The sequence below is a fragment of the Quercus robur genome, chromosome 4, assembly GCF_932294415.1.
Source record: "Quercus robur chromosome 4, dhQueRobu3.1, whole genome shotgun sequence".
Lineage (NCBI taxonomy): Eukaryota > Viridiplantae > Streptophyta > Magnoliopsida > Fagales > Fagaceae > Quercus > Quercus robur.
The window spans coordinates 12,724,370-12,796,458 of record NC_065537.1 but is presented as its reverse complement, the minus strand read 5'-3'; the positions used below and the strand labels follow the sequence as shown (position 1 = coordinate 12,796,458).

At 34.7% G+C, this 72,089-nt stretch overlaps 2 protein-coding genes across 6 annotated transcripts; both read left to right on the top strand.

Moving 5' to 3' along the window:
- Positions 1-32,933: 32,933 nt before the first annotated feature.
- Positions 32,934-45,942, top strand: LOC126720599 (uncharacterized). Of its 5 annotated transcripts, XR_007653527.1 has the most exons (5): positions 32,934-33,230; positions 33,415-33,464; positions 35,134-35,257; positions 44,165-44,518; positions 45,619-45,942. XR_007653527.1 is itself a non-coding variant. In XM_050423200.1 (3 exons), the coding sequence occupies exons 1-3, from the start codon at positions 42,633-42,635 to the stop codon at positions 45,691-45,693; spliced, it is 495 nt and encodes a 164-aa protein (XP_050279157.1). In that variant the 5' UTR covers positions 42,602-42,632; the 3' UTR covers positions 45,694-45,942. The 5 variants fall into 5 exon arrangements, 1 of the variants encoding a protein (XP_050279157.1); XR_007653530.1 differs by lacking the exon at positions 44,165-44,518; XR_007653529.1 differs by lacking the exons at positions 44,165-44,518; positions 45,619-45,942 and adding an exon at positions 35,754-35,873.
- Positions 45,943-48,398: 2,456 nt separating this feature from the next.
- LOC126721400 (G-type lectin S-receptor-like serine/threonine-protein kinase At1g67520) lies at positions 48,399-54,109 on the top strand. Its single transcript, XM_050424438.1, has 3 exons — positions 48,399-48,897; positions 53,546-53,640; positions 54,014-54,109. Exons 1-3 carry the CDS (start codon positions 48,399-48,401, stop codon positions 54,107-54,109), a joined length of 690 nt encoding a protein of 229 aa, XP_050280395.1.
- The last annotated feature ends 17,980 nt before the right edge of the window (positions 54,110-72,089 follow it).

Below are 72,089 nucleotides of genomic sequence, written 5' to 3'. Positions count from 1 at the left end.
AGTTTTCGAAATAAATAAAAAAATCTATTTCTTTTTAGGGGGAAACTGGAAACCCTTTTTTCAAAAAAATATAAATCTGTTTTCTAAAAAATCTGTTTTATAAAACTGTTTTCATAAAAATGTTTTTCAAATAAAAATCTGATTTCGGAAACTGTAATCCAAAGATATTTTATTAAACTGTTTTCAGAAAAATAAACTGTTTTTATAAAACTGTTTTCAAATAGAAATCTGTTTTTCTGAAATCTGTTTTCCAAAACTGTCTTCATAAAACTGTTTTCCTTTAAAGAAATATAAAAGCTGTTTTTTTAAAATGTTTTTAAATAAAAATCTGTTTTAAAAAACTGTTTTCAGAATCAAAAAATCTGTTTTCAAAACTGATCTTCTGAAAAAAAATCTGTTCTCTAAAAACTGTTTTCAAAATCATTTTCTTTTATAAAAATATGTTTCAAAACTGTTCTTAATAATTTTTTTTTTCTGAAAACTGTTTTCAAAAAAAAAAAAAAAATCTGCTTTTCTGAAAAATTGTTTTAAAAAATAAAAATCTGTTTTTATAAAACTGTTTTTTATAAAACTGTTTTTTTTTTTTTTTTAGGAATACAAATCTGTTTTTTTTTTTTTCAAAACTTAGAAAAATATGTTTTTTTATTATTGTTCCGAAAACTTAAAAAAAAAAATTAAAAAAAATCTGTTTTCTAAAAAAAGAAGGCTGAAACATACAAAATAAAATAGAAACTAAAAAAAAATTTCAAATGTTTTCCAAAGTGCTTTCAAAAATGCTTCTTTTCAAAAATGTTTTCAAAGGTACTTCTTAAATATGTCAAAAATGTTTTTTTTTTAAAAGAACATTTAAAAAAAAAAAATTGCTTCCTTCTAAAGAACATGTTTTCAAAAAAGAGGTTTTCAAAAAAGAAAAGGTTTTCAAAATGTTGTTACCCCTTAAAAAAAATTTTTTCCTCAAAATCTCCCAATAACATCTTTTCTAAGAAAAAAGTACTTTTCCAAAATAATAAAGTAACGTTGTAACTTTTTTTTTTCAAGCTTCTTCTTAGAATAGTTGTAGTGTGTGGATTTGTATTCAAGTCTCATTTTCTTGAGTCTTTGAATATTCTATAAACTTATATCGTCCCTAACAATTTTTGGCACTAATGAGTTTCTTTTTGTCATCTTTTGTATGGACAAAAAAGAAAAAGAAAAAGAAAATGGTGGCTGACAATAAGGTGCTATCCTCCCAACTCTCTCTTTTTTATTACATTGTGTTTGTTTTTGTATAATTTTTTTTTTTTTTTTTTTTTTTGGATTTGGTATAGTTTTTAAGTATTCACATGCTAGCTATATAATAAATAGATACTCACATGTTATTGTATAGTATACTTGTATACTTTTTCACATGTTACTTATGTATATATTTTACATGTTTTGATTGTATATATTTTGTTGGAGTTATTATTCACATGATAGTTATATGTAAACTAGCCTCTAAGCACGCGCGTGATCAGAACCTCTTCTATTTTTTAGGTAAAGATTAATAATTTGAATCTATTATAATTTGGGATTACTATATTTTCTAATCATAAAATACCTAGAGGTGTGACGAAAAAAAATATTTCATCCACAAACACATAACACTCATCACACCCCTAAGTATTTTATGATTAGAAAATGTAGTAATCTCATATTATAATGGATTTTTTTTTTTTCAAAATACCCCTATTTTCTTAGATTTAAGTAGAGACAGAATTAAAGGACAACAAAGTAAAAATACATTTTTAACTCCCATTAAAACAATGCCTACAATTTAGGATCACTCTCCCACTAACTCACTTATTCAGAAACAAACTTCACGTTGAAACTTTTTTCTTTATTTTTTTAATTGGCCGAAAATATCTACTCACATGTATATATATATATATATGTGTGTGTGTGTGTGTGTGTGTGTGTGTGTGTGTGTGTGTGTGTTGCTTGCAAATTAAAAAAAAAAAAAAAAATGCCAAGTATTCTATTTTTTCATAAAAGTTAACATTTGAAATAAATTAAAATAAGGTATTATCTTCAAGTAGGCATTATAGGGTGTCTAACACTTTTCTCACACGTAACCAAACTTCTAAATTCAAGATTTTTGATTCAAAGACTTTTGGTTTACCTTAATTAACGAACCCTTAAAATTTGGTTTAGTTAATTAGGTAACTCAAAATAAATAACACATCTAGGTAATCAATCACACCTAATACAAAGCTAATAGTTGGTAGCGTCTCTTAAAATAAAAATAGGTAAAAGGGACTCACACACACACACCCCACTCTAGATACACAAGCACACATGAGTCACATCACCAAGAGCTCAATGCGTGACAAAACTTGAAAAAATGGGGGCACCCACATAACCCTTCTCCTTTTATTAGTAAAATACTGTAAGGTTGAATTTAATCAACCATCTAATTGGCTTTATTCCGTGCCAAATTTGCTTGTATTTCAGCATTTAGTAACCCTATATTTAGGTGGGTTTGTTGTAAGGGTAGTGAGTGAGATAGAGTGAAGATTGCTCAAGAGTGTGCAAGAAAACAGAAACTCGCGGCTTGATCTCGCGGGTGACTCGCAGCTGCAAGCCGCCAGATGCAGCACACATGCCAAGCATGCCAGAAGGTGAACAGTCATGCTAGCTGGAGCACTACAAGACAAAACAGGACAACTGGCCATACGGTTATCTCGCGACTGGATCTCGCGACTGGATCTCGCGACTCAGTCAAGTCGCGAGGCCAAGCCGCGAGCCAGCCCTGTTTTGAAAAACCTGACGTTTCACATTCTCCTCTCACCTCAGTATAAATACCCCTTATACCCACAAATGAGAGAGAGCTTCTAGAGAGAATTTTGAGAGAGAAACCCTAAAGTAAAACAAGATTGATTTATCTACAATATTTACATAAGAGTCTTTTCAAATTCCTCAACTCTCTTCCTCTCCATCGTCAAACCCTTGAGAGGCATTTTACCAAAACCTTGTTCTCACCATATCCATTACTGTGAGAAGGGCTGTTTGGTGTTCTGGGAAACAGTTAGGAAGGAACCAATCTTCATTGGTTGATGCTATGGTCTAGTAGCAGAATCCAGGAAGCTAGAAAAGAAAAAGGTTCGGCGCAACCTCGTTGGAGCAAGAAGCTTGGAGGGCTTAGGTGCACTGGGTAGATTAGGCTTGGAGGGTCTATTGCTGTCCATGTATCCCAACTACATTTTCTAGTGGATTGTTTACCGCTTGGAGGGCGGCGGAGAGATTTTACGCCGAGGGCTTCGGTTTCCTCTTCGATAACACATCGCGTGTTGTCTTTGTGTTTGCATCTTCCTTCCCTTCTATCTTTGCCTTTTATTATCTGCTGTGGGTTGTGATTTTAATTTGGCTTAGATAGTTTTTCCAATTCTATATTATAGCTTTTGTTCATTTTCCTCACACTAGTTGTTTGACATAAAGCTTGAATTGGTTAATTTGTAAATTGGGGATCTAAACATTCAAGGGTGTTTTTACACTATTTGAACTTTCAATTGGTATCAGAGCAGGTGCACTTGTTGTGGTTTTATTACCTAAGTGCGATCCTAGACCCCTGTGTTGTGGTAGCTGTTATGGAAAATACCATGCTGAATTGTAGTTTAAGTGTTTGTGAAAATGACTCTATGCATATGTTTGAAGGGTGTCTTACCAATGAACTTGTAGAGTTGTTAAAAACTAAGAAACATGCTAGGATATTTGTTCACATGCTGGAATATTTTGAAAATCAGAATCATATCTTACACGGTAGCATATCTGAATCTAAATCGTTGATTAAGAAATATAAAAGAAAGAATAGAATGTTGTGTGAGATGATTGAGAATCTGAAAATGAAAGGTCAATTTGACAGAAGCATGAAAACTGATGATGAGTATTTGTTTGAAGGTCAAGAATGTTTGTCTCATGTGAGCTTATTTGTGCATACCTCATTGAAGGTGTTTAATGCATGCTTGTGGTATCTTGACAGCGGTTATTCTCGTCATATGACAGGGGATAAGTCACTGTTTAAGACACTCAAAGAAAAGGTTGGTGACTATGTGACTTTTGGTGATGGAAGTCATGCTCAAGTCCTAGGCAAAAGGACTATCGAGATACCTGGATTATCGTTGTTGAAAGATGTGTTATACATAAAAGGGCTGAAGGCAAATCTGCTGAGCATCACTCAAATTTGTGATGATGATTTCTTGGTACAATTCTCTAAGAAGGGATGCTTGATCATCAATGAAGAAGGGATTCAGGTCTTGGAGGGAAATCGAACTACAGAAAACTGTTATGGAGTAGTTCCCATGGCACCCATTTCGTGTAGAAGTGCTCGTGTTGATATGTTGGAACTTTGGCATCACAGATTTGGGCATGCGAATTTCAAACAAGTAGCTAAAGTGTCCAAACTCGAAGCAGTTGAGGGACTTCCTAAGTTTGGAAAGGTGAAGAAGACCATTTGTGGTGCATGTCAAATGGGAAAGCAAACAAAGGCAAGTCATCACAAGGTGAATGTGATTGCTACTTCTCGGTGTTTGGAGTTACTTCATGTTAATCTAATGGGGCTTACCAGAACTGAAAGTCTAGGAGGAAAGAGATACATTATGGTCATTGTGGATGATTACTCAAGATACACTTGGGTTGAATTTCTTAGAGAAAAATCAGAAGCATGTGAGAGGTTGGAAATTTTATGCAAGAAACTACAAAACGAGAGAGGGGTCCCTATTGCCAAAATAAGAAGTGATCATGGGAGGGAATTTGAGAATGCAAGATTCGAGTCTTTCTGTGAAAAGAATGGAATAAAAAGGGAATTTTCAGCCCCCAAAACTCCACAACAAAATGGAGTGGTAAAGAGAAAAAATCGAGTGATTCAGGAAATGGCGAGAGTCATGTTGCTTAACAAGCAAATACCTCAAAAGTTTTGGGGAGAAGCTGTCAACACCTCGTGTCACATTGGCAATAGAATATTTTTCCGAGTAGGAACAAAGAAGACCGCCTATGAGATTTGGAATGGAAAGAAACCTAGAGTGAAGTATTTCCGGGTGTTTGGAAGCAAATGTTATATCCTAAATGATCGGGAGAATCTTGGGAAGTTTGATGCGAGAAGTGATGAGGTATTTTTCTTAGGTACTCTACTACGAGTCGAGCGTATAGAGTTTTTAACAAGAGAACTAAGACAGTGATGGAGTCCATCAATGTCAAGATTGACGATGCCTTATCTAAGGTGGAGATGATTGATGATGGAGAAGGACCGAGCACCAAAGAACCCGATGTTGAGGTCGAAGTTCTTGATATAGAAGTTGAAGAACCTACACCAGAAGAAGAATCGACTCCCATCAACCCAAGAATGGAAATGAGATCGATGTCTAGAACATCAAGTCCTCTTACTCCTCCGGAAGTCCATCCTCCCATCTCTCGAAGTGATGAAGTCTCCACATCAAAGAAGCCATCTTCAAGAGTAATTAAGAACCATCTGGAAAGCAACATCATAGGGTCTCTAGATGAAGGTTTTCGCCTCAGAAAAGGAAACATCCTGTTGGCCAATCATGTAACATATCATTGCTACCTTGCTCAATTTGAGCCAAAAAGGGTAGAAGAGGCCCTTCAAGATGAGAATTGGGTTGAGTCAATGCATGAAGAGCTGAATCAGTTTGTGAGGAATGATGTGTGGGAACTTGCTCCAAGGCCTGAAAATGTTCATATCATAGGCACAAAATGCATTTTCAAAAACAAAACCGATGAAGATGGAGAGATAATTAGAAACAAATCTCGGTTAGTAGCTCAAGGATACACTCAAGTAGAAGGAGTAGACTTTGATGAATCCTTCGCTCCTGTGGCAAGACTTGAATCCATTCGAATTCTCATGTCCATTGCATGCACTTTGAACTTTAAACTCTATCAAATGGATGTAAAATGTGCATTTCTGAATGGATACCTAAATGAAGAAGTGTTTGTTGAGCAACCAAAAGGATTTGAGGATCCTCACTTTCCTGATCACGTGTTGAGATTGAAGAAAGCCCTTTATGGCTTAAAACAAGCACCTAGAGCTTGGTATGATCGGCTTACACATTACCTCCTAGATAGAGGATTCAAAAGGGGATATGCCGACCGAACTTTGTTTGTCAAAAATGATGAAGATTATCTCCTTGTGGCACAAGTTTATGTTGATGACATAGTGTTTGGGGCTACCATTGAAGATCGTGCTATTCAATTTTTTGAGGAGATGAAGAAGGAATTTGAGATGAGTATGGTGGGGGAACTCACATTTTTCTTGGGTCTTCAAGTCAAACAACAGAAGGAGGGTATATTTGTTTCACAAGAGAAGTATGCTAGAAATATTGTCACGAAGTTTGGACTAGACTCCAAAAAACATGTCTCCACTCCCATGAGCTCATCTACTAAACTGAATGTTGATTCTTCTGGAGTAGAAGTAAGTCCTACCTTATATAGGAGTATCATTGGGAGTTTACTCTATCTTACAGCTAGTAGACCGGACATTGCATTCAGTGTTGGTGTTTGTGCCAGATATCAAGCTAATCCAAAGGAATCTCACCTGACTGCAGTTAAGCGAATCATTCGGTATGTTAATGGAACTTCAAACTATGGTCTGTGGTATTCAAAAGACTCAAATGCTTGTCTTGCTGGGTTTCAGATGCTGACTGGGCTGGTAGTGTAGACGATCGGAAAAGTACTTCAAGAGGCTGCTTCTACCTTGGTAACAATCTTGTCTCGTGGATGAGTAAGAAACAAAATTCAGTGTCTCTATCTACTGCTGAAGCAGAATACATCGCCGCTGGAAGTTGCTGCACTCAGCTTCTTTGGATGAAGAAATTACTTCATGATTATGGAATTCCTCAAGAGACGATGTGTGTCTTTTGTGACAACACCAGTGCCATCAATCTTTCCAAGAATCCTGTCCAGCATTCAAAATCTAAACACATAGAGATACGTTACCATTTCATTTGAGATCTGGTAAAGGAAAGAGTTGTGTGTCTTGAGTTCATACACACCGACAATCAAAAGGCAGACATCTTCACCAAGCCTCTCGATGGTCCACGGTTTGAATCACTCCGTAAGACCATTGGTGTTGGTACAATTCCTTGACTCTCTTGTGTGATGTGTGTTTCATATATTTATAATATGATATGTCTGTTTGTGTTGGGGCACACACTACTTTGTTGGCTTTTTGTGTAGCATGATTTTGTTTGTTTGTCTATTTGTGCATACGTTTGGTCAATTCTTTTTCTTTTTCTTCTTATGTGTCAAAAATCCAAAAATCACATAAAAATTAGAAAATCAAAAAGTTTGATTGACATTGTTGAGTTTTTGTCTCAAAACTTGTTTTGCCTTGTACCTTTGTGCTAATGGCTTTGTGCATTTTCGAGCATAGCTTGTTCCTTTGCACTCTTATCACTGTGGGAGAAATCTTGAAATCTATGTGATTGTTGTAAATAGATCTTCAAACTTGTCGTGAATGATGAGTGAATGGTTATGATGATCTTGAGACATGCATAGACTTGTGTTTATATATATCTTCCCACTCTTTATTTTTTTGTTTTTGCTAAAAAGAGCTCACTAAATGTAAATCTCCAAATGAAAAGAGATATTGAGCTGCAAAAGCCTGTCGCACACACTAGTATTCGACTAGAAAAAAGGGAAAGCGACCAAAAATTAAAGTGAATGTTTATTCAAAAAACCAAAGGCTTGTTCATTAAAGTGAAATATCAAATATCATTCTCACAATGAGGGGTGATTGTCTCAAAAGGATCAAAAAGATCAATTATTATGATTGAAAGTGGAGTAAAATGTAAAGCTCCAAGTTATGTTATCAAGTTTTGTGGGAGGTCATATATACATATTTCTATAATTGAGATGGGTCACATAATCTAGTGCTAATTGCGTATGTCTTGGTTGAATTGATCATTGAAACTTCACATTAGACTATGGACTATCTCATTGTTGATATCCACACACAACACACAAGTTTATGTTCAATAAATGCCATATTCATTTGTGTGATTGTACTTGATGAAATGTGTTTTTGCATGCTCAATCTTTGTTAATTCAAGCACAAAAAGATTTTTGAGTGTTTTAGGTGTTTTTGGAAAATATTTTGTTCTTAAAATCTGAAATTTTCAAAAAAATTTTTTGCCCTGTTTTGGCGACTCAGTCGCGGGTAAGTCAAGTCGCGGGCCTCAGTCGCGTGTTCGCGGGTCTATTTTGGTGACTTGTTCGCAAGTGGAAGGACCAGTCGCGAGGGTTACTCAGAGATTTTCGCGGCTCAGCTCGCGACTCCTTCGCGGGTAGACCTTCCAGTCGCGAAAAACACTTAGAAAATTTTTCAAAATTTTGTCTTTGAGTGTTTTGGCGGCTTGACCTGGCGTCTTGTTGGCGACTCACGTCAGTCGCGAAAATTGCGTGTTCTAGAAAATGAGCTCATTTTCAACACTTTTCTCAAAAAGGGGTTCTCATTTGCCTGTCTTGCACTCTGTGTCTGTTCATTTTCTGATCTTACTTTCACTTGTGCCACATCATTGTGGTAATCTTCAAATTTTTTCAACAACTTGTTACCATTCAATCTATCTTCAAGGAAAGGTATGGGTTTTGTTCTCTACTCTGTGTTTCGCCTTTTCCTCATATTTTTTTGTGTTCTCCTTGGTATTCATATTTCTCTTACCTGTGTTTGATAACTTGAGTGTATGATGTTCTCATTTTTGTGTGGTTTTAATCTTATCCACTCTATTGTGTAGCTACATTTGGGTCATTTTTGGCCCTCATTGCTATTTTCTGGACATTCCCATCTAGCTTTTAGGGTTTCTTCATTATCCCTAACTTGACACTAACCCACTGCTAATAATGTCTGTTGGATTGTGTTCTTTCTTTTCCTCTATTCATGATTCAGATTGGAAATGTCACCATTCAAGAAAACAGCTGTGAAAGGAGGTGGGTCCAAAGGAAAGGAACCTGTCATTGATGTAGATGACTACTCACCTCAAACAAAAGGGACTCGCTCTTCCTCAAATGGGTTCGATCCCAACAAGTTCAGATCCCATGCTGCCTTTCAATCTCATGAGAATTATTTCCGACATGCTACACCATTACTGGAGAGACCTGTTGACCAATTATCACTTCACGACACTGACATTCCACAATGGTTTGCTCACAAGGATTGGAATTACCTTCTCTCTGATCTGGATGATGCGTATGAGAATTTGGTAAAGGAATTTTATGCCAACGCGATTGTTGAAGGAGAAGAACTTAAGTGCTGGGTTCGGAAAAAGAGCTTTTCAGTCTCTCCAGCATATTTGGCAGAGATCCTTCACATCAACTGACCACTGCTTCGTCACTCACCGGTTTATGATGATCTTTGTCCTGATGAGGAACTCCTTAAGGAGGGTCTTGGACAAGACTTGGAATTCTCATCCAATGGAAACTCCGTCAGTGTTTCCTCTCTTCCTCCAAAACTGAGAGTGCTTACAATTGTGATGTTTCACAATTTGTACCCCTTATCAAGCACTGGGTATATGAACCTCGGACGTGCTTTATTTCTTCATGATCTAATCTCTGATGTAGAAATTGACATCTGTGCTCATATCTTTCATGTTCTGCGCAAAACGGTTCTATGAACTGAGTCCCGAATGTGCATTCCTTTCTGCTGTCTCATTTCAAGGATCTTGAAGCTCAAGGGAATTTATCCAACGGCAGATGAATCTCCTCACTCAAAACCGAGTCCAATCAACATGCGTACATTCAATGCAAGCATTGGACATAGTCGGAAGAGAGCCAAACCGGAAACTTTCGCATCTCACAGTGGCTCTCATTTCCGCACTCTCTCCCTTGATGAAAAACTTGATCACATTGTATCCTCTGTACACGAGTTGAATACAAAGATGTCTGGACTCACATCTACTCTACACCATCATAGCACTCGATGGGATATGAAGTTTACCTCACTTCAAACTCAATTGGATCAGATTCAGAGAAGGCTAGAAGAGAATGTATGGCCTATTCCATGACAAAAAGGGGGAGTGATAGCCTGATCAGAGGGGGAGGATTTTACCTAAGGGGGAGTGTTTTTGCATTCTTCTTCAGTTTAAGTTGTTATATTGTAGTTGTTATATTGTTAATGTTATTCAGTTTATATTGTATTTTGTACTCATGTTGCTTATGTAAGCTTTTAGGGTTATGTTTTATGCATATTTGTAGGCTTTATGGTTTGTACCATGCTTTATGCAGCCTTTTATGCTTTGTTTAAATCAGTAATTCTATCTAAATGTATTGCATTTTCTTTTAAGTACTGTCACTCTTGTGCCCTTGTAGGATTATTCCTAGATGCATATACTTAGTGTATTATGCATTGGTTGAGTGTTAGGCATGCAAGAGACTTGCATTGAGCTTGTTAGCTTGTATGTCCAAGTGTTCATTCCAAGTGTGAATGAGCATTGTGGTCACTACCTTGTAGTGATTACTTGGTTGATCAAGCCATGGTTTGTTTCTTAACTCCATCTTTGCTTGATCACATATTGCCTGTTTCATATGCATTTCACGATTTTTTACTTATAATGATCATGGTGTATTGTTGTGTTTCAGGAGTCTCATGTTCATATGATTCAAGTGCTTCACAGCTTCTAGAGTTAGGTGTGAGTAAGTTTTGCTCAACTGTTCCCAACTCACATGTTAAGTCTAGAGTCTGTTTTAGGGTTTTGTCACGGAATAGCCAAAGGGGGAGATTGTAAAGTTGAATTTAATCAACCATCTAATTGGCTTTATTCCATGCCAAATTTGCTTGTATTTCAGCATTTAGTAACCCTGTATTTAGGTGAGTTTGTTGTAAGGGTAGTGAGTGAGATAGAGTGAAGATTGCTCAAGAGTGTGCAAGAAAACAGAGACTCGCGGCTTGATCTCGCGGGTGACTTGCAGCTGCAAGTTGCCAGATGCAGCACACGTGCCAAGCATGCCAGAAGGTGAACAGTCATGTTAGCTGGAGCACTACAGGACAAAACAGGACAACTGGCCATACGGTTATCTCGCGACTGGATCTTGCGACTCAGTCAAGTCGCGAGGCCAAGCCGCGAACCAGCCCTGTTTTGAAAAACCTGACGTTTCACATTCTCCTCTCACCTCAGTATAAATACCCCTTATACCCACAAATGAGAGAGAGCTTCCAGAGAGAATTTTGAGAGAGAAACCCTAGAGTAAAACAAGATTGATTCATCTACAATCTTTACATAAGAGTCTCTTCAAATTCCTCAACTCTCTTCCTCTCCATTGTCAAACCCTTGAGAGGCATTTTACCAAAACCTTGTTCTCACCATATCCATTACTGTGAGAAGGGCTGTTTGGTGTTCTGGGAAGCAGTTAGGAAGAAATCAATCTTCATTGGTTGATGCTATGGTCTAGTAGCGGAATCCGGGAAGCTAGAAAAGAAAAAGGGTCGGCACAACCTCGTTGGAGCAAGAAGCTTGGAGGGCTTAGGTGCACTGGGTAGATTAGACTTGGAGGGTCTATTGCTGTCCATGTATCTCAACTACATTTTCTAGTGGATTGTTTACCGCTTGGAGGGCGGCGGAGAGGTTTTACGCCGAGGGTTTCGGTTTCCTTTTCGATAACACATCGCGTGTTGTCTTTGTGTTTGCATCTTCCTTCCCTTCTATCTTTGCCTTTTATTATCTGCTGTGGGTTGTGATTTTAATTTGGCTTAGATAGTTTTTCCAATTCTATATTATAGCTTTTGTTCATTTTTCGCACACTAGTTGTTTGACATAAAGCTTGAATTGGTTAATTTGTAAATTGGAGGTCTAAACGTTCAAGGGTGTTTTTACACTATTTGAACTTTCAAGTACCATTATCATGTCAATTTTAATGGTTTAGACAATGGGCATGGCCAGAAAAAGTTTGGCTCCAAATATATTAGAGTTAGTTTACTTTATGTCATTATATGATGATTAAAGTAATCAAGCGTAGCTTTAGTTACACATGACTTTCTTAAAAAGTCAAGTAACTTATTTAAATAATATATAATGATAGTCTTATAAATTATTATGTAGTGGGTTAATTGGAAAATATAACTTCAAAAATATTTGAGTCTAACTTTCTTCAATGTGGCCTGTCTCTTCTAAGGAACTTTTTCTTTTCTTTTTTTTTTTTTTAATTTTTTTATTTATTTCATTGATAACATTGTTTATAGCCTTCTTCGTTTTAATGCCAAAGATCTTATAGTTTACTAATATGACGTAGATGATGACAATTATAAAGAAAATGGTCGACCGTGTTGTATGATTTTCTCAAACATAATTTTATTTTATTCACCGTATGCCGCAATTAGAGTCTTCGTCTTCGTCTTCCGCGTAAAAAAAAATGAAAATGTGAACGTGCAGGATAAAGACCCATTATCTGCGCGCAGGATAGAAAAGAGAGGAACATTGGAATTTGGAAAAGACCCATTTTCTATGTTGACTATATCGACTTCCCTTCATGGAAACTCCGCCTTCCTAAACTAAATGTTCTCTGATTCTTCATTGAAGTCTGACTGCAAAAGCTAATGGGAGACTAATTAAATGCCATAAACATTATTATTATTATTATTATTATTATCAATCTTCATTAAATTTATATTATATATTTACTTATTATAAATGATTACACTTAGTTCTAATTTATTTAATCAATTATTTATTTGATAATTGTACTTATTAGTTATTAATAAAGTACATAAGAAATACTATCAAGCAACAATAAATAAATTTGATTACAATCTCTATATAACTATCTAGGTTTCAATTCATTTTAAAAAGTGCTATAATTTTCATTTAACAATTTTGATTACTTTAGCTATATACAAAGTTCTTAATTAAAGGTTTTTTACATAATTATTTAATTAGTCTAGATTGATACCTATATTTTTGTATATTTAATTAAAAAATTAGAACTAAGTGGAATTTGTTTGTTTGTTTAGACCCCTTAAAATAGATTGTTTAAACCTAGTAAATTAGCCAAATGATTACTTAGGTTAATTATGAGATTTAGGTTAAACAGCAAAATATCATATCATGCACAGCAGAAAAGAAAGAGACAACAATATGATTACTTAGGAAAATCAATGAAACCAACAGTTTCAAGGTAAAAAACCTGGGGAAGATTTAACTAATCTATCCTCAAGGCAAACAAATCCACTAGAAAGAATTGAAGTTTACAAAATATTTAACTCTAAATCTGATGCTACCTCCAGTTGAACTTACTAATACGACCACGTGTAGCAGGCCTCTAGGTCTGGTTTCTCAAAAAAAAAAAAAAAAAAAATACGACCACGTGCAGCTCCGACTCCAAGGACTCTTCTATCTTGGATTTGCAAAACACGAGCTCCCACGCTTATGACTTTGAGATCCCACTCAAAGGTTTAGAAACACAAATTCTCTAGTTTGTGACTTTAAGACCACCTTGAAGGTTTAAATCATCAGTTATGTATGATCTTGTTGTAGCAACTTCAAATCTATCGATTCTAATGATATGAGAATGGTTTCTAATAGTGACTTTGAAAGAAGAAGACACTGTACCTTTTAGATCTCACAAGAGCATCTCCAAAGTCTTCACAAAACGTGCCTTAGGGTTTTCCTTTAAATACTATGTGAAATAGATCTAAAATCCTAATCACTTAATGGGCTTAAAAGGCAATGGGCTGAAATTAAAATCTACAGAATTCACATCTCAATCGGTTGAAGCCTGTCTTTCGATTGGTCGAACCTGGCATGTTTTGAATTCTTCTTTCTACAACTTGTATGTTCTTGTGTTTTGACTTGTAACACCTTGAGCAATGTCTAATAAATCCTATAGACTCTAAGATCTATACATCTTACATCTCTTAAAGAGTTACATCATATAACTCTCACATCTTCTAGAAAACACGCTTGCAATCATGTAAAAGAATTTTGTTTCTTTTTGCTTTTTCTTTTTCTTTGTTTTTTTTATTTATTTATTTTTCTTTTGAGCACAATCAAATATATCATGCATGGCCATATGGGAGATAGAAAAGATAAATACTCTTGTTACACATTTTTTTTTAATTCTTTTTCAACTCCTCGTTTAATCTTGCTGTGCAAGTGCTACATCTTACCGAGCACAACTTTTATAATTTGCATACAGGTGGTCATGATTGGCGAGTAACAGTAGTAAGATGGTTATTTATACATTTCTCCTATGATTTTCTAGTCCTTACAATCAAAATAATGTGACATCAAGATCAAGATCGTTTGTATAAAGACTATAAACAACTCACACAATTAATCACTACATAGCACAAACTAGCAAAGTGTAGAAAATAGCTCATCAAAGCTAAACAAGGTACATAGTCATGAAATGTAAATTTCATTTGTCAACCTTAATTACACATTTAGTGGTGTGCAATACAAAAAAATAAAAATCCTTTTGTGTTTTTATATTATGACCAAAAACAAAAAGCACACATTATGCTAAATGAATACAATGCGTGACAGTGCTCAATTAAGTTATGAAGGCAAGAAATATCAATTTCTTAATTAACCTATGAGTACATGTACAAACTAGTACATACTCATACAAAATCAGAAATAGTTCATGCACTTAGTTATGTAACACATACTTTCTATGTTTCTCCACAATATTAAGCATGTTCTAAATCAAGAGAGAAATATTATAATTCATGTAATTCTCAAGAAAAATAAAACTACACAAAATAAAATATTTTTATCTTTTTGAAAATTTTCAATGTTTTTGGATTTTTTTTTTTTAAATAATCAAAACAAACTAAAAACTAGAGAGCCAAAAACAGAAAGTAAGCATGTCCATAAATAATTGAAATAATTAAATCAAGGACAAGTAAACAACACTCACCTGAGAAAATCTTTTCTCAACCATACAACACGCATCTTTGGCTTTCTAGGTGAGTAACCATGAGAAACATAGTGTATTTGACGGATTACACACTTCTTCTGAGATAGACCAAAATCCTGCAATTTCCTTTCACAAAACAATAAGCTTAAATTTTTCAGAAGCATATGAAACAATTTATCAAGACTTATGGCAGGAGAAATATCATCATATATCCTAGACCTAAAACACAACATTCTTAAATTTCAATTATGACAGTTAGGACGAATGTGACCAGAAGCACCACAAAAGTGACATACAGGAACAAATTTAAGAACATCAGTAATCCTAACAACGGATCTAGTCTCAAATTTTGGTTTTTGCCTCAACAAAGGACAATTTGGTCTAATATGACCAACAACACCACAAAGGTGACAGGGAGGCACAAAAACATATTTCTTTTGCACTCTAACAGTAGGTTTAGACACAGGTTTAGAAACTTCAGCATCTACATCAAAACTTTTACTTTTGTCTAACCTAGCAACATAAGCCTTTTCTTTATGATTCCTCTTGAAAGGAGGAATATAAATTTTGTCTTTAGGCTTAGGAGGAACAGAAACAGAAATAGAAACAGATCTGCCATCAACAGTAAGTTTGGTGTTAGATAAATTTTCAAGTTTAGCTTCAGACTCAGCTAACTTTTATTCCAAACTTTTCATCTTGAGAGGAAAATTGATTTCTAAAAAATTTAGTCTTTTTATTAGATTCATCTAATCTCACAATTAATTCCTCTTTTTCAAGATTAGAAAATTTTAACTCTTCCTTGAATTTCTTAGCAATTTTCATAGATTTAAATAATTCCTTACGGAGAGTTTCATAGGCATTAATAAAATCAACCAAAACATAAGTGTCATTTTTATTCAAAACATCACAACTAAAAGCAGTAAGACACTTAAAATTATTGATGATAGCAAGGATCAAAGATCTCACTCAGGACATTAATCTAATCAGAGTGAAACCAATTTGACACCACTTGTTTGTTTGTTTAGACTCTTGCAAATCATATTTGTTTAACCTAATAAATTAGCTAACTAGTTACGTAGATTAATTATGAGATCTAGGTTCAACACATGCAATCATATTACTTAGTGAGATGGAAGTAAATAAGATAGCAATATGATTATCTAGGAAAACCAATGAAACTAACCATTTCAAGGTAAAAACTTGGGAAGGATTTAGCCTAGCAATCCTCAAGGTAAACAAATCCACTACGATAGAATGAAAGTTTACAATAGATTTAAACCTTAAATCTAAAGCTACCTCATATAGAATTTACTAACACAACCACGTGCAACTCTAACACTATGAACTCTTCTATCTAGAATTTGCTTTGCACAAACACCCACATTTGTGACTTTAAAATCCCACTCAAAGATTTAGAAACACAAAGTCTCCAATTTGTGACTCCAAGACTTCTCTTGAAGGTTTAAATCATCAGCTACGTATGATCTTGTTGCAGCAACTTTAGATTGATCAGTTCTAATAATATGTAGATAGAATTCCGGTAGTGACTTTGAAAGGAGAAGGCACAAAACCTTTTAGATCTCAAAAGAGAACCTCCAAAGTCATAACAAAATATGCCTCAGAGTTTTCTTTAAATGCTATGTGAAATAGATTTGAAACCATAATCACTTAATGGGCCAATGGGCTGTTGGGCTTAATTAAAATTCTGCAAAACCCGTGTCTCGATCGGTCGAACTTGGCAAGTTTTCAATTTCCTGAACTTTTAGCTTTCTTATTCTTGTATTATGACTTGCAGTGCCTTGAGCATTGTCTAATCAAACCTATAGAATCTAAGATCTATATCTAGACAAGTTTGTGTTTACGGTTTGTCAATTGTTCTAAACTTTTAGAACCTAATAGTATCAACTAGAGATTACATGCAAACAATAGATCCAATGATCTAATTAACCATAGTTACAAATCAAATCTTTGAGAGTAGATCTCGAAGTCCCGAACAGGAGAGTTCGTGTGCAACTATCTAGAATAGAAGAGTCTGTGAATTTCGGAGCTACGTATAGTTACGCTAGTAAAAACTACATTCGATTTAGAGTTAAATCTGTTATACAAATTTCGATTATATTTTAGTGGATATGTTGCCTTGAAGATTGTTTTGGTTAAATTATTCTCAGTTTATTTATTTATTTATTGTGAAACAAATTGTTTCATCAATTTTTATGGGTCATCATATTTGTCTCATATGTAATTTGTGCTTGTGTGATGTGTTTATCAATTCATTTTATGACAATCGAGGCCTAAAACCCCAGGGACGGACCCATGATTTCAGGTTAGAAGAGGCTGTAGTATAAGTAAGTAAAAAAAAAAAAAAAAAAAACCTCCAAATAGGCATCCATATACTATTAAAAAATTATAAATATACAAAATCATTATTTCTTAATACATTAAGATGCAACAATCATCTATCAACAAAGAAAAAAAACACAAATTTTTTTTTTTAATACTAAATTGGCTAAGACTTTTTTTTTTTTTTTTTTTGAAGTTAGAGCATTCGCAATAGTGGTGCTAAAACATTTCGCTTTTAGCATCTCAAAAGCTATATTATCTATATTACCACCTCATTTTACAATACACCAAACCTCAAATGTTCTATTTTTTTACGACTTTATTTAAAATAATATAAACAACTCATTGAAATAATAAAGGAAGAGAGAAAATTTGAGTTTTTTAATTGAAGGAAGAGGGAGAATCTTAATAAAATATTGTATTTTATTTTTAACAACTTTCTATAGTCAACTGATATTTATACTAGTTTCCTTAAAAAAATTAGTTTTAATTTCTCCAATAACACATAGTTTTTTTGGTTCTTTGGAGATAAAATTTTTTTTTTTTTTTTTTTTTTACTAAAATACAATCACTATTGTGAATACTTTTATTGTTTTTGTTAAGTTTTTGATTTGGATAATTGCTAGTTGGTCTAGGCTGATTAGGTTGATTGGATAGAAGAGGGCCTAAGGTTTAGGAAAATGGGGGCCCAACCACAAAAATAAAAAATATAACAAGTAAAAAAAAAAAATTGGGCTGAGGGACCCAGGCCCCCTTTGTGTTCGTCCCTGTAAACACCTAACAACAATAATATAGATTTTTAATAGAATAGATGGTTAAAAAAAAATCATATTACATTAAATTTTTATGAAGAGAATTTATTTATTTATTATTTATGAAGAGATAAATAAATAAAGAGGCAATTTGAAATGAATAGTCGGAGCGCACATATTTAACCAATGAGGTGTCGCAGCGTACGTACATTGTTTCTCAAAAAAAATAAAAAAGTCTTATTTCAGTGGACCGCCTAACTTTTTTAACTAACCTGTTTGACCTTAGCGAATCATATATACCTTGATAAAGTTTATCGATGTTATATTTCATTAAAATAAACAATGAGTTAGGGCCTGTTTGAATAAGCTTTTTTCATCACTCAATTTCCGTCATTCAATTTCCATCACTCATCACTCATCACTCATCACTCATTTTTTCACACTCATTTGGCAACATCACTTTTATTTTCATCACTCAATTTTTTCACACTATTTATGGGTCCCACACCTGTCAGCCAGTACAGTAATTTATTTTTTTTATTTTTTTTTATTAGTACCCAACTCACCGAAGCTTAAAAAAAAAAAAAAAAAAAAAAAAAAAAAAAAAAACCAAAAACCAAACAGCCAACCCAGGAAAAGAAAAAGAAAAAGAAAAAGAAAAAAAAAGAACAACGCCAACCCAGAAAAAAAAAAGGAAAAGAAAAAGAAAAAAAAGAAAAAAAAAAGAACAACGCCAACCCAAAAAAAAAAAAAAAAAAAAAAAAAAAAAAAAAAACGGCCAACGCCAACCCAGAAAAAAAAAAAAAAAAAAAAAAAAAAAAAAAAAAAAAAAAAAAAAAAAAAAATCAAAAGGTGGTCAAAAGTTGCGGCTGTGGGTCCCTCATGTGTGTTTATTTACAGAAATGCCATTGAGTTATGAGTTATGGAAACTGAAAACAGCCTTTTGTTGTTTTCAGTTTCCATAACTCATAACTCAAAAATCAGAGAATTGAGTGATGGAAACAGAGTTATCGTTTGGCCAAACAACCTTTTTACTATGGGTCCCACCATTTTTGAATTATGAGTTATGGAAACAGAGAATTGAGTTATCAAAAAACTCAATCCAAACAGCCTCTTAGTATTCTTTTTTCTTTCACCAAAAAAAAAAAAAAAAGTACTCTTTTTTCTTTTCTTTGTAATATAGCGAAACCCCCAGGAATCTGAACCTAGCAATATTTTATTGTGCCCCCCGTTCCACGCTTCATGCATTAAACATGCACGGCAATATATATGTAGCTGACAAGTGAGTTGTCAATTAATCATGACAACTTAAAATGTGAGACATGTTAGGATTATCAAAATCTAATAAGGTGAGATATATCAGTAAAAAATAAATAATTCACTAATAATTATAAAATATGTGTTAGTGAGGTAGTTATTTTTTCACACATATATTTTGTTTATTGAATTTTGATACGAATGATGTGGTATTATTTGATAGAAAATACATTTTCAAATCCTGAACCTACTCTGTTTCTTCGGTATCTTGGTTCTGCAAAAAAAGAGGCTGGATTTGGGTAATCCACTACGAAAAAGTGAGCAATAAGAGTAATTTTTTAGGAATATTTTATTGGGATTCTGACATAAGCATAAGGTAGACTAGTGTAAGGCAATCCTTAGCGATATGAATAAACAATCCACTTTCGGACACACCTAAATCATCACCTAGTGGTGATGCCATAAAATTTTTCTAAGGGAACATAAATTTTTTTTGAGAGACCTAGCTATGTCATTTTGATATACCTTAACATATATGATAAAATATAAGACAAAAATAATAATAACAAAAATCATGTGAAAAAAGTGTCTTTTTAGATGACAACGACAAAAATAGAACATGTTCTAAATTTTTAACAATAGAAATCAGATGATTTTCTTATCAAAAAAAAGATTAAAAAAAAAAAAATCAAACGATATTTTTTCTTATATATAACCCAAAAGAAATTAGAAGATTTTTTATCCCTATATATAACCCAAACAAAAGTATGTCTTCATATATACCTAACTCTAAATTAATGAAAAACGAAAGAGTTCTAGAAAAAAAGAAAAAAGAAAAAAAGAAATAGAGTTTGTTTTTGGAAGAAAAAAAGAAACTTTTACAAAGGAGAGTTAGGGCTTGTTTGGTAAAGGTATTTGAATATTTATTTATTTATTTTACAATCCATAAAATGGTGGGTCCCGTAGTTGAATCTATTGTTTGGCTGATGTTCTCTAAATACAGTTTTCAGAAAATTGTATCCTATTTTTCTTGTTCAGAATAAGATTTTGAAAATGGTTGAGAGGATGTTTTCAAGATATAGAAAATGTTTTTAATGGCATAGTTGTAAATAAATTGAAAATAATGGACCCCACATATTTATTCAAATTCTTCTATTTTTTAAATTAAAAAGCTTATCTTTATAAAAAAAAGAATTCTCACAATTCAAATTTAAAACTCATCATTATCCAAAAAAAAGTAATCTACAGATTCTACACAATAATTTTTATAACTTTTTTAAAAGAAAATCTCAAAAATAGAAATGGTCTCTCAAATAAATTATTTTTTTAGTATTTTGAAAATTTTTCTTAAAAGTGGGAGCCAAACACGTATCATATTAAAATTAGAGATGAGTTCAAGTTACACCTAGTGTAAAGGTTAAAAAAAGACCCTCATTATTACAAATTTTCTTATTAGGATCTCATTAATTACCCTCATTTATTACATTTTAAACCTATCTCTAAACCCAAAAACGTTTGACGTCTGACTCTCTCTCTCTCTCTACGTTTCTCTCTCTCCATTTCTCTCTCTCTCTATCTCCTCCACCATTGCTCCTCCACCATTGTGCCACCTCTACAAGTTGCCAGCAGAAGGAAGAAAAAAAAAAAAAAAAGCCGAACACTAACAAAAAAAAAAAAAAAAAAACCATTCCCATATAAGTCTCTTTCTAAAAGAAAATTAAAGCTTTTAATAAAATATAACCAACAATAATTCCGTATTAGCAGAAAGTAAGAATTTTTCTCAATGCATTAGATTTAGTTCCAATGAATTGTCAGTTCTTTCCATGATTGATTGGCTAGAGTTAAGCATCACGGAAAAACTTGCTGTGGAAACCAAATTAAAAACATACCTAACTTTCATTCAATCATTTCTTTGAACATCTTAAGTGCATACTCAAACATATATGATAGAAACAACTAGCAAGGCGAACATATATGTTTGTTTGGGGATAAGAATATTTATAATAATGAGAGTTTTTTTTAATCGTTGGATCTAGTTAAATCCAACGGTTTAAAAAAGGTGTAACTTGAACCCATCTCTAAAAATTATTATTTGAAAACTAGATTCAATTTTAATTTTTTGAAATTTGTTTTAAACTATTTTGAAAACAAAAAAAAAAATCCTCCTAAAACTAGGGTCTATTCCTTAGGTATCTTTGGTTTTGCAAAAAGCAGGGATTTGGGTAATCCACTGAGCAAAAGTTAACAATGAGAGCAATTTTTTAGGAATATTTAATTGGGATTCTGACATTAAGGGTGTGTTTGGATAGAACTTATTTTGCTGAAACTGAAAACTGAAAACACTGTAGCAAAATAATTTTTAAATGTGTGAATAGTATCGTGGGACCCATTTTTAATGAAAAAGTTGCTGAAAAGTGTAATTTGTGGGTCCATGAACAGTGCACAAATGCACTGTTCACGGACAAAAAGTCAACAAGTGCGGCTAAAAAAAAAATAGATGAAACGCGTGAAATGCTAAACGTGGATGCAGAAGCTGAATACAAACACACACTAAGGTATGGTATACTAGTCTAAGGCAATTCTTAGCAAGAAGAATAAACAATCCACTTTTGGGCACACCCAAATCAACACCTAGTGGTGATGCTATAAAATTTTTCTGCAGGATCAATAGCTATGTCATTTTGATATACCTAAACATATATGATAAAATATAAGAGAAATATAATAATAACAAAAATCATGTGAAAAACTTTTCTTTTTAGACGAAAATGACAAGGGTAGAACATGTTTTAATTTTTTAACAATAGAAATTAGATGTTTTTTTTTTTTCCTCAAATATATAACCTAATAAAAAGTATGTCTTCATATATCCCTAACTCTAAATTAATGAAAAAAGAAAGAGTTCTAAGAAAAAAGAAAAGAAATAGAGTTTGTTTTTGGAAGAAAAAAAAAAACATTTACAAGGGAGATTTAATTAGTAATATATTTTTATGAACTTATACTCTAAATACTCCTAAAAAAATGAGTTAGAAGGGACGGAAAAAAGAAGAAGTGAAGATTAGAAGAAGAGAAACATTAATATGTGAAATTAGTGTTTGGTACATTTTATAAAATAAATAAAAAAATGTGAAGGAAAAAAATACTTATATATATATATATTTATATATATATATATATATATTTATATATATAAATATATGCTTTAAATACTCTTAAAATTAATAAGTTACACATAAATGAAAGAAGAAGTTAATATGAGAAGTAAATGAGACATTATACTTTTATTTATTTTTTGCAATTTTTTAAATTAAAGAATCTAATAAGTAGAATTAAACAACATTTATTTATTTATTTTTATTTTTTATCAATAGATATGGGGGAGGGAAATATTTGAGAAACCCCCAGCCTTTTACATTATTGGGGTGTCAAGCGCTCAAGTCAAAAAATTTTTTTTTTTTGATAAATTGCAAATTATACCTCTAAAGTTTGGAGGTGATTAGATTTTACACCTTAAATTTTTAGAATTTGAATTTTACCCCTTGAAGTTTGGGGTGCTTTGATTTTACACCTTAATATTTCAGAATTTGGATTTTAACCCCTATAATTTAGGGGTGTTTAGATTTTACACTCCCAAATTATGAAACTTTAGGGTGTGAAATACAAACACTTCAAAACTTTAGGGAGTAAAATCCAAACTCTCCTAAACTATAAGGAGTAAAATCTAAATTCTAAAACATCATGATGTAAAATCCAAATATCACCAAACTTCAAGAGGTTAAATCTAAATTTTGAAACTTCAAGGTGTAGAATCCAATCACCCCAACTTTAAAGGTGTAATTTATAATTTACATTTTTTATTTTTATTGGACGGTTGAATTACACTTATATATAATAAATATATAAAATTAATACCGGAACTTAGCGAACACTCAAATGAAATTATTGTACATGAACTTAGCCAAGCCTCACTTTTGTGGTCGTGAACTAATTAAATAATGCCACCAACCCTAAGAGACCAAGTCAAAGACAATATAATGGCCTTAGCTTTTCTTACCATTTGTCTATTATGTTTATGCATCTCTTTTCACCTCTTTAAGAAAGGCAAGATCTGGGGGAGTTTGTACTTTGTAGATAGTTGCCATGCCGATTGCCGAGCAATTCATGGAATTTTTTTTTTAAAAAAATTAAATTATAGAGCTTATAATATAATTAAATTTTAATTTTATTACTTATAAAATCATTTTTGTGGCTTTTTCTTATTCAATTATAACTTTGTCGTATTTACTGCTCCCCTATCTTTGTTTTTCTTTTAAAACTTTGAACCACATAAAACATTGATTCAAAAGATTAAAATTTTTATTTTCAACTCATTTTCAATGAAATTTAACCTATAAAAGCAATATATATATATATATATATATAAATGCATAAAGAAATACGTAAATGATTATAAAAGAAAGCAAAAAAAAAAAAAATTAAAAATGAGTGTTCTTTATTTTTTTTAAAAAATTATTGCAGTCATCAGGTCAATTATCCCCTCTCACTCCTGGTTGGCTCCGCCTTGGATTTGAATCCCCTCCTACAAATGTTGTACACCAAAAAATAAAATAAAATATCTTCTTGATTTGACGTATTTCAGTTATTAAATCTTGTGTGTTCCGATTAGCTTTTTGTAGAAAATTTTATTTGCCAACGCACGTTTTTTAAAAATAAATATAACTAGGCGGTTTAGGGCTAATCTAGGGGCTAGCTATGGAAATACTTATTTTAAAGATGCTTTTTGAAAGAAGAAAAATTCTTAAAAAACCCTGAGAGTGCGTGCGGGGCCTTGAGCCTGCGCATGCATCCTTAACTCTTGCATACGCGTTACGCAGCTAGGATTTCTATGACTGTATAACATAAACGATTAGCATAAAATATGATTCATGAAGAGTTGATCATTCATATTAAACATCCAAATCGAGTAACATGATTTTGTCTTAGAGCAGACCATACCGTACGTCGATAAGGCTTAAATATTGTATTTTATTCACCTTCTTGTGTGAAAATATGAACTTCGAGGAAAAGTGAACTTCGTACTTAGTAGGGTCCAATGCTATAGACCAAATAAAAGGCAATTACAATTTCTCACATAGGGTAGAAAAGATTTAAAGTTTGGAATATAATGGCCTTTCTTATATTGCCTCTCTAAGAAAGGCAAGCAACAGCTGGGCGGCATGTAGTTCACCAAGCCATGTAGTTCAAGGAAAAGAGAACAAGAGATGGGATGGGGTGTACTAGATTGACTTTAACCATAAATACTATATTAGTGCATTTCCACACATCATATCGTTCATAACGGTGTGACTAATTTTTACGTTGATCATCAACCTACCAAAACCTCCTCATTTTCAAGGCTGGACTTTTTTAAAATTAATATATACATAGTCATTAATTTTAACAATTTTGTTCTATAAAATCACACTTTTGCCTTTTTTAATATTATCATTAATTCTTTTAGGAGTACTACTCTAATTACAAAATTTTCTATAACATTTTTACAAACTGTTGTGGGAGTAAACTTTATTGGTTTACATCTAGACCCATAACTTACATCGCATTTTTACTTACTAATAACCACTCACTACATTAATAATTTATATAAAAAAGGTTGTAATTCTAGCATTTTCCTCATTTTAAAGACCAGATCTAAAATCTAAAGCAAAATAAACAAGTCCAAAAAAATTATTCAACAACAAAAATTACCAATAGTAAAGCTAAAAACAATTAAACTCAATCAACCAATTTTACTTAAAACAAACAATTTGACTCTTAAAAAAATTTTAAACAAAATAATTTTGTCCATACCTGAATGCACACATAAAAAACACAAAAAAAAAAAAAAAAAAAAATTCATTTGCTATTAAACAACTAAGGGTCTGTTTGGATAGAACTTATTTTGCTGAAACTGAAAACATTGTAGAAAAATAATTTTTAAATGTGTGAATAGTACTGTGGGACCCATTTTTAATGAAAAAAATTGATAAAAATGAAATTTGTGGGTCCGTAAATAGTGCATAGATGTGCTGTTTACGGAACACTGGTCAAAAGTTACGGCTACTGTTCATGTACAGTGTATGAACAGTGGCCGCTTGTTGGGGGAAAATGCGTGCAAAAAAAGAAAAAAAAAAGAAAAAGAGAAAACGCAGGAAACTAAACACAGCTGTCACAGATTTTGGCGCGTGGGTGTTCCATCGGCGCGTGAAGGAGAAGCCAGAAACCCAAGTGGCACGTGGAGGCACGTGCAACAGCGGTTGAAAGCCATATTTCTTCTGTAGGCAGATCAATGTAATAGGCCCAAGCCCAGTCCTGTTTGTATTAGTAGTCTAGGGTTTAGTCGCCTATATATACTCATGTTAGGGTTCATTGTAACACAGATACATAATAAAGATGTAGTCCTTAAGGGATTCCTCCGTGGATATAGGCCGTCAAGGCTGAACCACGTAACCCTCGTGTTCTCGGTGTTCCTATTATCATATGCATCCTCTTCCACATCTACTCTAGCATACACAACATGGTATTACACATTGCGTTGCTAATAATTATATTTAACAGCAACAAAACGCAATGTGTATCCAAACATTACCTAAGTCGGAAGCTAATAAACTAAGTTGGAAGCTAGAACTACCACACACAACTAACAACAAATACGTAGTTAAATCGTATGATGCCTTAGGCCATATGCCTTGTGACACACATTGTGAGTGAGCGAAGTAGGTGCCTTATGCCTTTTAATTTTTTATTTTATTACATCCATATCATGTGGAAAACAATAAGTATATTCAAATTATTAATGTAATTTACTCTAATTGAGACTCTATTTAGCAAAGTTATAAAAAAAAAATTTTCAAAATATACTAATCCGATAAAAAGTCAATTATCAAAAGTTTCAAAAAATTGAAATGGGGTTTCATTATTTATTTTAATATGAATATATTATGTTATCAGCATGTAATTTGAATAAAAATCTAATTTCATTATTTATTGTTTAATTAAAAATATATTATTAGAATATTTCTTATTTTATACATGATTTTTTATTGAACAATTGCAATGCATCAGTTGCATCTATAAAAATAGTACTGTATATACCAAGGAAGTCAATCCGCTCCAAATACCGGGACGTACCGGCCCTTCAGGGGAAAATACCGGATATCGGCCGGAAAATGAAAATCGGCTGGTAAAGTGTAAACCAACGAAAGAAAGAAAGAAAGATACCCAGATCCTTACTGTCGCTTCCACTTTTCTGGTAGCGATGCCACTTTGCCGATCATCGTCCATCTCCTTTTTGTCTTTGTTTCTTCTTCTTCTTCTTCATCTTTCGTCCAGAGTTGCTCCACTTTTGTTTCACTTCTTACTGACTAATGTTTTTTTTTGAACTTTCTTTGCCTTTTGCTTTTACTTTTCATCAAAGAAGAGACTTTACCATTTGTTAAAAGTGTGGAGGTGTGCCCTGACACTACCCACGTGAACCCTTTTTTTTTTTTTTTAATTTATAATTATTTCTTTTTATTTTAGGTAATTGCGGATAAGAATCTTCAAGCTAACGGTTACCTACAAAATCGGATACCTCTAGGTTATAAGCCTCGTGAGTCGTGAACTTGGATAGTTTAAATTTCAAATAGATTTTTATATATTTTTTTAATATTAAAAGGACACAAGTTCCAAAGGCATTTGACAGTTCAAACTTTTATTATTTACAAGTGATCTACACCCACAAACTGGTAATATCTACAGTTAAAACAAGTGATTTCGGTCTACAACTGCAAACTTATTATTACTACTATTATTAATATAATTATCACCATGTAATCTATTTAGTATTATCTATGTATTATTCATCCAAAAAAAAAAAATCATCAAAAGTATTATCTATGTATTTTATTTTATTTATAAATTATGCTAGGACCACATAAATGGGCACAATTTTTGCCAATCACAATTTGTGCCACATGATGAGTTGTGATTGGCAAAAATATGTTCTCACATGACCCACTGACACATCTTTGCCAATTACAACTAATCATGTGGCGAGTTGTGCTACAAAATTGTGCCAATTTATGTGGTCCTAGCACAACTCTTTATTTATTATTAATGAGTTGACACTTTAATCAGAAGGTTCAACATATATGTAAATTATCATTTTAAATATTTGCAAAAAATTATATAGATTTTGAATAATGAATATATAAAAATTAGAGATAAATCGAAATGGTACACCGGTATTGAAATATTTCATTTTTTTTATTAAATTGAAATGGTTTCGGGTATGGTATTGACTCCCTTGTGCTATACTATGCAACATATCTATTGAAAACGCACTATAATAGATTCTATAATAATATATTTAATATGTTTGCACGAAAAAATTACTATAACCCTACATATACACTACAAAAAAATCGTCCTGTCCCAGCGTTTTTTTCCCGGCGTTTTTACAAACCGCCGTAATAGATAAGCCTGTACCAGCACTTTTCGAAAACACTGGTATAGGAAATCCTATTACGGCGGCTCAAAACCGGCGCTTTACAAAGCGTTGCAAAAAGAGTCCTATAGCAGCGTTTTTCAAAAACGCTGGTATAGGAAGCCCAAAAGCGCTGGGATAGGGTTACCGATTTCCTTTAAGGGGAAAGACCTATCCCAGCGCCTCTAAAAGCACTGGAATAGGGTTAACCTATTCCAGCGCTTTTAAAAGCGCTGGTATAGGTCATTCTCCATAAAGGAATGGAGGGACCTGTCCCAGCGCTTTTTAAAGCGCTGGTATAAGTCATTCTCCAGGGACCTATTCCAGCGCTTTAAAAAGCGCTGCGACAGGTCCGTCCATTCCCTTATAGAGAATGACCTATCCCAACGCTTTTTGAAGCGCTAGAATAGGTTTAACCCTATTCCAGCGCTTTAAAAAGCGCTGGGATAGGTCATTCTCTATAAGGGAATGGACGGACCTGTCCCAGCGCTTTTTAAAGCGCTGGGATAAGTCATTCTCCAGGGACCTATTCCAGCGCTTTCAAAAGCGCTGGGACAGGTCCCTCCATTCCCTTATAGAGAATGACCTATGCCAGCGCTTTTAAAAGCGCTGGAATAGGGTTAACCTATTCCAGCGCTTCAAAAAGCGCTGGGATAGGTCATTCTCTATTAGGGAATGGACGGACCTGTCCCAGCGCTTTTTAAAGCGCTGGAATAAGTCATTCTCCAGGGAACCTATTCCAGCGCTTTCAAAAGCGTTGGGACAGTTCCCTCCATTCCCTAATAGAGAATGACCTATCCCAGCGCTTTTTGAAGCGCTAGAATAGGGTCCATCTATTCCAGCGCTTCCAAAAGCGCTGGGATAGGTCACTTACAAGGTTTTTTTTTTTTTTTTTTTTTTTTTTTTTTTTTTTGTTCACACTAGATAGAATTTATACTCTTGCCTAATCTAAGTTTATATGCGTATAAAACTTCCCTCCTAGAGACTTAAACCCCAGTGCTTGCCCCCCAAAACATCGAAAGGGAGCAAAAACACCCCGATACCTATAAAAAGACCAATATACCCCCAAAACCTAGTAAATGACTGAAATACCCCCAAAATATCAAACATGACCTAAGCACCCCCTAAGGCATCGAAAATGACCGGAGTACCCCTTATGTCTAAAATTAGCCAAAATACCCTCGATTACTTGAATAAGAACAAAATACCCCTATAAGTCTGATAAATGACCAAAATGCCCCTAGAAAGACAAAAAATGTCCAAAACACACCTGACACCAAGAAAAGGACTAATACACCCCTGAAACATAAAAAAATGACCAAAATACCCCCAAAACATCGAAATGAATCCTAAAAGCTAGAAAATGACAAAAGCCCCCTATGCATAAAAAAGGTGGAAAATCCCTTGATTACTTGAATAACACTAGGGGTAGCAAAATCAACCCAAATCCATTTGCCCACCCAAACCCACCTACTTAATGAGACTCAAACCCACCCAATTATTAATTGGGTTAAATGGATATTAACCAAATTAAACCTATAAGGACTCAATTTGTAGCAACCCAAAACGATACTGGGTTCGCACGTAAATAGGCCCAAACAATATAATTTGTAGAGCGTGGGTGTTTAAGAACTAGATTAACTTTTGTGGAATGAAAAGGTTTACCCTCACGTATATTGAAGGCTCAGAGCTGGGGGATTTCTTTCTGTCCCATCTAGCACCTCCTGGAACTTCCTATAGGCAGCTGTAAGGCTGCCTTCTTACTATTCAGGTATCATCTCCACATTAATGCGGCCAGAGAGTTGGTTGAGAGATAATTAATGCGGAGGCAACTGTAGTTATAGATATTTGTTTACCTTTTCTTTCTTACCCTCGGTCTGTTATCCTATCTTTAGTGGTGACGTAATTCTGAGGTCCGGTTGTAATAAGACCGCGTCGTGATCGTCCTCGGACGCATACTGCCGAGGAGTATGGCATCCTCAGACGAACACGAAACTCTACTTTCGTGATATTGACCATCACCCTCCCTCGGTGATTAACTTTATGGCCTAACCTGGCCTCCACGGACGGATGTGCATCCTCGGATGGGCCGCAGGCCCAACGATCCTAATCTTAATGGGCCTGTTAATTGGCTGGCCCCCACAAAACCCAATTAACATTAATGTTTATTGGGATTTAAATGGGTACCCAATTATGATCCAAGTATCATTTCTACACATCAACCAACTTTAAAATACCCCAAAACCACTAAAATTACCAAAATACCCCTTAAACATAAAACAATTACCAAAATACCCCTAAAACCCAAAAAAAAGACCAAAATAACTCCAAAACCTACAAAATGACCAAAATACCCCCGAAACCCAAAAAATGACCAAAATATCCCCCAAAACCCAAAAAATTACCAAAATACCTCCAAAACCTAAAAATTACCAAAATACCCTCGAAACATAAAAAAATGACTGAAATACCCCCTTGAAACCAAAAAATGACCAAAATACCCCCAAAACCCAAAAAAATGAGCAAAATATCCCCAAAGTCCAAAAATGACCAAAATACCCTCAAAACCTAAAAATTACCAAAATACCCCCGAAACATAAAAAAAAATGATTGAAATACCCCCTGAAACCAAAAAATGACCAAAATACCCCCAAAACCCCAAAAAATGAGCAAAATATCCCCAAAGTCCAAAAATTACCAAAATACCCTCAAAACCTAAAAATTACCAAAATACCCCCAAAACCTAAAAGATGACCAAAATACCCCCGAAATCTAAAAATTATGAAAATACCCTCGAAATCCAAAAAAATTACCGAAATACCTTCTGACACCTAAACAATGACAAAAATACCATCGAAACCTAAAAATTGACCAAAATAACCTCGAAGCCTAAAAATTGATCAAAACAACATTGAAACCTAAAAATGGCCAAAAAAAATCCCAAAGCCTAAAAATTGATCAAAACAACATTGAAACCTAAAGATTTTCAGGCTTCAGGGTTATTTTGGCCATTTTTAAGGTTTCAGAGGTATTTCGATCATTTTTAGGTTTCTAGGTTATTTTGGTCAATATTTAGGCTTCGGGGTCATTTTGGCCATTTTTAAGGTTTTAGGGGTATTTTGGTCATTTTTTGGGTATCGAGGGTATTTTGGTCATTTTATTGGTTTTGAGGGGCTATTTTGGTAATTTTTAGGTTTCAGGGGTATTTTGGCCTTTTTTTTTGGGTTCTGGGGTATTTTGGTCATTTTGTAGGTTTCGTGATTATTTTGGTAATTTTTCAGTTTTGGGGGTATTTTGGTCATTTTTTCAGGTTTTAGTGTATTTTGGTCATTTTTTTGGGTTTTGAGGGTATTTTAGTCAATTAAAGACTCTTCTGGGGTATTTTTGTCATTTTTTGGTTTAGGGGAGAGGGTATTTTGGTCATTTGAAGGTTTTGGAGGTATTTTGGTCAATTTTTAGGTTTTTGGGGTATTTAGGTAATTTTAGGTTTCGGGGGTATTTTGGGCATTTTATGGGTTTAGGGGTATTTTGGTATTTTTTTTGGTTTTAGGGGTATTTTGGTCATTTTTTGGGTTTTGGGGATATTTTGGTCTCTTTTTTTTGGTTTTTGGGGGTATTTTGGTCATTTTGTAGGTTTCGTGGTTATTTCGATCATTTTTTAGGTTTCGACGGTATTTTGATCATTTTTAGGTTTCTAGGTTATTTTGGTCAATATTTTGGCTATTTTTCAAGTTTCAAGGGCATTTTGGTCATTTTTTGGGTTTTGGGTGTATTTTGGTAATTTTGAAGGCCAAGAGAGTATTCAAGTCGTTTTAGAGGTATTTAGGTCATATTGGGTTAAATAGGTGGGTTACTAATTAAATGAGTTGGGTTGGTAATGGGTAATTTTATATATAAACGGGTTATAAATGGGTAACTACACACAACCCATTTATATATAAATGGGTAACTATACACACAACCCATTTATGACCCAACCCGCCCATTTGCCACCCCTACCTATGGGGTATTTGGTTCATTTTCAGTTGTTACGGGTATTTTGGTGTCTCAACCATTTTTTCAGTTTATATTTACTCTTAGGGATATTTCAGTCGTTTTCAAATGAATATTGAATTATATTTCTTCCAAATTTGGTTTTTCCTCATGATTCAAGGGTATTGTGGTCTTTTTATAGGCTTCATTGGTATTTCGGTTATTTATCTTGCTTCGGGAATATTTTAGTCATTTTTGGGGTGGTAGGGGTGTCTCAGCCATTTTTTGAGTTTGTGGGGTAGGTTGGCCTTCTTTTAGGTACTTGGGTATTATAGTCGTTTTCACTGAATAATACATTATACTTGTGTGGTCTTTTTTTAGGCTTCAAAGGTATTTCAGCTATTTTACTTGCTTTGGGGGTGTTTCGGTAATTTTCTATAGTTATGCAGATAAGTTAGTCTTCTTTTAGTTTAAGGGGTATTTTAGTCATTCCAAAGTAATATTAAATTATATTTTAATTTTTTGGTCCTCCTGTCGGAGGTTACATTTTTTTCTAGAATTATTACATCATATTTTAGTAATTTGTAGCGAGGAATTATATTTTATTAATTTGAAGTATTAAATTAAAATATATTAAATTAGTTTGAAGTATAAATTCAAATAAATTTTGTTTAGTTGAATTATGAAAATATATTTCTATTAATTAAAATATTATTTATTTATTAATATGTAGTGTTAAATTATATTTTATTAATTTGAAGTATTATATTAAATCTTATTAATTATTAAATTATACTCAAATAATTTGTAGTATTAAAATATATTTACATAATTGGAAGTATTAATTATATTGTTATTAATTAGTAAATTATATTTTATTGACAATTGTAGTATTAAGTTGCATTTTAGTAATTTGAAGTATTAAATTATATATTTGTTAATTTGTAGGATTAAATTAAAAAATTTTAATTATTAAATTATATTTTATTAATTTGAAGTATTAAATATTATTTTATTAAAAAAATTCGTAAAGAGCTATTAAGGCTGACATAATTTTCGCCAGAAAAAGTTATATTCCCGTCATAATAAACCTCAGCCTACTCTTTCTTTATTGCAGCAGCTTTAAAATTCTGAATGTTGTCACAATAGGTCAAAATGTTGTCACAATAAAAATTCCGAATTCCCTCTAAAACTCTTCAGTTCCCACCAAAACACATAGTAAAAATTTGGGTCTCTTTACTCTCTCACTCAAATCAAACCATCTTACTGCACATCCAAACACTCTCTACCTCATTCTCCCTCACTCTCGTCTCCGAACCCTTACCGTTCGGATTGCTAAGCCACCACCGTCCTCCCCGCCGCTGGTCCAACAGTCCTCCGACAACCTCATTCTCCCTCACTCCCTTCCTCACTCTCCCTCACACTCCATCGACCTTGCCTTCTGCCGCCGACACTACCACCGCCAACAACACAGCCACCGCGGCCATCCTCAGACTCCTTCCCTCCCTCATCACTGTCTTTTCATTCAGTTGGTATAGTTCCCATTTTGAAAGCATTTTTGTGATTTATTTTTCATTAAATTAATTTTCTTTTGTTTGTTTTTTAATCTGAAATTTCAAAGAGACATGGAAATAACGTTTGCGGGATTTTTTTTTTCCCCTCTATAAATTTGAATTGGTTTGGTTTTGATGAATAACCATTTTCTGGGTTTTGCAGATTTGAATCTCTCTTTCAGTGTTCGGTTTAAAATTTTGAACTTTGACAGTGTAAGTCATTCTTTCTTTCTAATGCCTCTTTCCAATTATTTGTTAATTTTCTCATCTGGGTATACTTTGTTATATACTAAATTTGATTCAATTGTTATTGGTCTTTCTAAGTAAATGTGGGAATTGGAATGTGTTTGAATCTGATTTCTCTGTGTCTGTGATAGTGATAGCGATAGAGGAATGATTGTTTTGATCCAAAGAGACATATGGTCATTAAATTTCTTCCAAATTACTTTAAGCTGAATGTTCTATGAGATATGAAAGGGTTCAAACATTTCAGTCCTTGAATTTGAAAGAGGCCATTTCATTTCTCCCATTCCTCTGGTTTGACATCTTTTCATCGATTTATTTGAAATACAAAGTCATAAAACATAAGTAATGATACATTGCAACTTTTTATTCAGTGAGATTTCATTCTAAGACCCACCCCACCTCCAAAAATCCATTTTATATCAAAGATTGAAGATAGTTCTATTTTCTTTCAAGAATATTCTGTAGTATTTTACTTCAATTGTATCAATGGCTGTGAATTGATTGGTACTGCAAAATAAATTGCATCGATGGTCATGAATTGATTTTTTGTGACAAATTTGATTGTTTTATAATTACATGCTCATTGTCACTGAATAAGCAGGTTCATTTAGATTTTCAATCTGAAAGTTGATTGTCTTTATGGTTTGTGGACCATTTCACTTATTCTTTTATACCATGTTCTGAATGTTTAATTCTTAATTTTTTGTCAAATGTGTTTGGTTCTTACTCTTATTGTAACTGAAGATCCAAACTCACCTCAAAATTCAAAGCAGTTCTCTTCTAAATAACTCTTTCAAAAACTTTAAAGTGATGTGAAAGCTCTACTATCAATTAACTTGTAACACATGCCCCACTTCTCATGTGCATGGAGTACATCTCACACCATTATGTAGGGATTTTATTTATTTATTATATATAACAAAGCTTGTGTGTGTATGTGAACAGTAATAATATAGTAGAGAGATGAAGAGAGATGCACGGCCTTATCAATTGTCATGGTGGCATTTATAGTTGATGGATACTGATGTAGGGTAGGGAAGCTGGCATATTAAGGCAGGATCAGTTGTCAAAGTGGAGTGGGGGGCAGTGCATAGTCATACATGAACTGAATCGGGTCCTGATCCAACTGAGAATTAAAAATGCACTTCTCTAGAGGGCTGGAGAACTGCTACTATGGTGCATTTGCACTAGTAAAATATTGTTTATAATTGTATATTTTATTTGCACTAGTAAAATCCAAATAAAATATACAGTCCTTTTCTTTATGTGATGGCATATTATTAAGCTTATCTATTCATACTAATTATGTTATGTTGCAAAAATTCTCTCCTTTTTCTCGCTTTATATCAACTTTCAAGTAAGGTGTCCTCAATTAAAAAATGGTTGTAGTCTAAATTTTCCCCGTGTATGAAAGTGGTGCAACCTCATCATAAGGATGTGGTGCCCTTCATTGTTGATTTCTCCCAGTCTTAATTTTTTTTTTCTTGCTCTACTGATTTTAGGAGAAAGGGAAAAAAGGGCTTATAAAAAAAAGGGGGGAAAAAGGACAAACTTATAGTATTTGTAATGCATTTTTCTTTATAAAAACTTAATTCATGTGCCGGTTGAATGGATATTTGCTTATATGACATTACAGGTGACTCAAAGAAGTTAGTTAAGGTGTTATTTGACAGATTGATGCTATCATTAGTCAACGTGGTGGTGAAGGACATACTGAGCATTAAGCAAGTAGGCGTTTGAAAACTGAGCTACTCATACAAGTGATGTTTGTTTCTTAGAGGTGCACGTCCTTATGTGTAACTGTGGAGTGTGGACACATTATTGATAGTGCACTTAACATAGTGGATATAATTTCATATTTTTCAATTCACTTAAGAAAGAAGTTCATATTCTTACTTATAATAATCATAATAATTTAGATTTCCTTTCTTTACAATGATGTGTAATCTAATTAGAATTTTTTTCTTACATATTATAACATGTAGAAATAATTCTTTATCAAATTTTTAAAAATGAATTTATAGAGTGTACGTGTGTCGCATGGGACATTGGCTAGTAATATTAATAATTAAAATTTTTTTTTCTCATTTAAATCCCAAATATGATTACTTCATTTCCTTTCAAACATTTAAACAAGAGGGAGTTAAATATTTACTTTTTTTTACTTTTTTTTTATATATGTTTCATTCTTCATAAACTTCCAATGGTTAAGAGTCTTGAGACTCCACTCATACACTAACTATCTTTTTGTCATAGAATGCTAAGCGCTATTAGTGCTGACTAAGGAGAGGGACTCAGTGCACCAAGAAAAAGTGTCCACAATGTGGGGGCATTGATTGGGTTTACCTAGTCCTCACTGAGGATCAATCAGGTTGACTTTAATTAAGGATAGCTTTTTAAAAAAAAAAAAAAATTGGGCGAATGAAATTTTTTTTATTTGTCTTTCAAACTTTGCCAATAAGAGTAGATATTCTAAGATATTTAGTAGCGTCATCGTAGACCTAAAATGAAGGCATTTTCTCATGGCAGTATTAGGATGATTTTTGAACTCCATGAATTAATTTTTATTAATTTATTAGTTTTTTAGAGACAAAAAGACATGCAATAAAGAGGAAATTTGATTGTACTTAAAAGTTTTACTCTTATCATTGACTTTGCAAAACTTCTGTTCATACTTTATACTATAATATAGCCAATAAAGCTTACGAACTCTTATTTCAATAGTGCATTATGATCTTGTTCAAGTGTCACATTGTCTGGGAAATATGGATGGTCCAAATTTGCCACTAAAATTTATGTGATTCCATTTTTTTAATAACAAATCTCTGAAAATTTTGTTAAGATTGGTTTTCTTTACTTTGTCATTTCATCAAACTTTTTGCTATAGATTTATATATCCAAAAATAAAGTAATAGTGATAATAATAAAAATCTGTTATTGACTAGTTTCTCCATATGATCATTTCTGCCCCTAAGTTCAACCTTTGTTTATTTATTTATTTTGGTGTGGTCAGGATTTGGCCAACTTTATGATAGAGACCTCAAATTCTAGTTTCAGCATTGTAAGATCGATGCAAAGGCCAATTTCATATTATAAAAAGTTGATCCATCATTCATAGTGTTTTTTGTTCATTATTGTACTTCTCTCTCTCTCTCTCTCTCTCTGAGAAAAGTATGCATAAACTTAAGTGACAAGGAATGTGATGCTCCCAGCCTCCCACGGCCTAATATGTTGTGCATATTAGAATAAATACAAAATACATTACTTGTTTTTACTAAAATAATGGTTAAACGATTAAATACATATTTTCTTAACATCTTAAATTATAGGGAGAATGCGTAATTTATTTGTTTTCCTACCAAGGTACTAGTTTTCATACCATAGATAAGTAATGTGTAATGGTCTCACATTACAAGTGGACAAAGTATAATTATCTCTAAAAAATTTTTAATAATAAATAATTGGGGAGGAGGAATTTGAAATCTAAACGTCTTCATTGGAAATACTAAAAAATGTATGTTAAGTTACAAGACTTTTGACATTGGATAAAATTTGACTCCAAACCCATATCAAGCTATCTTTTCCCACCTAGTACATGACAAATTATAAGACTATCTATATGTATTATTAAAAAAAAATCATATAACTCATTACAAAATTCATGTGACTAAACTTACACGTGGATAGTCTCTTCAATTACCACATAATAGCTTCAAAGCCAGTCTTTTCCTTTTAACAATTATCCCTTAAATTTTGAAAAAAAAAAAAATAGTTGACTGATTTTTTTTTCAACCTTTGCTTAAATGATTGTAATATTAATCTTAGTGAGATGGTAATAGAAGGAAAATATACCTAATCCAAGGAAAAGTGTCCCATTTAGAAAGGGAGGGGTGACAAAAAGAAATTGTCACCAAGATCTCCAACATGCATGTGATTAAATAAACAAGTGAGATAAACCGGATCTCAGCTCATCAATATTTAATACTTCAAATTAATAAAATATAATTTAATAATTAAAAAAATATAATTTAATCCTAAAAATTAACAAATATATAATTTAATACTTCAAATTATTAAAATTAAATTTAGTACTACAATTGTCAATAAAATATAATTTACTAATGAATAACAATATAATTAATACCCAACAATTATGTAAATATATTTTAATACTACAAATTAATTGAGTATAATTTAATAATTAATAAGATTGAATATAATACTTCAAATTAATAAAATATAATTTAACAGTACAAATTAATAAAATAAATTATATTAATTAATAAAAATAGTTTTTAATAATTCAATTTAACAAAATTTAATTTAATTTAATACTTCAAACTAATTTAATATATTTTAATTTAACACTTCAAATTAATAAAATATAATTCCTTACTAAATATTAGTAAAATATTATGTAATAGATAAAAAAAAAAAAAAATGTAAGATGAGACTCAAGGACCAACAATATTAAAATATAATTTAATATTTTAATTGGGTTGGGTATATAAAACTCATTTACTCAAACCCATTTAACTAATTGCTTCTAATCCAAACCCAACCCAACCCATTTATTATGGGTAAACCCCAACCCACCCAATTACCCAATTATCAAAATTACCAAAATGCCCCTAAATGACCAAAGTACTCTAAAATCTTCAAAAATAACCAAAATACCCCAAAACCTCAAAATTACCAAAATAACTATGAAACCTACAAAATGTCCAAAATACCGACGAAACTAAAAAAATGACCAAAATATCCCCAAAACCAAAAAAATGGCCAAAATACCTTCGAAACCGAAAAATTACCAAAATAATCACGAAATCTATAAAATGACCAAAATACCTTGGAACCCAAAAAATGACCAAAATACCCCTAAAACCTAAAAATGACCAAAATACCCCCCCAAAACCCATAAAATGGCCAAAATACCTCTGAATTATTTAAAAACAAAGTTTTGAATGGGTTTATATCTATAATTATTTATAGCTAAGAATTTATTTTCTCGTGCTCAACCTTTACCATTCCGATGGAAAGAATTATTGTAGTTCTTTCTTTTTATGGATCATATTGTTTGAGTTTTGTGTTTCGGTTTATTATCGTTTACTTCCTTTCTCTTTTGTAATTTTCTGTTACACCTTGTGATTACTTAAGTAAAGCTATTACTAATCAAAATGTCATTACTCTATAAATAAGCCTATTCATGAAGACTGGGAATCATCTTACATAGGAATACAAAATTTAACACATATAATGTGTGTACATTACTGCTGTGGTGGGTTGCTGTTTTGGAGCAAGCGGGTGGCTTGCATGGAGACAAAAGGTGGTGTATTTTATATTGGGAGTGTTGTTTGTTTTCTGTATGTTGACATCTTGTTGTTCAATTTGTTGTCAATTTCTCATATTTTGTCTAAGTAAATATACATATATATATTTATATATATATATGTACATATATAGACATATGTATATGTAACATTATGTTTTTTATAACTAACAAATTTGCGTTGTTTAGGTACTGCACACAAGAATGGGGAGGAAGCGGCGACTTGAGTTCGTTGAGCCTGGTGAGAGCTCCTCACATGTGGGGTTGAATGAAGTACCATCACGCGGACAAGCTCCTCTAGCTGATGATGATGATAGACGACATTCCCAGGGGAGTGATGACGAAACAGTACCACCGGGTTGGTGTATTTCTAAATTTGTACTCAATAGCACGACTATGAAATTCCATTCCTATTTTTTTTTTTTCATGTTTGTTTTTTTAATAATTATTTATATATCTGTTGTAAATCTGTTTTGCTTTTAATAAATAAAATCCAATTTAAGTAATTTGTAAGATAATCAGAAGTTTATAGGTTCACTATTAATGTGTTAATAAATATGTTTCTAGGATAATTATTATAAATTATAATTATATATAATACATATGTAAAATGTCAGTTCGTTCTTTTCGTTCTTTTTGTTACATTTTTGTACATGTGCTCCATATTTGTTCTAGGGACTTACCATAATATTCTCTGACCTAACAGTTTCCAAACTTAAAGTTGCATTAGAATATTGTGCCATAGAGAATGACATACATTAGCTAGGTTGTCTTCTGCCAAAAACTTGTAGATCCAACTGGCAGTGAATGAGTGAAATGAAGTTAAGGAAGTAATTCTTACAATTGTTGGTTTTTATAAGACTTTAAAGTTTCCATTTTGTCTGTACATTTTGTTTGCCAAAGGGATCTTTGGAATTTTTTTAATTTAATTTTTTTCTTGTTCAACAATTACTTCTTTTGACTTTACCACTTGGTCATGATTATTTCCTAAACTATTTAAATGGCAAAACATTCTCACTGCAAATAATTTTCAAGTTTAAATTTGGATTCTTTTACATGCTTTGGAGGCTTTGAAGGAAATAATAAAAGGCTATTACTTTTAGCACTCAAAGTAGATGATAAAAGGAAAATCTCAATATAAATTGGTACAATTGGCATAAGTAACATTCCCTTTGTGTATGAACTTCATAATCTATATTGGTACAATTGTACAAATATATTCATATTCTACAAGCAATTATAGTCCCAATTATTATTTTTGGCCTATTATTTCTCAGAATCAGGTCCACATGTGATCTTAAGCTCAACCAATGAGTGGAAAAACATTTTTTTCCTTTGACTTTTTATGCCACATAATTTATTACCCGTTAGCTTCATCATTAGGGGTGTTTGTTAGTATCTCATTGTTTTAAAGTTTAAATTCACACTCTTTGGTTATTCCAATTTTATTAATATTTTCATTAAATATCCTTATACTAATAAGGATACAAACTAAATTGACTTATATGTTTTTTGGAATATCCAAGTATCCAAATGGCTAGTTTCTTGGCATTTTATTCTTTCATGTTTCATTGTAATTTGATGCAACTTGGTGTTTTAATAGATACTCAGGATGTACCCGTTGCTGGAGCGATCGTTGTGCCCAATAAACGTGGGCCTAATCGATTTGATGATATATGGAATATGCCACCGGGCAAAAAATTGTTCTTGAAAATAAATAAAGCAGGCCAGCCGGTCGGGAAGAATGCTGGATCTTTTTCTAGGTGGCTAGGAACAGTGGCAAGAAAGCCTGATATGTGCCCAATCAATTACCGCTCATGGCCAAAAATGCCACTACAATACAAGAATCGGTGATGGGAAGCCATTTAGGTATAAGGTGGTAGAAATGACCATGAATTTCCTTTAAACATACATCAATTGCTTGAATAGTCATGGTTGTTGCACCCGGTTTTTGTTTGATGTTTGGTGTGGATAGGTCCCCCTAATTGTTACAAAAGTTACTGGAAATTTTGTTACAAAAAGTACTACTGTAGATGGTCTTGTATCACTTCCACAATTAACTGTGAATGTGCTTATTTGATGCTAGTTTCAATTTTTTTTCTTCTTAGTTTTAGATAAATTTATATGATGGAAAGTTATTAGTTGCACTGGTTAATGAGAAACATTTAACTGAGCATTCTTTAGGGACCATTTGTATAGTGATCGCATGTTGATATTCTTTAGGATTCTTTGTAAAATAAACCCACTAATTATATCTATGGATACAACTATTTTCTTTCTTTCGTGTTTAGTATTTGGTTGTCTTCAAAAGTTCCTTGACAAAAATTTTCCCAAGGGGGGAAAAGGACCCCAAGAAAAAAAAAAAAGAAAAGAAAAAAAAGATTACCTTCATGGACTTGAAATGGTGAAATCTTGTGCAAATTAATTAGCTTACACCCCCCAATAATGTTGTATTGAAATGGAGGCAGCTAGTGGCGTGAAAGTGTCATCCCTATTACATGCGTTACTCTAAGGTGTATTTTGGTTGAAGAGGGAATTAATTGAGAAAAGCAGAAATTATTGTGAAGATAGAGGCACAATTTGATGGTTAATAGCAGTGGGAAATAGGTAAGCAAATTCCTTTGTTGGCATAGGCATAAGAGCTTGCATATCTTAATTTCCATGGTAGGACTTTATTTAAAGTTTGAAGTTAATTGTCTTTAATTTGGAAACCTCTATTTCTTCATTTGGCTAGTAAGGACTGTTGATAACCTGTTTTTGTTGAGTTTGCAAGTTGTTTAATGTAGGAGACATGTCCTAACTAAGGAGATTTTGTCAAGCCGTAGAAATGATCTTTGTTAATGTATCTTCAAGTTACAAATGTCATTACTTGTGGAAAAATTGTTTGACTTATGGCTTGATAATGGTGTATTGGATCTTTGATAGAACCAAAGTACGAAGTCTATTTGTATATATGTATTTGTAGATATGTGCTTCATTTGGGCTTACTGAGGATTTGAAATGTCTTATAATATTTTCTTTTGCAAAGTACAAGAATAGGTTCTATCTCTCTTTCAAAAGTACACCATTTTGGTATCAAATTCTCTCTCTTTCAAATTCTTCACTCTTTATTACTTGTTTAAAGCTTTATGTCAGTTTGCTATTATGTTAAAAATGTGACATTTTAAAGTTAATTCAACTTTACACATGATAGGCACGATGGGTAATTCCTACAAACCGCATCCCACTTGCCAAGCAAAGGAAATGGGCACTCTCACGGGTTGGGAAGTTGTGGAGGGGCCATAAATCAGAGTTGAAGGAGCAGTATTGCAACCTGAGCACAACTAAGGAAGATTTACTTTAGCTATCACCGCCGGAGGTTGATGACACTCAATTTCATGGCTTGGTAGAGTATTGGTTCTTTGACGATTTTAAGGTACTAATAGTTACAGTAGTATAGATGTTTTGCCTTTATAGGTTCCATGTTCAAGAGTATTATATATTACCTTGTTATTGTAATTGGTAGTAACTTTTTTGAAATGTTTGTAGGAGCTGTCGAAAGATAACAAAGTGCGGCGTGGGAAGCAAAAAGAGCTGCATACACTAGGATCTAGAAGCATGGCCCAAACGGCGGATAGCATTGTAAGAACAATATTATATATATATTAATAACATGCTTAAAATAACAAAGCTTATATTATTTCGCATTCTAAAGTAGTAATAAATGTGATTTGACAACATCGAATCGACACCCTTGCTTTAATATGCCGAATGTATTGACCATGTTGTAGGAAGAAAAGAAAGGCAGACAACTAGAGAGGAGTGAGATGTATGAAGTGACGTATTCTCACCGTGATGGTACTGCTGTGAATGCCACTGCGGAAGCAAACATTGTAAGTTTGTAACAAATTATATTAGTAATTTAAATGTATTGTATTTTGAGTTGAAAAGAAGTTCTTTGATTAACGTCACATGGTAGGGACTTTAATTAAAGGGGAGATTGGTTTCTCATTGCCAAACCTTGTCCTTGATTAGGTTGTTGGCATTATTAGATTAGATTAGATTAGGGTCGTCCAATGTTAGGAAACATTTGTTTATAACATTATTATTTTTATTTATTAAAAGATTGTTAGATATTGAGGATTTTACTCAAATGCTCTTCATTTCATTTATAAGTATAATTTACATTTTTTTTTAATAAAAGGACAAGCAAGGGTAACTTTATATCTTCAATGCCAGTATTTGGAAGCTAGTGTCTAATGGTTTTAAAGGCCTTTATATTGGTTTCTAGGTTTTAAAATAGTTTTTAAGTTGTTTTTAATTTTACAAGTTATTGTTGATTTTGTAAGGAGGGGCAGGTTTATAATTTACTACAACTACTGCTAGAAAGGAAGTATTGGTAGTTGAGTAAAGTCTAATATTTCTAAGAGATTCTAATTTTCATGTCTTTATTTATTTGAGTCAAGTTAGTCTTTATTTGGGTTTTATTAGGTCTTTGGTTCACAACTTTAGTTTATGAGTTATAATGCTACCTGTATAAGAAAGAGTCATCAGTCAATACACTCAAATAACTCAATATACAAAATCTAAAGCCGTCCTCACCATGACTAACCCCAAGGTCATAACTTTTCCTATCCTAAAGTCCACCAAAAACATAGGTAGGCTGATGTCTAAACTTTTCCTATGTTTTCCATTTATATGTTTTTTGAAATTCCATAGAGCATGCTAAAGGCTGCAGTCATCACCATCAAAATATATCTTGAGCGTATGGAGAAGAATATTCTTTGGGGATGATAGGCTGCTTCTTAAAGGTATAGTGGCTTTAGTGATATGAATTAAGTTCTGTTGGCCATTCACAAGCAAGATTTTCCAACTAGATGGTAAGAGGCCAACCAAAAAAAAAAAAAAAATTTCACCTGAAAATTAATAGATACGTCCCTGCTGGTAAGTATTGTACATGAGTTACTCAGGACAAACTTGGGGAGCATCTTTTCTTGAAAATCAGACTTGTTTGAATTTCCCCTTCCCCTTCTCTTGGGTTGGGTTTATACAACTGTTTGTTAAATGTGTTTGTATATGATCTAGGAAACTTTTTGGTTCAAAACATTGTAGTTCTTCACATGTTGGTTCTTAATTTCTGATATGCTTAGATATTTGATGGAAACTCTTAAGGACACAATATATATGGTTTGGGTTTTAAGTACGCATGGTATAACTCTAACCCAACTTTTTTTTTTTCTTTTATAATAACTCCAACCCAACCTTTATATATATATATATATAAGCATATTACTCATGTTGGCATGTGTATTATTGTCCTCGTTGCTAATATGTTGTTTTGTTTATTTGTGATTACCAGGCGAAGATGAAACAGCTTATGACAGACGGGTCACAGTTGCAGGGAAACGACATCGAGGCTGGCATACTTTGGCAGCCTAACGATGCATTTGGACAGGTCGTTGGTGCAGAGAGAGGTGGCCGTGTCAGAGGGTTAGGCTTTGGTCCAACCCCCTCTGGCAATCGTGCGAGGTCAATGGATGACAGTACGCCACCTCCAACATCTATTGCAACTGACCAAAGGGTTATAGAGTTGTCTACTCAATTAGAAGTAATGAAGGAGAAATGCATTCGTTATGATGTCCTTGAAGCTCAAGTTCAGTTAATGCGGAGGATGTTGACCCGACTGTACCCATCGTTTACCAGTATGTCTATGGTAAGCAGTTTGAATACAAAGTACGTGCATTTTTGTTCATGTTTGTATGTTGATTGGTGAGTTGTCATGAAGTTTCTGTGATGCAAAATAATCAGATGAATTTTGTTTGGAAATGGTTTATGGATAATTTATGAAGTTAATAGGTTATTGGATAGTATATGGTGCTTTTTTGTGTGTGTCTAAGTGTGTAGGTGATTGATGAGTTTTGATATGATGAATTTTGCTGTGAAATGGGTTAATTGGTGGCCATGTCTTAGTAGTTTTTTGGAATCTGATTAAATTATTTTCTGTAAATCTTTTTGCAAAATCAAGGCTTTGAAAATCACATGCCTGTATCTAATACTACACTATGTTATAAAAATATTCTGAAGTTCTAAATATATGGCAAGAAGTGCAGCAAGTGCTTATGGGCTTGAGAACTAATAGGAGTGAATGCTTGAAAGAAGGATACCTATAATCAATGCTAACATTCATGGGGTACCCCCATAATATGTGCATGAACTGGCTTCTCAAAAAAAAAAAGTAGTTTGCAGGAATTGTATTGGATTATCACTTGCATTTGCTTATATTATATTGGTGACTAGATGTCTAATTTGTGAAAGACTAGGCTTGTGTTTGTTCTTTGATTTTTGGTTGGGTATTTAGGACATGATTGCAGCTTCAATTACCATGTGATAGCCGTTACATTGCTGCCCTGCCTCTCCAAGCAGAGGAACTTTGCTGTAGAATGCTTATCAGCATTCATGGTTAATGTATCCCCTCAACTCCCAACTACCACCTTCTGAACTCTTTCATTAATGTATATCCTAATCTTTATATCTACCAGTTTAGGGTTCATTGTAACAAATAAAATACATAGAAATATCAAGTAGAAATGTAACCTCTAAAGCTTTACACAATATGTGTAAGTAATCACTTATTGAGTTTTTTGCATAACTTGCTTACTAATCACTTTTTGAGAAATTTATTGAGACTAATGCCCAATTGATATGCTTAACTGAAATCAGTCATTTTAAGTGTGTTTAAATTGCTAATGTGGCACTTGGTAGTAATACTAGTTGTTTAGTACACTAATCTATTGTGTGTTTCTTAATTCGTAGGATGGTGATAGTGATTTTGCAGTGGATATCCAGTCTCCTGGTGCTCAGCGCTTATCATCTAATGATACGCAGTAGGTGATACTTTGGGCACCTATTTTGGAGTAGGAGATACGTAGTAGAATGTATTCTTTTGTGCAGGACATTCTATATAGTTAGAATGTATTATTTTGTGTAGGACATTCTATATATAGTTAGAATGTATTATTTTGTGTAAGACATTCTATATAGTTGTCAAGAATGTATTATTTTGTGTATAAAATTTTAGACATATGGGATGTAATTATTGATATGGTTTAATTAAATATATTTAGTTTTTTGGTTTAATATATATGGTATTTACTATTGGAAAATATGAATTGTAGTTCATTACAGTTGCTATAAAATAGGTATTGGAAAATATGTATTTTAAGTACATTATAGGTGCTAAAAAAAAAAAAAAAAAAAAGACCTATTCCAGCGTTTTTGAAAGCGCTGGCATAGGTCCTTTTAAATTTCGCTGATTCACGGCCTATACCAGCGCTTTTGTGCACGCTGGAATAGGTACAACCTATGCCAGCGCTTTCAAAAGCGCTGGTACAGGCCTTTTAAATTGTATTGATTCAAGACCTATACCAGCGCTTTTGAGAGCGCTGGAATAGGTTCTCCCTATGCCAGCGCTTTCAAAAGCGCTGGTATAGGTCTTTTAAATTGCATCGATTCAAGACCTATACCAGCGCTTTTTAAAGCGCTGGCATAGGTGGTACCTATTCCAGCGCTTTTGAAAGCGCTGGTATAGGTCTTGAATCGATGCAATTTAAAAGACCTATACCAGCGCTTTTGAAAGCGCTGGTATAGGGTGTATGGCTTTCCCAGCGCTTTTCAGGCCGGCGACCCTATACCCACATTCACTGCTCAGCGGTTTGAAGCGCCGGGAAAAAAAACGCCGGGATAGGTATTTTGACCCTATCCCAGCGCTTTCTAGGGCTATCCCAGCGTTTTTGAAAACGCTGGGATAGCCCTGTTTTTTTGTAGTGATAGTAATTTTAATGTGTTTATAATACGTAATATTGGAAAAGTAAGTCGTACGCCTACCTAGCACAAATTTAAACAATCTTATCCTATCAAAGAGTTTGAAGTACCACATAGCATCTGATGAATCAAAATTCTTTCACTTTATACTATTGCATCTTGATTACTTTTTTTCCTGTTGTACTACATTTTTTTTTTTTTAATTTATGAAAGAAAGAAGAACCATGCACCTTTGGCTCTTGTATATAATTCAACTTTATAGCGGGTATATTCAGCAAAAACAAAAAAAAAAAAAAAAAAAACTTTACAACGGGTTCTTTTAAAGTAAATAAAGCAGCAAGCCACTCGTTTTGTTTTTTATTTTTATTTTTTTGAGAAAACAGTAAACCACTTGTTAATGACCAACATTGATATGTTTTTAAAGATGCCGGGTGTGTGAGTTTGTGTGTGTGTGTTTATCACTAGATCCGCGCAACTAACTGTTGCATGCAATTTTGGTTATGGCTAGGGCTGTAAATGACTTGAGTTTTGCCGAGTAGTGCATGTTCAAGCTTGGCTCATCGGTAAAATTAAAAAGTTTAAGCTTGGCTTGAGCTTGAGAAAAAGCCAAAAAACTTGAACTTGGCTTGCCTTGGCTTGATTCATTAGTCAAGCTAAGCTCGAACTTAATATCAAGCTCAAGCTCAAACTTGAGCTCAAATCAAGATTTTGAGCTTGAGATCTAACAAAATTATCTTATCAAATACTTAAATCTCCCAAAATCAAGTAAACAAAAATAAGAAAATAGCATACTCATTTTATCATGCTTCTAGTCCGACCTATAATTAGCCATTTTTCATATTGCAACTTGACAAAATTAAATTCATCGATTCATCCTTTATTGTCTATAGCTTCATCAATTGTTTAAAACATAATTTTTACATCCACATTAGATGATAAAGAACTAAAAAAAGACTTGTTTATAACTATTGTGAATGAGAAAGGATTAACATGTTTTATAACTTTACATTAGATAATAGATAAGAAAAGATCATATGTGGTCCACTAATAAATTTTTTTAAAAAGGTAACTAAAGTCTAAAGTGGTGCTTGATCAATTTAGAGGGAAGTGAAAAATTAAGGTAAAGGATAGTGGTCCAATATGAGACATTTTATTATTAAAATATGTGTAATGAGTTAGAATACACATGTCAAGCCTATAAATGAGTTTATATTTGACTTGTTTTGTATCGAGTCTTATAACTAGCAAGCTTGTTCATGAATAAATAGTTTTGCTTGGACTCGGCTTGTTTATTAAACAAGTCTAAAATTAAGGGTTAAGCTTGGTTTATTTATAAACAAACAAACATGAACGAGCTTTTTATCGAGTCAAACTCGAGTTATTTATGAATGACTTGATTTATTTACAACCCTAGTTATGGCGTGTTAGTGTAATAATAATAAAAAAAAACGGTGTCAATTTTTTAATAACCAGTGACAAGTTTCCTTTTGCCCTCCAAAAAGTACATGAAATTTTCTATGAAAATTCTGCGCCTTCTAGGCATTTTGTTTTTTTTTTGTCTCACCTTTAACTAAGTAAATTAGCAGAAAATAAACTTAGTCAAAGATGCCAAATACAAGTCTTTTGTTTAGCAAAAAAAAAGTCTTTTGTTTGGCAGATCGCCTAATAAATCTGACCTTTACAGCTACATTTTTCCATTTCATCCATTCCTAGCCATGCATGGCTATATATATATATATATAGCCAACAAGTGAAAAATTCAAGTCTCAGTCATGGCTACCAACAATCACCTTCTCAAGTATCTTTCCCTGCTCTTTTTGTCATTCTTGTGGATTCCATGCACCACAGGACGTGATAGTCTCAAACCTGGAGACACTCTCAATTCCTCAAATTCCCTAGTTTCTCTGAAAAGCAGGTTCGCTTTGTTGTTCATCCCACAAAACAAAATTGCTAACGAGAGCTACTTATTAGGAGTATCAGACAGTACTTCTAAGTTTACTGTTTGGTACTCCAATCCAGACTTTCCTATTGCCAAGGATTCGGACTTTCTCACCTTGGACATGTCAGGAACATTGAAAATTATGCGCAAAGGTGGGGATTTTTTAGTGTTATATTCTTCTCTAAAACCTACCAATAATACTGTCGCTACTCTGTTGGACTCCGGAAATTTTGTCTTGAAAGAATTGTACTCCAATGGAACTACAAAGTGCGTGTTATGGCAAAGTTTTGATTATCCTATGAACAAAACGGTTCAAAAATGGTCAAAAAGAGGTAATTTAGCTAGTTTCTTTATTTTTTGTTGTGTCCTGCGTTCTTGTGAAACATTTTAAAACTTTGAACTAAATTGATGCGACTAAAATTCTATGGTTGAAATTAAAATCTAACACAATTTATGATTCTTACAAAACAAAATTATACTTTTCATGGTTTGAAACTGTATTTTAATTCTTCTCGTTTTCTTTGCAAACGGACAAAGTTTGTTTACAAAATTGATTGTAGCTTTAGGTTACGACCTTACTCAATAAAATAAATATTATTACATATTTTGAAAATCTAACCGTTGAATTGCATGTTCTTTACACTCTTAATACATGTTGGTTTTTAGACCCCCTTAAACAATTGATTAAACCTAGGTAATTAGCCAAGTTATTACTTAGTCCAATTAAACAAGTCTAGGTTATCACAATATAAAAGATCAAATCATGCAAAGCAACAGAAAATAAATAACACACGATATGATCACCCAGGAAACCAAACCGGTAAAAACCTGGGGAGGATTTGACCTAGCTATCCTCAAGGTAAACTTGAATCCACTATCAGAAAGAATCGAAGTTCATACAAAAGGACTTACAAGCACCTCCGCTCGACTTCCTAATGCTACCAACCAGTAGAACTTACTGACACGACCACGTGCAAGCTCCGAATCCACGGACTCCTTCTTTCTTTGGATTCCCACCAGCTACAAGCACCCCCGCTTGTGTATTCTTTAAGCTTTAATGGCAGCAACTGTTTTGATCATCAAGGTTTAGAGAATATCTCCTCCTTGAAAACCCTAAGTTTGTGTAAAGGAAAGCTCCTCTAGATCTCACAAGAGATTTACACAAATCGCAATATAAGTAACACTAAAACGTGGCTAGGGTTTGCCTTTTATACTTAGGACAATAAGAAACTCTAAAAACGTTTTAAAACAACTAGGGCTGAGTTGGACGAATCTGCAGAAAAGAAATCTGCCCGACGTTCGATCGGTCGAGCCTAAGCTTCGATCGATCGAGCCAGGCCGAAAGCCACACTGTTTTCTGCTTTACACTCGATTCCAACTTTACATTGACTTACATCTTTGAGCTAGCTTTAAACACTTCTAAACACATTGTTTTGATCATGGTTTGCCAACAATACAAATTAGAGTTCTAAATACATAAAGTCCTACACTTTAGAACCTAACAATACATATGTTAAATTTTTTGTCAATTAGATATTATTTACTATATGATCTATAAACTTATATTTTATGCACAATTTTAAATTGCAATAACTTGCAATTTAAACAATTTATTGATGATATAGTTATTGATCTTTAATTTTCTAGAAATTTTGCAAGCATGAAGGATATAAGAAAAAGATGTAACTCAACGGTAGATTTGTCAAAATTCACTTCTAATAAAAAGATATTGAGTATGGATGTAGCCTTAGGTTACAACTAATTTTATAGTTAAACTTTATCATTTGCAAAACATCACTTTCATAAATTTCAATGTTTTAGACTCGCCGATAACATAGTTTATAGGCTTCTTCGTTTTAATGCAAAAAAATCTTCTACTTTACTAATATGACACAGATGATGAGCATTATATGAGGATGCAGAATGTGTTCTACCAAATTAAACATCAAATCGAGTAGTATGATTTCGTTGTGGACAGATCATAATCGACAGCAGACATAATTTTATTTTATTCACCTTTTTCCGCTAATAGTCATATCTTCGCCTTTCTTGCGTGAAAATATGAACTTTGATAAGGCAAAGTATTTTTCTGAAAAAAAAAGAAAAAAAAGAGGAAGAGTTTTCGTGGGTCTAGTTAAAGGCATTTACAAGTCTTTAGTAGGGTAGAAAAGAAGGGAAAATGGAATCTAGTGACCTCCCTTTATATTATATTGACTCTCTAAGAGAGGCAACAGCTCGGCTACTCGGGGATTTGTAGTTCACCACGCAAACCAGCCATATAAAAGACTATTAAATAATAAGAATCCAAATCAAGTTCAAAATTCCTTCTATGAAAGTTTAATTTTGTGCCAAGGGTTCATATTTACTTTTTTAATGGGTTGAAAGAAATTCCATTAATTTTATTTTTATTTTCCAAAATTATTTCTATGTAACTGAGTTAACATTTCTTGGCTAATGGCTATTCATTATTAGGTTATGGTGATAATTTGTAGTTGGTGTACCATATCTATATGAACAAAGTTTAGTTACAAAATTAGTTTAGTATTAAGCTAAAATATTAGTTGTAACTTAATATCTTTTTATTGGAGAAGAATTTTGACAAATCCACCATTAAATGACATCTTCTTCTTATATTCTTATGCTTGCAAAATTTTTAAAAAATTAAAGATCAATAGTTATATCATCAATAAATTTTTTAAATTGCAAGTTTTTATAGTTTAAAATTATGCATAGAATATAAACTTATAAATCATATAATAAATAATATCCGATTGACACAAAATTAACATGCGTATTAAGAATATAAAAAACATGAAATTCAACGGTTAGATTTTCAAAATATGTAATAATATTTATTTTATTGAGTAAGATTATAGTCTTAAGCTATCACCAATTTTGTAGCTGAACTTTGTTATATTTTTATTAGCATATACCCCAATTTAGTTGGTAGCATGTAGGGTTTTAGTTTAATTCATAATTGGTGGATGTTCACTATAAATACTAAATTTAGGCTTTGTATTTATTCTTCACGTTAGTTCCCAAACATCTGAACTAATTTTGTAGTTCATATACAATTATAATATATATATTAATTTCCAGCTGTACGTGCTCCCTTATTCTATGCTTCATGCATGAAACATGCACGACAACACGTACATATATAAGTGACAAATGAAAAGTTTAGTTGTCATGGCTACCAAAATACATCTATTTTTCCTCTCTTTATCTTTTTCTTGTCGACTAATGCCGCAGAAAGGGATAGTATCAATCAAGGCAACACGCTCAGTTCCTTAATAAGGGTTCGCTTTGCGGTATTCCACTAAGCAAAGTTAGCAATGATAGCAACTTATAATAATGAGGATCTGACTGGGATTTCAGTAACAAGACAAAATCTTCCCTTGCCTGTAAAACGTGAGCTTAGATAAAGCAAAGTGGATTAATTAAATATTGCCACCGACTTTAAAAGACAATTACTAGTCTCACACAGGGTAGAAAAGGAAAGATCCGAATATTATGGCCATAGCTTTCTTAAATCAAAACAAAGAGCAATGGATTGGAGACACTCTGATGGAGACTAGGACATTGTTAACGTGAATTAGGTTGTGTGGGCTTTAGATCGACCTTGGTTACTTGTATAACACACATACTTGTATTGTACACTTTACCTCTTATATAAAGACACTCATGTATATTCTATTATTTATGAAATACAATACACTCATTTAGTATTTTTAACATAGTATCAGAGCCATTACTCTAACTTGTGTTCTGCGGTTTTGTCTTTGTTGGTAATTTCTGCTACCTCAACTTCTCCGGTTAGTAAGCCTCTTCAGTGTCTCTCTTGATTGAATCTCCACTGCCAGAAGCTCAATCTTTGTCGCCAAGACCACTGCCTTCGTTGGATCTATCATTTTTGACCTTTAACGAAGACACAAATCATATCAGCGTGTAGCTTGCCAAACAATCTACTCAACACTGCCAGACATGTCACCAATCGACAATCCACGCACCCTCACGCATTGACCAAAGTTTCAGTGAGTTCAGCCATGCACTTCAAGCGCTGCCGTATGCCACCACGCGCCTTCACGCGCTTTACTTGCCTGGATCACACCTGATGACATCATTGCTAATGTCATTCTGCCACGTAGCCCTAGTTGCGTCATCTCTGCCACGTCACACTGATGTCATCAGCTCGCGTCATCGTTGACGTTATCTCCAGCTTGACTTTGACTTCAAGAAGTTGACTATTTCTAGCGTTGACTTTGACTTTGGTACAGTTGACCGTTGACTTTCTACTAGAGTTGACTTTTTATAGTCCAGGTGTTCCTTACCCAGTTTTTCACGTAAATTTCATTTTTGCAGTACTTTTTTGCATAATTTACTTCAAAATGAAGAATAAGGACATGTCTTCTTCTTATTGCAACAATCGTCGCTACCAATTCATAAAACGTTTTTGCAATTTTTGCAAACGTTTTGGCCATATTATTGAGACTTGCTATCATCGCAACAAATCAGCTGTTTCCATTTTTGTTGCTACTGTTTCTAACACTGAGAGCATCTATCCAATGGCTCCCATCTCCGCAAAGTCCACGTCTTCTGGATCCACTATCATCATTTCCACAGTTGACCTTCAAAATATCATCGCCAATGTCGGTTGGTAATGCATCTTATTCCTCTTCTCTCACAGTTTTATCTGGTATGTCTCCTTCCTCTTGGATTATGGATTCTACTTGTTGCAATCACATGACACCTCACTTATCTTTATTTTCTAAACTTAAACCTGCACCACACCCTCTTAATATTCGCACAGCAACTGGTTCCACAATGTTTGATCATAATATAGGTACTGTTTCGACCTCCAACCTCTCGGTTCTTGGGGTCTTTAATGTTCCTATCCTTTCTTACAATTTATTCTAAAGGGACAATTAGCGAAGTTGGATTATCGTATTACCTTTGATTATTCTGGGTGTATTGTGCAAGATTCGAGGACGGGACAAGAGCTTGGGATCGGTCCCAGAGTTGGGCGTATGTTTCCTGTGGACAACCTTCATCTTCCACCTGTTGCTCCTATTTCTGTTGTTGCAACAATTGCATTTTCTTCTATTCCTTCCCTTGCACTTTGGCATGTTGGACTTGGTCATGCATCTTCCTCTTAGGTACAACAATTGGCTTCTAGAGGTTTGTTAGGTTTAGTGTCTACAGAAAATTTTGATTGTGTTTCATGTCAGTTAGGAAAACAACCAGCTTTGCCTTTCAATACTAGATTAAACAGACATATCTACTTCACCTGATTCTGAAACCCATGAAGAGAAAGGACCTTCCTCCAGGATTAAATTGAATCATCCTCCTAAAGTTATTGTGGGAAACATGAATGAACTTACACTAAGGAAGCGTATTGTTGATAAATGCGTTGCTAACTTTGTGTCTTATTCTTGTTACTTGTCACAGGTTGAACCCACTAAAGTTGAGGAAGCTCTTCAGGATGAAAGCTGGGTTGAAGCTATGCATGATGAACTGCTTCAGTTCCAGAGGAATGATGTCTAGACTTTAGTACCTAGATCGGAGGGTGAGTACATCATTGGCACAAAGTGGATATTCCGCAATAAGATTGATGAGGAGGGTAATGTGATCCGCAACAAGATTTATCTTATAGTTCAAGGATATTCTCAGATGGAAGGAGTAGACTATGATGAGACATTTGCCCCAGTAGCCCGCATGGAGTCCATCAGAATTCTCCTAGCCCTAGCATGTCACTTGAAGTTCAAGCTATATCAAATAGACGTAAAGACTGCTTTCTTGAATGGGTTCCTTAAAGAAGATGTATATGTGGCTCAACCAAAAGGATTCATTGTTCCACACTTTTCAGATCGTGTGTTGTACCTCAAGAAGGCACTTTATGGTTTAAAGCAAGCCCCTAGAGCTTGGTATGATCAGTTCACACAATATTTGGTGTCACATGGGTTAACAAGAGGAAATGCTGATTAAACTCTTTTCATTAAAAGGGAAGATGGTGAGTTGATAGTTGCTAAAGTCTATGTTGATGATATCATCTTTAGGTCGACTAAGGATGAACTTGCTCATAGTTTCTCAAAACTCATGCAAGGCGGGTTCGATTTGAGCATGATTGGAGAGCTAACTCACTTCCTTGGCTTGCAAATTTGTCAACAAGATTCAGGTATATTCCTATCTCAATCTAAATATGTAAGAAATCTTGTGAAAAATTTTGGGTTGAAATCTACTAGTTCTGTTAGAACCCCTATGAGCCCAAATGTTAAACTCACTGTTGACTTGTTCGGTAAAAGTGAAGATTCATCTCTTTATGGAAGCATGATAGATAGTCTTCTTTACCTTACTGCTAGTAGACTTAACATTAGTTACAGTGTGGGAGTGTGTGCTAGATATCAGGCTAATCTCAAAGAGTATTATATGATTGCTTTGAAAAGTATCATAAAGTATGTCAAAATCACTGTCTACTTTGGTGTGTGGTACAACAAGGACACAAATGATGTCTTAGCTGGGTATTTTGACGCTAATTGGGCTGGGAATGCTGATGATAGAAAGAGTACATTGAGGGGTTGTTTCTATGTGGGTAATAATCTTGTCTCCTAGATGAGCAAAAAGCAAAATTTCATCTCATTATTGTTGACACCCTATTTTGCAACCCGTATTTAACCTCACATGGAGGGTAAAAAGGTAATTTCACATTGGAAATATGCATCTTGATTCTGGTCATTAGATCCTTAATCTCATTTTACCAAAATGATCTTGATGTTGTAACGATCAAATCGACTGGTCATGAGCCCTAATCGGACCATTAGATTGAAAGTTATCATCAAATCAAGTTTTAATGGCTGAGATGCACTATCACAAATTGAGTCCGACTATATGTGATTATGAACAATTGATTTCAATTGGTTATAAGTATAATTAGTTTGAGATCGATGATGTGTCATAATTTGATTGGTTAGGACTACATTTTATGGTAGGGTTGCACACATCTAATTAACTAGATAGTTAAACATTAATTATTCAATGAGTAATTTGTGCAATTATCTTTTAATTAGAGTAAATTTTGAACCAATTAAGTCTGAAATGGGAGTGATTGGAGCCATTTAATGTTAATTGGAAGCTAATTTGGGACCTATTAATGTTAATTGTGCTGAAACCATTTTCTAACAAATAACCTCTGCTCACCATTTCATTGATATCTTTCAGCACATTTTGAATCTGTGAATGAGGTTAATTTTCCCAGAAACTAGACATCCAGGGCTTCAATTTGAGCATTCCGATCAAAATTGAGGCAGATATGATTTTTCAAAGTTGGCTCTACAGGCTGTTACAGCAGCTACGGGAAAACCGAACTTTGCTTGCTCTTCACTCTTATCAATCTCCACATTTAATGCACCAGATTTCTCCAAATGCTAAAATGAGGTCTAGGTTCATGATTCTTTGTCAACCCTCATTAAATGGCCTTCCATTCATATTTCCTCCACCACTACTATATAAACCCCTCTCTCTCCTTCATTCTAAAGGACACAAAAAATCCCCCTTTCTTCTCTTCTCTTGAGTTCTAGTGAAGTTGAGTAGTCTTGTCATATCTTGGTCTTCCTGAAACTCAAGGTATTGAGTGAGACTCACTCTCCTTCTCCTAGCTCTTCTTTTCCTCCACCCTTAGGACCTCCATCAAGAATCCCCTCCTCCATTATATGGATCTTGCATGAAGGTATAATCCCCTTTCCTAACTGTTTGTTTATATTGCCATGATGAGAATTTAAGATTAAAGCATTATAATTCTCTTGAATATGTTTGAATGTTCTTAATTGTTCTTATGTGTTCTTCACATGTTCTTAGTTGTTCATCACATGTTCATGCATATCACTAGATTTAATCTTAAATCCACATCAAAAATATGAAAAACATGTTTGTTTAGTAATTCTTTCAAATCCTTGAATCTAGGTTATCACTATCCACACACATTCACTAGAGTTTATTTTTCAATCTAAATGCTATGCTTAATAAATTGAATTAGGGTTTATCACATGCACACACATTAAATTCAACATACAAATTGATTGACGTATTGGATGATGTGATATGAATATTGGCCACCATAGTCTAGAAGACCGGTTTCACCGGGCAAGGCGGGTGCCTAACACCTTCCCACCTTGTAACATGGCCTCCGAGCTTAGATCAAGGGTTAGTAGATCAAATGCTTATCCATGTAATTTTTGATTTTTAGATTGTAACTAGGAAACAAAGTCATGTACTTTATCTTAGATTGTATCTAGGACCAAAGCGATTAATGTAAATTCAATTTCAAATTAATAAAATGAGGAATTTTTCATTCATGGTTTTCTTATTTTTCCAATAATTAAATAAGTGGCGACTCCATTGTAAAACCCTTAATCTAAAGGGAAAAATATAACTAGTCGAACCTCCATTTTGAGAGACAATAACACGACTCCACCCATTCACATGGGTTTGGCCCAAAAACATCATAAAAACGGGCCGGGGGCACGGTCTCTCACAATTATCCACTGCAGAGGCTGAGTACATCGCTGCTGGTAGCTGTTACACCTAACTTCTACGGATGCAAAAACTTCTCCATGATTACGCTATTTATCAAGAACATCTCACTATCTACTATGACAATATTAGTGCCATCAACATCTCTAAGAACCCGGTTCAACATTCTCGAACCAAACACATAGAGATTCGACAATTCTTCATTTGGGAGCTTGTCGAAGATGGTACGCTCACTCTTGAATTCATTTACACTGATGATCAGAAGGTTGACTTGTTCACCAAAACTTTTGACAGCAAACAGTTTGAATTCTTTTGTCAAAACATTGGTGTTATCTCCATGGATTGATCTCCTCTTCTCCTCCTTCCTCATGCATTTGCATCTAGTTTTATGCATTGCTTTGTTTAACATGTTTTTGTTTGTTTACTTTTCAGTTTTGTTTTATTTTGTTTTTTCATATGAAAATTAAAAAAAAAATTGAAAAATCAGAAAAGTACAAAAACAGTGTATGTTTGTGTACATTGGTACTTGTGTACCTTGGATGACCATTGAAGCAAAGTTTTCTAAACTTTGTATCATTTGTAGCTTAGATGAGCATCTCTATGCACAACTAAGCAAGTGAGCTTTATGACTCATGTTTGTGATGAGTAAGATTAAGTAATCTCTTGTACTTAACACTTGTATCACTCTTTTTGATGGGAAGGATTAGAAAATTCTAAGAAAAAGGCATAAATAACCATCTCATCACTGTTGCCTGCCAATCATGAAATGACATCTGTATGCTTCGGCAAAGTAAAAGTGCAATGTCAAATGCTTAACATCATTGGGTATTTCTTTTTTATCTCTTATATGCTCATGTATGATTTGCTTAAAAGAAAAAATATTCAAAGAAAAATAAAAGCAAAAAGAGTCAAAATGTTTTGTATATGATTACAAGCGTGTATTCTAGGAGATGTGGGAGTTATAGGATGTACCTCGAAGGTGATAGTCCCCATTGAACAGTTATGATTGTGTGTGAGTTAAAATGATTTTCTCATATCTCAAATCTTCATAACATGTAGACACTTATGCAATCTTGCGATGTTTTTCACATACAACACGCAATATTCTTTGCTACTTTTGATACATGTGCAAGTACAATGTGATTTGGCCATCACCAGGAATACTTGTGTAAATGTATGCTCACTAAACTGTCTTAACTTGTTTTTGAAATATAAAATTGGTTAGACTTGTTTAGTGTGTGTGTGTGTTTGGGATTTATGTGATTGACATTTTTCTTGCTGAGAGATGATTTTGAGGTTTTAAAATGTCTTTTGGATCATTAGTTTTGTAGCATGCTTGATTGCATTCATATCTGTGTTTTTCTATTCTTGAAAATCTATTTTTAAGCAATCTCGACAGGTACTCGACACCTTTCGACAGCTAGGCTATCTATCGAGCTCTTCAGTTGTTTTTTTATCGCATTCTAGATAGCTTCTCGACAGCTATTTCGATCCATCAAGGAAGTTTCTGCCCTCTTGATAGCTTCTCGATAGCTAGCTCAATCCATTGAGCTCCTTTAACTATGGACACTTCTCGATAGATGCTGGACAACTCTTCGACAGCTAAAACACACATTTTAAATCTCGACACCTCTCGATCTGTCGAGATTTATGAAGTTTCTATATAAGGCTTCTACGCGATTTTTCTTCATTTCTCCTCGATCTCTCTCGATTGATTTCAGCCTTTTCACCTCCCAAACACACTCTTCTCTCTTAAAACCTTCAATCCATATGATTTTCGGCCTTTTCTTGTTCAAATCACTTGGCATGATCTCTTTATCTCTCATTCTTCATGCATTTCATGCATTTAGGTCTAGGTTTTAGGTTTTGAAATTTTTTTGGGGTTTTTCAAATTGATATAGTTTTTGTGAAATTTTTGGGATGGGTTTTGTATAAATGATCCTATATGTTAATGCATTGCATCACATTTGCATTATAACAATGTTTCATGTATTTTAGATGTGTGTTTACTTTGTTGCAATGTTGAGTGCTGGTAGGTTTGGATTGGGTTGAGCCTATGATGCATTTTCATGCATAAGTACCTTCAATTTTTTATATTTTGATATATTGTTGTTGGTGCTTTTCTGATTGTCTCTCTCTTTCTCTCTCTCTCTTTCTCTCTCTCTCTCTCGCGTTAGTTTGCTCTATGGCACCTATACACAAATCTACTCTGTCCCAAAACCCTCTGCATTCTGGGGCATCTTCTTCCTCTTACCCTACACCTTCTATTGTTTGGTTCCATGATGATGAAGCCCGAAAGGACTTCTTAGAGAACTTTTGTGGACGAAGCATTCATTCGAAACACCACGTTGTTCTATCAGACTTTTTCGACACTGACCTACCCACTATCATTCACAGTAAGGGTTGGGAGTCATTTTGTGACATCCCGATCACTTGTCCCTCCGTGATCATACAAGAGTTTTACTCCAATATACACGGAATCGATACTTTAGTACCTCATTTCTTCTCTCGCATTTGAGGTACACGCATCGTAGTTACTCCGGAGATTGTCTCTGAGGTATTACACATTCCTCGGGTAACGCATTCTGACTACCCTAACTGTGAGCGTCTGAAGACAGTGTCCAAAGACGAACTCTCGTCTCACTTCTGTGAGACACCTTCTTCTTGGGGTAACCGTCAAAACACCACTTGCTCGGGCTTTGCAAAAGGTCTGAGGTTCCTTAACATGGTGATGACATTCGTTCTTCATCTTTTGTCTCACTATAACTCCATTACCGAGCCTCGTGCTCGATTTTTGTTGTCCCTCTTAGAGGATATCTCTATAGACTTCCCTTCTCACTTTATTCTATCCCTTATAGATGTTTATAAGGATATGACAACCCGTGATAAGCTCATTTTTCTTTCGGCTATCACACAGATACTTCGCCATTTTTCCGTCCCCTTTCCTCTCTCTCCTTATTTTTCTGTGATGGGTGCCATTGGCACTGCTACCATTCGACAGAGCGAGGCACAGCTCAGATCGAGGCGGTCCCAACACAAACGGCAGCTCCTCCAGCTTCTACTGCTCCATCCACCTTCGCTCCTTTATTGTCTGCGGGTGGAGTGACACTTGAGGCCATCATGGCATAACTTGTGCACATGGATGCTCGCCTTGACACTCTCAGTGATGAGTTGTGTCAGGTGAACACCCGTGTCAGTCGTATTGCACGACAATAGGCTGCCATGGGTGGTTTCACTACTGCTTCTTCTCCTTCTCCACCGGCGTCTGAGGATAAGAATGACGATGGCTCTGGTAGTGAGGATGCTAATAAGGATGATGGTGCTAGCTCACCCAGTGATGACGAGATGTCTACTTGATATACTTGCCCTTTGTCACTCGTGACAAAAAGGGGAAATAGTTTTGAGATGAGAGTAATCATACTCATAGGGGGAGGGTTAGTATAGGAGATTTTGTGATAGAGGGAGTGTGTATATGAGGGATGTAGTGAGGATTTTTTGAATATTTTCTTTTCTTTCTATTTTAGATACATTATTTCTTTGTATATTGGTCTTGTGACCACTTGATATTGTACTTATATTTGGTTTATACATATATATATATATATATATTGATATATATTATTCACCTATCTTTCCATGTGTTGTTTCTTTTCTTTCTTTCTACACATGTTTCTTATATAATGTATGCAATCTTATATTTCTGTTTCACACTAAGATGTCTTGATGAGTTTTGTTTAAAGTGTTTCAAAAATACAGGTCAAAGTCTACTTGCCATAAACTCTCTTCTTGCAAAGTTTTTCAAGAGTTTGTGTTAGGATAGATTTTATTGTATTCAACAAGTGAATATGAGTTGAGTGATTTATGACTTCTCTTATATGTTCATTTGTTTGTTGTGGTTTTGTCATGGATTGCCAAAGGGGGAAATTGTTAGGACATATGTGATTTGATGTTAGGAACATATGTCAATATTTTATGTAATTGGCTAATCCTTTGACAAAACACACTTTACTTGTAATTGGATAGATCTAGGATGTGTTTAATGCTTCAAGGAACAAGGTTTCAAGTTCAAGTGTTAAAGTCATGCAAGTCTGTCCAAAAAACAAGTGAGAAAGTGCTGGATTTTAAAGCTCGGTAGCTAGCATCTATCGAGGTTTAAAAAGCTGCTGAAGCCCGAAACTCGACAGCTAGCTTGATAGATACCCTATCTGTTGAGGTTTATGAAATTCAGTTTTTCAGAGCTGATTTCATCCAATCCGTGAGTATGTGTTTAGACTTTCTTTTCTCACAACCCTAAACATATATAATGATCATTTTAAGGGTCGTCAAAGCAAAGTTTTGTTCATGCGAATTGTAACCAGAGACAGAATTTGCCCCAATTCATCTTTCTTTTGAAGAAGCTGCTGTGTTTATACACCTTAGGGTCTTGTGACTAAGGAGTTTCGTAATCTTCATCCTGTGATGAACTGAAAAACTTTGTAGCCAATATTTTTCTCAAGTTGGTGATCAAGTCGCGTACCGGGATCTGCACATTTATTAGTTAGTCACGTTTTGGGAGCCGTGCATTGAAAATGAGAAATTGTCACTACAAAACAAGTCCAATTGGGTATTGGGGTAAGAGTTCAACTGTAGGTTGGTATAAGGTATTGAGATTTCTTTACTTGTAACCACTTGTTTTGATAATAGTGGATTTTCAGGAGTGGTGGCCTTAAAATCACCCGGTGGGGTTTTTACTGTGCAAGTTTTCTTCATTTGTAAATAAATCACTGTGTTAATTTAGTTTCCGCTGCACTTTAGTTAATTGGTGATTTGTTTATGCTACCACGCACTTTGCATGTTAATTAACTTAATTAATCCACTTGGCTAAATTAATTGGTTAATTTATCACAAAGGGTCAATATATTCTTGGCCTATCATCAGGCCCCTAACTTAAAATTCTGGATCCGTTTTTGCTAGTATGTAATAACCCTAAAAGGGCATATACCTAATTGATGGAATTGTGGAGACTAAAGAGGCGCTGAGTTGAAGAGAGCTCGGGCTGTGCAGGTCAGTAGTTTCGCTAAATTCGACTATGATTATATCCAGCATTTCAAAAACGTCATGGGACACAGCACACAAGGTATGGCGTGCTGGGTCCACATCGCTTAATCTATGCTTGACTATGATTATACCCAGCATTACAGGAGTGTTTTTTTTTTGGAGAAGCTGCCCCCCAAGGTGGGATGGGTTTAGGGCTCAATTTGGTTTTCTTTTGATTTATGAAGACCCGTATGAAAATGGTTTGGTTTGGTTTGGTTCTTCAATGGATCATGTGTTTTTTGATATATCAGTAATGATGCGTGATCCTTTAATATTTTAAAAAAGGATTATTAGTGCAGATTTTTGAAAGGTTTTACCAATATATGCATTTAGAGTAAATTATTGTAGAAAGCTTTTTATAAAAAATGAGAAAATAACTTACTTCTTTTTTAATCTTTTTAATTTTTTATAAAAAAAATTAAAAATAAATTATTAATACATGCTCCGAAGACACACAATAATCAAACCCATTTTCGAAACTTCAAAGACAGAATGGCACTAATTTAAAACATCAAGGCCAAAAAAAAAAGAGGTATTTTGGCCAAATATTTTAGTTTAAATTTTAAACTTTCAGCCTAGTGAAGAAATCTTGGTTCTGACACTTTGAAACTTTACAGGGACAATTAATAAACAAAAATACATGGTGGAAACAACTAATAAGGCGATTGAAAGGAAACTTTCCAAGAAAACATTCCTAGTAAAAAGTATTAAACCACCGACCAGGTGCTGTAATAACCAGTCTGCTTTCATACCACCCCAATGAATTTGACGTTAGCAATAATTTTATTTTTATTATTTCATTTCAACCCACGCGCGGCCACTCTACGCTGCATGCATGAGTATATATATATATGTAGCGCTTAACAACTATTAAGTGAAAATTTCAGTTGTGAATCATGGCTACGGTTGGGCCATATATTAAAAAAAGTGACACAAGGGGTGCCAGGTGCTATGTATTTTAAATAAATATGGAGGATGAATAAAGTAGTATGATTTTGTTATGGACAGAACATAGTGGACAGCTCACATAAATGTTTTCTAATCAACTTATGCTACCATTTTCTTCACTTTTCTTGCGTGAAAATTTGAACTTATATGAGAAAAAGTGAACTAGAAAGTGGCTCACAATTGTAATCGATTAAGTTAAAGTTTAAGACCTTAGTCCTCTTCATCTTGACTCTAAGAAATGGAACAGTTCCGCCGTTCGGAGACATAGTTTACCATGCTAAGCAATTCAATTCATGGAAAAAAAAAAAGAAAAAAAAAAAAAAGAAAAAGACAAAGAAAAAAGAAGTGGAATCGACTTTGTGTTGCATATAATTCAACACAAAGTCAATTAAAGCAAGCTTTTAATCTCTTTCCTATTGATATAATCATATAAGTCTCTGATTATTTTAACTATTCGATAACGTAAAATTTTTAACATAATAAGATTTTATTTTTCTATTTTATATTTATCCAAAGTATAATTATGATAATTATTAATAGTTATTTGTTATTATTGTATTTGTATATGATACTATATATTATAGTATTAGACTTTTATTATAAGAGTCCGAATTTAGTAAAGATGACATGTAAAATTTATGTCTTACACTGTTCAATAAGTGATTATCACATCAGTTTTTTTACTTAAAATTCAATGCATCATACTACAATTAATACCATCTCAATAAATTTCCAATTTAGTTGGATTTATAGATAGATACTAGAATTGATTAGGTGTGATTGTGCTCATTCTTAAATATATGAGAAAATGATATGACATATTGGGATTGGAGGGTATAAAACCCAAGTTTTACACCACATCTTTATAAAATTTAATCTCTTATTATAATTGTGTTCATATAAAATTATATATTTTATTATTTAAAAAAATGATTTGACAATATTTCATTGAAGGGTTTAAATATGTAGTGTAATTTAAATTCAATTAATATATATATTAACATAACGACATATAATGATATAAAATGTGAGCTCAACCTAAAATTATGAGCACAATATTAACATAATGACCACAAAAGCTTATGTAGCACAATATTATGAGCTCAACCAAAAATTAAACTGCTTTGGCTATTGTACGAGATATGACCTCAGGCCCACTGGGCCTTGGCCCAAACATTCCCAAGGGCCAAAGTTGAGCCCAAGCCTCATTGTAAATCTGTATTGTTTTGGATGCATAATAGACGGGCCTATGTCTGGTCCATTATAGATTGCTTGAGAGTACGTTTGCTCAGAACCGCTTGCGTCCCCGGTAGCTCGATATTGCCTTAAGGAGTATTGCTGCCGAACGATCTTTTGGAGACGAAAATCAGTTCTAATGCCATTATTGCTGTTTCCAATGGGGCATGTTCCTAGTTAGGAATAATCACATTGGACCCCACCCACACGAGTGAGACCAAAGTGTAATCATGAAACCTCCACCAGCCTTAAGCTATAAATAGGAGAATTGAGTGAAGAGGGGGGGGGGGGGGGGGTGGTAATTCTAGGAGGAGATATAGTGTAAAAGAGAAAGAGAGCTGGTACCAAGGAGCTAGTACCTGGAAACGGGCGCGCCAGCGGGGGAAGTGAACATGACATTCAAGGAGCCAGTACACAGAATCGTGGACCGAATTAAGAATGAGCCATACTTCCGTTGGCCGAACAAAATGGGGGGTAACCCATCAAGGAGAAATCAAAACTTGTACTACACTTATCATAGGGATAAGGGGCATACCACTGAACAATGTAGGGTGCTGAAAGATCATTTAGAGCAATTAGTAAGGCGGGATACTTAAAAGAGTTTGTTTTGGACACAAGAAACCAGGAAGCCGGGAAGGGTACGCGACCTCGGGGGACCCCTCTTCCACCCTCTTTGGGAGTGATAAAGGTCATCCATGCAACTTCAATGGGTACCCTAGTGACCAGAAGGAGAGGGGTACTAGCAGTGGTTCCAGTGGAAAGTTGTCCGGACGGACAACCCTCCAAGAAGAAGTTGAAACTTACTTGGGAGCTCATTGCCTTTAATGATGAAGACCTAAAGGACATGATCCAGCTGCACGATGATGCTTTGATGGTCACAGCCCAAATAAATGGTTTTATAGTAAAGAGAGTATTGATAGATCAGGGAAGTGGTGTTGAAGTCATGTATCCTAACTTGTTTAAGGGGCTTGGCTTGAAGAATGAAGATCTCTTTATGTATGACACACCCTTGGTGGGGTTTGATGGTCGGATGGTGATCCTGGAGGGGCAGATTTCACTCCCCGTAAATATGGAAGGCAAGGAAGTAATGGTGACCTTTATAGTGGTTGCTTCGTTTTCTCCATATACGGCGATTCTTGGAATGCTATAGATTCATGCAATGGGGGCAGTCCTGTCTACTCTGCATGTTAAAGTCAAATTCCACATTGAGCACAATATTGCTATAGTAAGGGGAAACCAGCAAGTGGCGAGGCAATGCTTGGTGGCCGCTATTAACCGGGAGATTAAACAAAAGGAACCAGCCGAGGATGTTCCCTTATAGCAATTACAGGAACCCTAAGAGGGAAAGGGGGCTAGCTATGCCGAAGACTTAATAAGCGTAAGGATACTGCTGGACGATGATAGGAGTTTTCAGATAGGAGCAAGTATGAAGGAAGAAGATAGGCTGGAGATTTTGCTATTTCTTGTACATAATGTAGATGTATTTGCTTGGAGCCTATATGAAGTGCCCGGGGTAGACCTTGAGTTCATAGTTCACAAGCTTAACGTAGATCCAGTGTTCCCTCCCAAGAAGCAGAAACCAAGGAGGTCGGCTAAGGAACACGTTGAAGCCGTCAGGCAAGAGGTCAGGAGATTGAAAGAGGCAAGGGCTATAAAAGAGGTTTTCTTTCTGGAATGGCTTGCGAATACCGCGGTGGTAAAAAAAGAAGAATGGTAAATGGAAGGTTTGTGTAGATTTTACTGATTTGAACCTAGCATGCCCAAAAGACCCATTCCCTGTGCCAAAGATCGATCAACTGGTAGATGCCACGTATGGGCACTCGAGGATGAGCTTTCTGGATGCTTTTTAGGGTTATCATCAAATTGCCCTAGCCGCTGAGGATCAAGAGAAGACGGCGTTCATCTCCCCTTACCACTATACCGTAATGATGTTTGGGCTAAAGAATGCTGGAGCCACTTATCAACGGATGACGATGAGGATGTTCAGAGATAAGATTGGGCGTACGATGGAGGTGTACATTGACGATATGTTGGTTAAAAGCAAATAGGAGGCGTAACATATTGATGATCTTAAAGAAGTGTTTGAAATACTTCGGCGACAAAAGCTGCACCTCAATGCTGACAAATGTGATTTTGGAGTGGGGGCTGGCAAGTTCCTAGGGTATATGATCACCAACCAAGGAATAGAAGTCAACCCCGAGGAAGTCCAGGTACTGACCGGCATGCTAGCTGCCCTTAACCAGTTTATTTCCAAGTTTGCCGACCGATGTCGTCCATTTTACCAGCTTTTAAAGAAGTGAAAGGGATTCCAGTGGAATGAAGAGTGTGAAAAGGCTTTTTAGGATTTGAAGGAATACTTGGTATGGAAACCTATGTTGACAGCCTCAGAACCCGGTGAGGATTTATTCATGTATCTCTCGGTGTCCGAGCATGCCGTGAGTGCCATTCTGTTGAGGGATCAAGGAGTGCAACAGCCAATATATTAGGCCAGCAAAACTTTGGTCGAAGCCGAGACAAGGTATTTACTTCTGGAGAAGTTGGTATTAGCACTAGTATAAGCTACAAGGAAGTTGCCCCATTATTTCCAAGCTCATACCGTCTATGTATTAACTGAATATCCTTTGCAGTCATTGTTAACGAGATCTAATTTCACGGGTAGAATAATTAAGTGGGGAACTCGACTGGGCTCTTTTGACCTTAGGTACAGACCTAGAAGTTTGGTGAAAGGTTAGGTTTTTGCTGATTTTGTTACAAAGTTTTCCCCGAAGAGGGAGATGGAGATAGTCTTGGACCTGGGTGCCAGGGAGGTAGAGGTCTATTCGAATTCTCGGTTGATGATTAATCAAGTGCAAGGAAGCTTTGAAACCAAGGATCCTCAGATGATGGAGTACTTACGATTGGTAAAGCAGACTGTGGACCAGTTTCTGAATGTAAGGGTGGTTCAAGTGGCTAGGGGACAGAATTGGCATGCTGACTCTCTAGCCACATTGGCGTCATCATTGACCGAAGAAGTGCCTCGGTTAATCAAAGTGGAGCTGGTGACGGAACCGAGCATTAACGCAAGGGTTGGTGTTTCAGTGGTGACAACAGTCGAGCTGTGTTGGATGGATCCGATCATCGAATTTTTGGCTAAGGATCAAGTGCTAGCTGATGAAAAAGAAGCGGATAGAGTACGTCGGGTAGCCGCTCGGTGTTGGTTATTGGTAGACTGCAGGCTATACCGGAGGTCTTTCGGGGGGCCTTACCTATAGTGCTTGCCCCCCAGCAAGATTGAAGAGCTCCTGACTAAACTTCATGAGGGGGTATGCGGCAGTCATGTTAGGGGATATTCGTTAGCCCACCGAGCAATGACTTAGGGATTTTGGTGGCCATGAATGCACAAGGATGCTGTTAAGTACGTACGGAAGTGTGAGTAATGCCAAAAGCATGCCCCATTGATCCACAAGCTGGCTAGAAGTTTAAATCCTATCAGTAGCCCATGGCCTTTTGCGCAGTGAAGGCTAGACATTGTTGGTTCGTTCCCTCGAGCTACAGGAAACTGAAGGTTTGTTCTAGTAGCTGTGGACTATTTCACCAAGTGGGCGGAGGCGGAGGCATTGGCAAATATTCGGGATGTGGACATTAAGAAGTTTGTGTGGGGAAACATAGTAACAAGGTTCAAAGTACCAGAGTCCTTGGTATCGGATAATGGGTTGCAGTTTGATAGTAAGGCTTTCCGCGAGTTCTGTAGCAACCTCGGCATCAAGAACAGGTATTCTACCCCGGCATATTCGCAGAGTAATGGCCAAGCTGAGGCCATCAACAAAGCAATTGTGAATGGGTTAAAGAAAAGATTGGAGGGCGCTAAAGGTAGGTGGGCCGAGGAGTTGCCCAACATTCTGTGGGCATACCAGACAACTCCCCAGAGATCCATGGGAGAAACTCTATTTTCTCTAACGTATGAAACGGAAATAGTCATACCGGCAGAGATAAATTAATGTAGTGCCTAGGTTTCAGGATTCGCCCCCACTGAGAATGATGAATTAATGATGAAGCAACTGGACTTGTTAGAGGAATATCGGGAATCAGCAACCATACAGCTAGCGGAATATCAACAAAAACTTGCCCGGTGGTACAACAGAGACGTGAAGAGGAGGGAGTTTAGCGTTGAAGACTTGGTACTACGGAAGGTAGTAGGTACACGCAAGACATCATTGCAGGAAAGTTAGCCCCGACCTAGGAAGGGCCTTATAGAGTTACTGCCATTGCTGGCGCAGAAGCATACTATCTGGAAGACTTGGATGAAAAACCACTTCCCTGGCCGTGGAATGCTCACAATTTGAAAATGTTTTACCACTAACCGTTGGCGTGTACAAGTTTGGGTTAAGTATAATGTAATATGTGAATGATATTAAGTAATATGTGAACAATGTTTATCCATGCAGGTGTAGTCATACTCTTGGCTCCATCGTTATTAATTTATCGAACCCGATTAATGAATGGGAGGAAAACTAAATCTCTATTTTTTTAAGGACAGAAGCCTGTTCTTAGTCCGATCTTAATCACCGAACAGGTGGAAACCTTATATTAAATTTCCCTAAGGACAGAAGCCTATTCCCGGTTCAATCCTAATCACCGAACAGGTGGAAACCTTATTTTAAAATTCTCTAAGGACAGAAGCCTATTCTTGGTTCGATCTTAATCATCGAACATGTGAAAACCTTATATTAAATTTCTCTAAGGACATAAGCCTGTTCCCAGTTCGATCCTAATCACCGAACAGGTGGAAACCTTATATTAAATTTATCTAAGGATAGAAGCCTGTTCCTGGTTCGATCTTAATCACCGAACAGGTGGAAACCTTATATCAAATTTTTCTAAGGACAGAAGCCTGTTTCATGTTCGATCTTAATCATCGAACAGGTGGAAACCTTATATCAAATTTTTCTAAAGATAGAAGCCTGTTCTCGGTTCGATCCTAATCACCGAACAGATGGAAACCTTATATTAAAATTCTCCAACGACAGAAGCCTGCTCTCGGTTTGACCCTAATCATTAAATAGAAGGAAACCTTATATTAAAATGCTCTAGGATAGAAGCCTGTTCTCGGTTTGATCCTAATCACTGAACAAGTGGAAACCTTATATTAAATTTTTCTAAGGGTAGAAGCTTGTTCCTAGTTAGATCCTAATCACCGAACAAGTGGAAACCTTATAGTAAATTTCTCTAAGAACAGAAGCCTGTCTCCGGTTCGATTTTAATGACCGAACAGTTGGAAGCCTAAGGATTACTCTAGGGACAGAAACATGTGCTTGGTTCGATCCCGATCACCAAACGGGTGGGAACCTGATCCCTATTTTTCCTAAGGACAAAATAAATCACTAGAAGAGGTGAAGCCTTTACCCCTGCTATACTCAAGGCAACTACGCTCGGTTAAGGCCAATCACCACCTAGGGGTAAATCTCACTTCCGTTTCACAATCACTATAAATCAAAATATGGAAAGATTCAATAACAATGCAAAAATTATTCATGAAAATCACCAAATGGATGTCCTGTCACCACATCGTGGTGACTAAGTAAACTGAAATAAACATAAATTAAAAGAAAACCATTGTTCTGTCACCACAAACTAGTGACCATAGGCAAACCGAGCAAATAAAAAGTAAAAAGTAAACAAAAAGAAGAAGTAAAAGAGCAAGATAAGTTAAACTCTGGTCTTAAATAGCAGGGTCAGTAGGCTGAGGTAGGGCCGCGTCCTCGGTAGGCTGTTCTGGTACGTCCTCGGCAGGGAGTGGCTGAGTTTGGACATCCCCTGCTGGCTGGGCGCCATGCAGCACAACATTAAGGTTGTTGGTGACTTCAAGATCAACTAACTCCATATAGGAGTCAATTGCATGCACTAGCTCCCTCATGTTGGGGCTATCCTCGTCATCGGTGGCACTAGAGGGTTTTTGGACAGGGGGAGAGGGCTCCGGGAAGGGAATTTGCTTAGGATTCCTTAGTGGGGAACCATTAGGCACCCCCATGGCTTGTAGAGCGGCCATCCACCCCTCCCCAAACCCATGCCTCCGTGCTTGGTAGACAATAGGTTCCACAAAGTTTTCGGTGTCTGCGAAGCCTTCGTTGTACCACTTTTCTTCACAAGCTTCAAGAGCTGTCTCGAGGTCGGCAATCTCATCAGCTTGTGCCAGATTCAAGCTCTCCGCTTTTGCCAATTTGAGCTCGGTCCCACCCAGCTTCATGTCCATCTCCGTCAACCTTTTCTCTGCCAATACTCTAGCCTTCTCAGATGCCTGAGCCTTCTTTTCTACAGCCTTGGCAGCTTGGCCCTTCTCTTTTGCAGTGGCCACAACAATGTCTTTCAGGGCTTTCTCCCCACTAGCATTTTCGGCAGCTTCATTCAGTCGGTCATCCATAACGTAAGCCAGTTGCGCAGTCTACAATATAATAATGATATACATGAAAAAAGGGAAAAGTGCAAGTACATTATTGCAAGAAAAGAGGAATAAGTGTATTACAGCAATAGTGTGCCATTGCAGCCAAGTAGTAAATGACCCATCAGTGCCGCCCGAAAAAAAGTCCATATACTCAGGCAAAAGGAAGCCATGTGCAAGACTCCAGGCAATCCTCTCGCCTTCACCCTACGCCCAAGTTCTGACACTAGTTGCCACAGGAAGGGGTTCATCGTCAAGCTTGAAAGTGGTCTGCCAGCCCATTTATGGCTGAGAAGAAGACGCGACATGAGACCCAACCTGTATAATTGGCCAAGCATCACCAGTGGGCTCTCAAATGGTGATCCCCCCGGACACTCGGGGGGGAGTTCTCGAAGGTGCATCCCCCGAGCCCATGGGAGGTTGCTTGGTGGTGGCCACCTTTTTCGAAAGCGGCCGGGATGAGGAGGACGGGGAGTTTGGCTCCTGCCTTGGAGCTGTTACTGTTGTGCCATCAAACGGGTGCTGAGCAAAAAGTGATCAAGGGTCATAGCTCGCTTTACCACCATTTCAGCTTCTTCTTATTCAGCTTCAGCTCCTGAAGAATTAACTGACTCGGCTGACTGGCTTTGTGCTTGGGGCTTTCCAACGGGTCTGTGGACGACGCAGCCTTGAAAGACTAAATCTACAGAGGCATATTTCACTGGTACTAATGATTCTGCTCTCGTTATCTGGGGGTTAAGTTCACGAGCTTCACCCACGGACAGATTAGGGGGAAGGAGGTTTGGGTGTCGTACGTCAATGTATGATAACAAAGGGTTATCTACTAGTAGAGCCTGGCTGAAGGGCTGCCAAGAGGAATAAACTAGGTCACAACCAAGTATAAGATGGGATGCTCGAAGCTACCCATCAGAATTCACAAATGTTAGGACATATGTGAATCATGTTAGGAACCTATGTCAATATTTTATGTAATTGGCTAATCCTTTGACAAAGTGCACTTTACTTGTAAATAGGTAGATCTAGGATGTGTTTAATACTTCAAGGAACAAGGTTTCAAGTTCAAGTGTTAAAGTCGTGCAAGTCTGTCCATAAAAAAAGTGAAGAAATGCTAGATTTTAAATCTCGACAGCTAGTATCTATCAAGGTTTAAAAACTGCTGAAGCCTGATGTTCGACAGCTATCTCAATAGATAAGCTATCTATTGAGGTTTATGAAAAATAGATTTTTAGCTCTGATTTTCATCCAATCCGTGTGTATATGTTTGGGCTTTCTTTTCTCACAAACCTAAACATATATAAGGATTATTTTAAGGGCTGTCAAAGG

What these genes read in the sequence shown, in the direction of transcription:
- LOC126720599 (XM_050423200.1), top strand. Translation starts at nt 42,633, where the DNA reads ATGTATGAAGTGACGTATTCTCACCGTGATGGTACTGCTGTGAATGCC. An exon ending in CCACTGCGGAAGCAAACATT is followed by an intron (nt 42,699 to 44,164) that starts GTAAGTTTGTAA and finishes TGTGATTACCAG; the next exon opens with GCGAAGATGAAACAGCTTAT. An exon ending in CGTTTACCAGTATGTCTATG is followed by an intron (nt 44,519 to 45,618) that starts GTAAGCAGTTTG and finishes CTTAATTCGTAG; the next exon opens with GATGGTGATAGTGATTTTGC.
- LOC126721400 (XM_050424438.1), top strand. Translation starts at nt 48,399, where the DNA reads ATGGCTACCAACAATCACCTTCTCAAGTATCTTTCCCTGCTCTTTTTG. An exon ending in TCAAAAATGGTCAAAAAGAG is followed by an intron (nt 48,898 to 53,545) that starts GTAATTTAGCTA and finishes GTATTGTGCAAG; the next exon opens with ATTCGAGGACGGGACAAGAG. An exon ending in CACCTGTTGCTCCTATTTCT is followed by an intron (nt 53,641 to 54,013) that starts GTTGTTGCAACA and finishes TACTTGTCACAG; the next exon opens with GTTGAACCCACTAAAGTTGA.